The sequence below is a fragment of the Amblyraja radiata genome, chromosome 4, assembly GCF_010909765.2.
Source record: "Amblyraja radiata isolate CabotCenter1 chromosome 4, sAmbRad1.1.pri, whole genome shotgun sequence".
In the NCBI taxonomy this organism is placed as follows: Eukaryota; Metazoa; Chordata; class Chondrichthyes; order Rajiformes; family Rajidae; genus Amblyraja; species Amblyraja radiata.
The window spans coordinates 52042602-52114690 of record NC_045959.1 but is presented as its reverse complement, the minus strand read 5'-3'; the positions used below and the strand labels follow the sequence as shown (position 1 = coordinate 52114690).

The window sequence follows — 72089 nt, the reverse complement described above, 5'->3', positions numbered from 1 at the left end:
CTACCTAACTCCCTAAATTCTTCTTTCAGGACCTCTTCTCTCTTCTCTGACATATTCTTAATTAAACTGTGGGCCAAATACCATTTCCAAGCTTGGGTATTTTGAGTGGAGTAATATTTTCTACGTGAATGCAGAGATAAAGAGCACCTGTTCACACTAGGAGGACCAGATCGGGTGGATGCACAGAGTCTCTTTCCCAGAGTGGAGGGAACCAGGTGACATATGTTTAAGGTGAAGGGAGAAAGATTTTATAGGATTCTGAGGGGTAACCTTTTCACGCAAAGGGTGATGGGTGTATGGAGAGGACAGGTTTAGAGGGATATGGGCGAAACGCAGGAAAGTGGGACTAGTGTAGATGAGACACGTTGGTTGGTGTGGGCAAGTTGGCCCGAAGGGCCTGTTACCACACTATATGACTCTATGAATCTATGACTATGATTCTAAGACTTGTCTAAAACACTGCACAGTTGGATCTTGTGTCGAGCCTGTGTGTTATCGCCAGAGGGTTATAATTCAATGTCCTTGTCTCGGGAACATTGCATTTGTTACTGATGCAAGGGATGTTGCACAACACATCCTCATAAGATATTGTTTGCTTTTCCTCTACTTTTCAAGGTCTGGTATTGAACTGCACTTAAACAGCAGCATGTTAATAACATCAACTAAAAATACATAATCGTAGTTTCAAACCCTTTGTTATCTGCAGGGGATCTTGTTGTATATTCCTGTGTCCTTTAGAATTTTGTTTTTCGAACAGGGAATCATTTGTCTTCTTCCCATGTCTGTCATGATTAACCTTCAAAATCCCAAAACATAGTGGTAAAAAAATATTGTAAACTCAGACGATCTTTGGGGAAAATCTTGGTATTTCAGCAATGTATGTAAATTACAGGTGGTTTTGAAAGTTCCTTGCCCAACTTAGACTTCAGGTCTTGACCCGAAATGGCACCTATTCCTTTTCTCCAGAGATGATGCCTGACCAGCATTATGTGTCTGTCTAGAGATTAAACTACCCGGTGTCTGAGGTTCAATCCAGACTATGGGTGCTGTCTGTCCGGAGTTTGTTCGTTCTCCCTGTGACCTTGTGGGTTTTCTTTAGGTGCTCTGATTTCCTCACACATTACAAAGATGTACAGGTTTGTAGGTTAATTGACTTTGTTAAAATTGTTAAATTGTCCCGAGTGTGTGGGATAGTGTTAGTATACAGGGTGATTGCTGGTGGGTGCAGACTCAGTGGTCGAACGACCTGTCTCTGTGTTGTATCACTAAAATCTAAAGTTAAGTCTAAAGACTCCATAACTAAAAAAATGAAATTTGTACTTGCAGGCCCATAAAGCCAATACTTATAGAGTACATAATAAACAAATATCAACAAACCATTAACCCCAATATTCATGCAAAAAGAAACCCAAAGTCCTTAGTGTAACAAAGCCACAGAGTTCATGGTTGAGGTTAGTGTTGCGTTGAGTTCACGACTTGGTGCTTGTTGGTAAAAAGCCAATCTTGAATCTGATGATCATGGTTTACTGACTCGTGAACTTCTTCCCGATGGTAGGAGCAAAATGACAGTCTGCTGTTGGTCTGTGATGAGACTGGCTTCCTTTTGAGGCAGTGCCTCTAATAGATGCCTTTGATGGAGGGGAGTTCAGCACTTGTGATGGACCGGTCAGTGTCTACCACTCCCTGCAATCTCCTTTCTTCCTCAGCTTTTGAGTTGCCGAACCATGCTGTGATACAACCAGTCCAATATGCTCTCTACCGTATAGCAAGAGTCATAGAGTCCTACAGTGTAGAAACAGGCTCTTCGGCCCAACTTGCTCACACCGACCAACATGTCCCATCTACACTAGTCCCACCTGCCTGCCTTTGGCCCATATATCCCTCTAAACCTATCCTACCCATGTACCTGTCTAAATGTTTCTTAAACATTGTGATAGTCCCTGCCTCAACTACCTCCTCCGGCAGCTCGTTTCATACACACATCACCCTTTGTGTAAAAAAGTTACCCCTCGGGTTCTTATTAAATCTTTCCCCCCTCACCTTAAACCTATGCCCTCTGGATCTCGATTCCCCTATTCTGGGCAAGAAACTCTGTGCATTTACCCAATCTATTCCTTTCATAACTTTGTGCACCTCAATAATTTCACCCCTCATCCTCCTGCGCTCCAAGGGATAAAGTCCTAGCCTGCTCAACTTCTCCCAATAGCTCATGCCCTTGAGTTCTGGCAACATCCTTGTAAATCTTCTCTGCACCCTTTCCAGCTTGACATCATCTTTCCTATATCATGGTGCCCAAAACTGAGCACAATACTCTAAATGTGACCTCACCAATGTCTTATCTTTCTACAAAATGACTTCCAAAATTCTGATAAAAGCCTCTACCTGTGAAGGTTCAAGAGAGTATTCGTCGACATAGAGGGGAGAAAGTGGCCTTTTTATCTTGTCCATTGCAGTGTAAGAACATCAGGGCATTTGTAAACAGAACATCCTCGTTAAGCCAAATGAGCTTATCCGTAGAGAGTTTGTGCGTTCTCTCGGCAACCACATGGGTTTTCACCGGGTGCTCTGGTTTCCTCCCACATTCAAAAAATGTACAGGTTAAAGGGCCTGTCCCACTGTGGGGACCTAATATGTGAGTTTAGGAGAGTTTGCGCTCGACTCAAATGCGCAGCATGGTCGACACAAGGTCCTAGGAGGTCCTAGGAGGTCACTCTAACTCTCCTTCATGCTCAAGGGAAATTCCCGCATACTCGCAACCTCAGTTTGGTTGAGGAAAAATTTTCAGCAACATTTTTCGCGAGTAAAAATTGGTCGGCATGGTTCTTTTGAACTCATAGTGCAGTGGAGTAGGGTTGCTATGTAGTTATAGGCAGTCGAGGTAGCCGTAGGCAATCTCCTTTGCTGACCGGGCATTTTATTTGGCTCATTGGAGTTTTCACAATCAAAGAAAATGTTAAATGCCCGCTAAGCTTTATTAAAAATTGTCTGGCTTCTTAAAAGTGTCTCCACTACTTCTCCTCCCCTTCTCCACCCTTCTCCACCCTTCTCCACCCTTCTCTCTCCTTCTCTCCCCCGCCTCCCCTTCGTCCTCTATAAAGGACTTACTGTAGACCGTGCCAGCCGTCTTTTACCTTCCTGTTCATCGCGGGTGTGAATTTCAGACACTGCTCCCTCACTTTCCCTGGCCCCCGCATTTGTAATGTGTGTGTGTGTGTGTGTGTGTGTGTGTGTGTGTGTGTGTGTGTGTGTGTGTGTGTGTGTGTGTGTGTGTGTGTGTGTGTGTGTGTGTGTGTGTGTGTGTGTGCGTGTGCGTGTGTGCGTGCGTGTGTGTGCTGACGGTCGATCCAGCTCGCGGTTTCATCGCTGATGGTCGATCCAGCTCGAGGTTTTTCAGGCAAGTGCCCTCGAGCTTGAAGGTCGAAGACAGTCGCTGAAAAGTCGCGTTAGTGGGACAGGCCCTTAATTTGCTTCGGTAAATTTGCAAATTGTCCCTAGTGCATAGGACTAGTGTTCGGTAGGCCGAAGGGCCAGTTTCCACACTGTATCTCTAAAATCTAAAGTAAAGTAAAGCTTCTCTGTAAAATCCACCCACAGCCACTCTGCATGCACGATAGCACCCAGTGGCCTATTTTGTTGGACTCCATTGTACGCTGCTTAGGGGACACAGGTGCCAAACCCCACGGCAATCATCGAGAAAGAGAATGCTTGAGCAACTCCTCCAGGTAAAGGCAGATGTGCCTGGCACTATCTCTAGAAAGTTGTACTGAGTGCAACTCAGTACAACTCAGCCGGAGTGGCGGCGCTGCACTGGCAGCAGCGGCTCATCGGCAGTCCCGTTTTGTTTGTGTTTTTTGTGTTGTTTATTTCGTTTGGTTAGTCTAGTTTTTGGTTCTTAGTTTGTGTTTTGGGGGGAGGGGGGGTTGAAACGGGTTTTGCAGACTCTCCCTGCGGGGGAATGCGACTTTTTTGTCGTATTCCCCTTCTCTGCCTCCGCCTGCGCTGAGGCCTAAATGGAGCTGGCGACCTCGAGGCTCCCGAGGCAGAGCCCGTCAGGACTCGCCCTGAGCTCGCTCCCGTGAGGGCGGTCTGGCTCAGGGCTGGAACAGTGCTCCCGTGAGAGGTTGTCGGGGCGGCCCGGCCCGAGGGAGAAGCGACGCCCAAGTCGGGGCGGCCCGGCCAGAGGGAGAAGCGACGCCCAAGTCGGGGCGGCCCAGCCAGAGGGAGAAGCGACGCCCAAGTCGGGGCGGCCCGGCCAGAGGGAGAAGCGACGCCCAAGTTGGGGCGGCCCGGCCAGAGGGAGAAGCGACGCCCAAGTCGGGGCGGCCCAGCCAGAGGGAGAAGCGACGCCCAAGTCGGGGCGGCCCAGCCAGAGGCTGAAACAGTACGGTACTCACGTGAGGGTGGCTGGGATGGTGTTCTGGGGTTGTGGCCTGAGTCCGGGGTTCGGCCGCGGGCCAGCGGCTGCGTCTGCAGCACTGGTGGGCGGCAGCTTCAACCACCCCGGGCCGCGGTGTTTGAGCCGCGGGACTGATTGTAACATCGCCCGGGGGGTATCGCCTCAGCGCAGAGGGAGAAGAGGAGGGAAGAGACTGCAGACCTAAGACTTTTGCATCCATCACAGTGAGGAGATCTGGGGTGGACTCACTGTGGTGGATGTTAATATGTGTTTATTGTTGTTTTTATTGTATTATATGTATGACTGCTGCAATTTCGTTCAGACTTCGGTCTGAATGACAATAAAGGCTATCTATCTATCTCTATCTATCTATAACTCAAGCACAGGGAACAGGGGCAGAGAAAGGCAAGAGTATGGAACTGACAAAGACTAGAGGACATAGGCTTTACAAGTCTGAAGTTTATTTTATTTTCCCCGTGCTTATTTAAAAACCTCCTAAGTGCCACTATCATATCTGCCACCCCTGGCAGTGAGTTCCAGGCACCCACCACCATTTGTGTCAAAAACTTCCAAGGTACAGTGAAAAGCTTTTGTTACGTGCTAACCAGTCATTGAAAAGACTATACATGATTACAATTGAGCCATCCACAGTGTTGAGAGGCATGATAAAGGGAATAACGTCCAGTGCAAGATATAGTCCAATAAAGTTTGATTAAAGATATTCCGAGGCTTTCCAATGAGGTAGATAGTAGCTCGTGATCCACATCCCTTTTTAAGGTGAAAGTGGCAAAATTGAAAGGATATATGTAGCAATGTTACAACATTTTGAAATTTTAAAAGTCAAGTCTGCAATTTATCCCATCGGATAAAGCATAAAAATAAGTTTAATTTGACACCTAATTCACTTTCATATCTTCAGTATTAAAAAAGTTATGGCCATTTTTATACTGAAATTAGCATCTTGTTCCCTATTGCTTTTCCATTGACATCTCAAAAGCTGTGATGGAGGACAGTCAAAAGCTCATAACCCTCAACTGCCTGTAATTAAATAGCGACCCCACTCCACTGCACTATGAGTTTAAAAGTACCATGCCGACCAATTTTTACTCACGGAAACTGTTTCAACATGCTGAAAAATTTTCCTCGACCAAACTGAGGCCACAAGTAAGCGGGAACTTCCCTCGAGCATGAAGGAGAGTTCCAGCGACCTCATAGGACCTCCTAGGACCACGTGTCGACCATGCTGCGAGTTTGAGTCAAGGGCAAACTCTGCTAAACTCGCAGATTAGGTCGCCGGAGTGGGACAGCCCCTTCAGGAATAGCTTCTTCCCTTCCGTTATCAGGCTTCTGAACGGTCCTTCCGTAAGCTGGATATTGTCTGATTTAGATTGCTTCTGCCGTCCCTACTATCAGTTTGAAGAAAGATCTCGCACTAAATGTCACCTATCCATGTTCTCCAGCGATGCTATCTGTCCTACTGAGCTACTCCAGCGCTTTGTTTCGCTTTGTGAATTAACCAGCATCTGCAGTTCTTTGTTTCAACCATTCAATTCACCCTGACCCCATTGAGGACATTGGACTTTGCCTAAGGCACTGATGCACTACAATGCTGAGAACTATATTCTGCACTCTGTATCTTCCCCTTTGTTCTATCGATTGTATTTGACTTTAAACATTGTATTTATGTATGGTATATCTGATCTGTTTGGATGCAAAACACTGTATGGAACACTCGTTACATCTGTTAGTAATAATCCTAAACCTAAATCCATGTTTCATGCAGAAGTCATCAACAGAATTGAAATCAAAGGAAAGAATTGAGACACCTTGGGTCTCTCTGTTCATTTGCACGTTCTCCCTGTGACCACGTGGGTTTCCTCTGGGTGCTCAGGTTTCCTCTCACATCCGAAAACAAATGTGGGATATAAGGTTACTCAGGGGCTGTAAATTGCTCCTCGTGTGCAGTTGATGGGAATTTGGGGGGGTAAAATTAGGATGAGTGTCAATGAGCACTCACATGTTGGCACAGACCTGGTAGGTAAAGGGCCTCATTCTATGTCTGACTCTATGATCAGCTGATGCACATCAATGTGTTTTGAATGAGTTGGTTATGGAGATACAAGGAACTGCAGATGCTGGATTTTACAGAAAAATACATAAAGTGCTGGAGTAACTCAGTCGAGCCAGGCAGTATATCTGGAGAACGGCCTGAAGAAGGGTCTCGCCCCACCTATTCCTTTCCTCCGGAGATGCTGCCTGACCCATTGAGTTACTCCAACATTTTGTGTCCATCTCTGGAGAGCATGGATAGGTGGCATTTTGGGTCGGGACCCTACAAGAAAGGTCCCACCTGAAATGTTGCCTATCTATGTTGTCGCTTGACCCACTGAGTTACACAACACTTTGGGTTTTTTATTGGTGAGGGAGAAAATGAATACTTTCATTATCACCTCCCTAACTTCTATAGTTTTGAAATGTTTCCTACTAATTGGTGCAGACTAAATGTGACCCCACTACTTCAGAAAAGAGCGAATTAGAATACAGGAAGCAACAGATTTTAGGTTGGTTTAGTTTAGTTTAGTTTAGTTTAGAAATGCAGCGCGGAAACAGGCTCTTCATCCCACCAAGTCCCCTGCCGACCAGTGATCCCCGTACACTAACACTCTCCTACACACTAGGGACAATTTACAATTTTTACCAAACCCAATTAACCTACAAACCTGTACGACTTTGGAGTGTGGGAGGAAACCGGAGCACCCGGAGAAAACCCACATGGTCACGGGTAGAACAAACAAATTCCGTACAGGCAACACCCGTAGTCAGGATCAAACCCGGGTCTCTGGCGCTGTAAAGCATCAACTCTACCGCTGCGCAACCGTGCCTCCCATGGCAGATCATTTAGTCTGCTGTCGGTAAAGTCCCAGAAGCTAATACAAAGCTGTGTCATCAAGAACTGAGAAAATAATATGATTGAGCCAAGTCCACATGGATTTACTGTATGACATCTATTGAAGATGAGGTTATATCTAGTAGAGTAGATGAGGTGGTATCCATAGATATGATGTATTTGTCTTTTCAGACTCTATTGTTTCCAGGCTGTATCTCTAAACTAAACTAAATAAGTTGTTTATTTTGTTGTTCCTTTGGGTTTGTTTCTATTCATGACTTCTGCATGAAACTTAGGGGTAAAACGTAAAGAGGTTGTTCAGGCATATGAGCAGCTGTTTGGTTCTAAAATAGACCACCTCCTGCTGTGTGTTGTTTCCAACATCCTGACAATATTGAGGATAGTCTTCATGCAAACTCGACAACTGTTGGCATTTCATCATCTTAGCTCTTGGGGTAAACGTGACTGTGAGAGCAATGTAAGCTCAGTGCTGGGTGCAAGGCAGCCCAATGTTGCACCCAGTGAGGGACTTTGTACTGTGATATAGGGCTGCATAACGGTGCAGCTGATCGAGCTGCTGCCTCACCGCGCCAGAGACCATGACCTCGGGTGGTGTGTGTGTGTGTGTGTGTGTGTGTGTATGTGTGTGTGTGTGTGTGTGTGTGTGTGTGTGTGTGTGTGCGTGTGCGTATGTAAGTGTGTGTGTTTGTGTGTTTGTGAAAATAGACACAAAATGCTGGAGTAACTCAGCGGATCTAGCAGCATCTCTGAAGAAAAAGAATAGGTGACGTTTCTGGTCAAGGCCCTTCTGTGTGCGTGTGCTTGGATGTTTGTGTGTATGTGTGTGTCTGTGTGCATTTGTATGCATGCACGCACACATGTACAGTGTGTGTGAAATTTGCACGTTCTCCCTGTGACCGCGTGGGTTTTCTCTGTAGACTATCTGAGTAGGTCTTCCAGATTTTGATTTTTGAAGCAGGATTTTCTTATTTTAATTGGGGCGGTACAGTGAACTGGCTGGTAGAGCTGCTGCCTCACAGCGCCAGAGACCCGGGTTCCATTCTTTACTCGGGTGCTGTCTGTGTGGAGTTTGCACCTTCTCCCTGTGACCACGCGAGTTTCCTCCGGACGCTCAGTTCAAGAGTCAACAGTCAATAGTGTTTTCCTCCACATCCCAAAGATGTGCGGGTCTGTAGGTTAATCAACCTCTGTAAATTGTCGCTAGTGTGTAGGAAGAGGTTGAGAATGTAGGATAACACAGAATTAGCATAAGCGGGTGATCGATGGCCGGCATGGACTCGGTGGGCCAAAGAGCCTGTTTCCATTACCTCTACCTAAAGTAAACTAAATAAAGGCCCCTGTTACCCTGACCCTTTCTCATCGTACTGCTCTGCCATGTCACCAGAGCAATGTCAAAACACAGCTGATGTTATTTTATCTTTGTTTTGAGATACAGCATAGAAACAGGTCCTTCAGCCCACTGAGTCCATGCCGAACATTTTCTGAATAGTCCCTCTCTAAGTCAGGGCATGAAGAAGGATCCTAACCCGAAATATCATCCATTCCTTCTCTCCAGAGATGCTGCCTGTCCCCTGAGTTACTCCAGCATTTTGTGTCTACCTTCGGTGCAAACAGTATCTGCAGTTCCTTCCCACATAGGTAGGGTACTATCTGTTTCACCCCCATTGCAAACAATGACCTTGTCTATGGAATTGTTGTGCTACACTGCTGAGGACTATATTCTGCACGATGTACCTTCCCCTTGTCTCTGCCTTTTGTTCTTGAGTTTAACGACTTTATTTATGTATAGTATTATCAGGTTTGATGGGATAGCATGCAAAACACAGCTTTTCAATGTACTTTGCTACATGTGACAATAATAAACTTCTAATATACTAAAGAACATGGAAGTCTAGATTTTGATGGAAGATAGACAAAGTGCTGGAGAAACTCAGCAGGTCAGGCAGCATCTCTGGAGAAAAGGAACAGGTGGCGTATCCGGTCGGAACCCTTCTTCAGACCAAAGTAGGTCGTTTTGGGTTCTGGCCCAAAACGTCACCTGTTCCTTATCTCCAGTGATGCTGCCTGACCTGCTGAGTTGCTCCAGCACATTGTGACTATGTTTGGTATAAACCAGCATCTGCAGCTCCTTCCTACTCAACATGTTTCTCGGCATCTGAGAGATCCTTCTAATAAAATTATTAATTTATACATAAAGAACTGCAGGGCACCAAGAGAGGAAAACCACCAGCTGTCTTCAAAGAAGACTCTGTAGATATTGTGGTGGATGGAGTAGATGAAGATAGTATGGATATTTTCAAAGGGCTAAATATCACCTTGGCAACTAACACCATCAGCAACAAGTAAGCAAAGAGCTTCACAAGTGCCATCCTTGAGGGACACTTCATCATCAATAACTCTATGGGAAACGCACAGTGTGGAATTTAAAGGTGCACTTTCTGGCTGCCAACCCTCGATCTTACAAAGAAAATGGATCCCCTGGAACCATTATTGGCACAGATTAATGTGGTTTCTTGGCAAGATATTCACAAGGTTCCAAACAAAATGCAACAACAGTAAAAGACTGCCAGACGCAATGGAATTAGTCATGGGGTTACCCAGCACAGAAACAGGCTCTTTGGTCCACCACAAACTTGCTGACCTGTTGCCCATCTACACTCAACCTTTACCTCCCACACTCCAAGGAGGAACATATATGTGAACATAATACCCCCCCCCCCCCCCCCCCCCCGCGGCCTACCTACTGGATTGGGACCGACCAGAGCTCCAGCAGCGTTGGATACATCGTTGGGCGGGTGATGCCTCACCGGGGATCGCCGTTTGGAGCCCCGGAGTGCTGGGCCTGCTGCACCGACATCGCGGAGCTGTGGTTCGCGGAGCTCCCAATGCGGGCGGCACTGACCAACATCGCGGAGTCCTGCGACTCCGCCCGGCTCGGCCTGTGGACTCAGGAGCCGCGGACTCCGGTGGGAGGTAGTTGATCTGGAGATCCGGGCCGCTGAGGATATTCTCCGTCGGGGTTCGGCGTCGGTGTTCCATCATCCCGGCGTGAGGGCCTGAGCATCGGGCCGCCCGTGGCGGCGACTGCAGGTGCTCGGGAGGCCCCGACCACGGGTGAACATCTGGGAAGATCGGCGGTGTGGCTGGCTGGACTATGGTACCTTCCTTAATTTTGGTGCCGCTGTGAGGTTATGTTGTGTCGTGGACTTCTGTGTTTGTGCTTTTTAAAAATATTTTTTATTTATTTATTATTTATTTTTATGTTACTTGACTGTAAGGAAAATCCATTTTGTTGTCTCTTATGAGACAATGACAATAAATTGAATACAATACAATACCATATACTAGACTAGGTGGGACTCACACTCACACTCACACACACACACACACACACACACACACACACACACACACACACACACACACACACACACACACACACACACACACACACACACACACACACACACACACACACACACACACACATACACATACACTCACACATACACACACACACACTCACACACACACACATACACTCACACTCACACACACTGACTCACACACCATATATATGACAGTAAACTTTCTTGAATCTACTCACACGGCTGAGCGCAGCCTCTCCACTGTGGGGCTTCCGCAGTCAGCGACACTTCCGCAATCAGCATCTCTCTGCACTTACTGGAAATTATGCAATCAGAGCAACCTCTGCACTCACCGGAAATTACGCAATCAGCGCGACCTGTCCACTAAGCGGATTGTCACGAAATGAGCGGGACTTTTGGACTAAACGCAGCGATACAGGGTAGCGTTTTTTCTAAAATAAATATACAGCGCAGACAAGAAGTGGTCAAGATGAGACTTTTAATTATATAGATATGTATATATATTTTATTTATTTTTACACACACACATACATATACTGAACTTTTTTAAATTATACAGCATTGTTTACAGTATTGACCCTTCGGTCCACCGAGTCTGTGCCGACCAGCGATCACCCCATACACCAGCACTATCCTACACACGAGGGACAATTTACAATTTTTACTGGAGCCAATTCACTAACCAATTTATATATATATATGTTTCCGAGGTGTATCTCTAAACTAAACTAAACCTTGTCCATTAACAGTAATGATCCTGATGCTAGCACGAGGAAAATCACTGAACAGATCTGAAAATTATGATGTCAGCACCTTGTGCCCATTCAAAAGTGAGCACCGCATTCCATACCATACAACTTCCATATCAATGAGATATTTTGAATGTTCAATTCATCTTGAACAAAACAAAAGGAAATCCACTTGTTAGCAGTCGCTATACTGATTCCAATCAAAGCCTCCAGATATGCTCCAGCTGTTATCCACCCAGAATAGAAATGAACACAGATGAGTTTTATGAAGCATTCAAAGTCAAAACTCCCATGGACATAAACATTTAATTTGTTCTACATTGCTTAACTGAGTATCCTCGCAATTTATATAAACCCTGCTATGACATTCATATCAGATTTATTCAAAGGAGTGGCTTGTCCTAATTGTCTTTGTGTTTGATAGTATCTCGATTTCATTCCAGTGATAACCCTCTGTGTGCTCTATCCTGAAAGACTTGATTCATGCTGGAGTTAACTCAGTAGGTCAGGCAGCATCTCTGAAGAACATAGAGAGGTGATGTATCCGGTCGGGACCCTTCTCCAGACTGAATCCATGCTCTCCAGATTCCTATTAAATCTTTCGGCACACTTAAACTACGGCGCAGCGGTAGAGGTACAGTGAAACTCAAATTACCATACAGCCGTACAAAAAGCAACAAGATACACAACTACATAAAAGTTAACATAAACATCCACCACAGCGGATTCCCCACATTCCTCACTGTGATGGAAGGCAATAAAGTCTAATCTTCTTCCTCTTTATTCTCCCACGGTGGGGGCGGTCAAACTATCCGCGGTCGGGGCGATCGAAGCTCCCGCGTCGGGGCGATCGAAGCTCCCGCGTCAGGATGGTCAAAGCTCCTGCGGCTTGGAGCTCCCGAAGTTGGTCTCCAATCAGGGATCGCCAGCTCCCCGGTGTTAAAGTCCACAGACTCCTGTGGTTGGAGCTCCAAGGTCGATCCCCGACAGGGATCGCCAGCTCCACGATGTTAAGCCCGCAGGCTCCCACAGCTGGAGATCCTGAAGTCGGTCCCCAGCAGAGGCCGCCAGCTCCTCGGTGTTAAGCCGCTGTGCGGACGGAGTTACGATACGGAAAAAAATCGCATCCCCATCAAGGTAAGAGGAGTCCCACTGAGCCTACACCAACCAACAATCACCCATACACTATATTATCCCTGGTTTCACATCCTACACACTATGGGCAATTTACAGAAGCCAATTAACCTAAAAATCTGCACGTCTTTGGGATGTGGGAGAAAACCAGAGCACCCGGAGAAAACCCATGTTGTCACAGGGAGAACGTGCAAACTCTACACAGACAGCACCCATGATCAGGATCACACATGGGTCTCATTGAACAATTGACGTTGACCTTCAAGGTTATAGATGTCACCAGAGGTGCTGACCTTGACCTTCGAAGTTGTAGAGGTCACCAGACAGGCTCTCGGCAACTTGGCAAAGTGCATTTTACAGATGACACTCACTGCACCCACTGCATTCTACATTAACGCCATTATTTCCACTGGTGCAACATTGGCTAGAAGAATATTAATTGAATCATTTTAAGATCATAATTGGGATCCTCCACCTTTCTTCAAATAGTGCAGAGCAACCTTTTACATCTGCCTGTCATCGTTCAGATATCCAGTCAATGATCCTGTTAAAACAGAAGCTAAAGAAAAATACTCTTTGTGTGGATAAACTTTAAACTTTGATTAACCAGTAAGTCAGTAAATGTTAAAAATGTTTACAAATTTCATTGATTCTAATGCTAGCATGCTACTAATATATTTGATTTAAACTATATTAATTATGGCTTATGCACAGTATGTCCTTTCTTTTAGTTAACAAAAGAGTCATTTGATTTTCCAGTCACATGCTGTCATTGCCCTAGTCTATAAATCTGTTTTACAACTGTAGTATTCACTTGCCACCCCATCCATCTGGGCCATGAATCACCTGCACACAATAATGATTTAAAAGTCTTAATGGTCACCTATTACTAGGTCAGGGATGTTTCTAGAAACATTGGCGCCCAAGCCATTTTACGAGCTTCTCTTGTCAGGGCCAGATAGCATTATAAATAGTGTGGTTCTAAAGTTCTTTTTATTTAGTGCAATACATTCCCCTTCTCTCTCTCTCTCTCTCAGGCTGATTAATCCAAGCATCCTGGATTGCACGCTTAGATCAGAGGATCCTACTGAAAACTACTAGCTTTTGGGAAAGTAGAGACCATTCAATCTTGTTCCAATTCTCAGTGGATTTTTAACAATGAGCATCAATGACCACCACACAGTTGGGTTTCATCAGGATATCTCCGGGTTCTTAAACGAATCGCAAAGACCTAAAGGAATTCAGCACAATTGCGCACAATCATCCAATTGACAGTCGATCCCCGACAGGGATCGCCAGCTCCAGCATCCAATAATGTTGCATAAGTTCCCTGCTTTTAGAGATAGGAAGCAGGAATAGATCGGGTAGACCATTGATCATTTGTTCACACTAGTTCTATATTATCCCAGTTTCTCACCTACTTCCTACAGCTATAGGGAGAGGTTGAGCAGGCAAGGACTCTATTCCTTGGAGTGCAGGAGGATGAGGGGTGGTCTTACGGAGGTGTACAAAATCATGACAGAAATAGATGGAGTAGATGCACTGAGTCTCTTGCCCAGAGTAGGGGAATCGAGTACCTGTGGGTATACAGTAGGTTTAAGGTGAGGGGGGAAAGATTTAATAGGAATCTGAGGTGTAACTTTCTCACGCACACACGTGTGTGAGTGTGTGTGTGTGTGTGTGTGCGTGTGTGTGTGTGTGTGTGTGTGTGTGTGTGTGTGTGTGTGTGTGTGTGTGTGTGTGTGTGTGTTTGTGTGTGTGTGTGTGTGTGTGTGTGTGTGTGTGTGTTTGTGTGTGTGTTCCACACACACAATAATAAACATCATAAACAATAATAGTTTCCCAACTCCGAGTAAACGTTTCACTATTTTCCTCATGATTTTATGCACCTCGATAAGATCACCGCTTTAACAAATGTACTGTTAGATATTTTTACATTCTTTTTTTTATTGTGCACCTTGAGTGTTTCTTCTGAATGGACTTAAATACGTATTCATCAATTCTTGTTAATTTTGTATTTGTCCAAGAGAAAAATAATCAATAAGGTGAATGTCATCTCCAAGGGCAAACAACTACAGGGCCATTACATCTTGAACTCATTACAGCTTACATGTGACATTGACTACAAATGTATTTGAGTGTTCAACAGATGTGTCCTGAGGGACTCTTCACATATTTTGTATTCTTTAATCAACATCTACACCTCTGCTTCAGATATCTGACTGCAAGGATATCGGTGCCTCTCAATTCTGGCTTACATCGGCATATACTCGCCAGACGTTCCCAGCTTTTTTAAGTTTAGACTTTAAAGTTACAGCGTAGAGAAACAGGCCGTTCAGCGCATCGTGTCTACACCAACCAGTGACCAAGTAAACAGGAGCATTATCCTACACACTAGGGACAATATACAGTCTTTACAGAAGCAAATTAACCTACAAACCTGCACGTCTTTTGAATGTGGGAGGAAACCAGAGCACCAGGGTAAAAAACCACGTGGTCACGAGGAGAACGTACAAACTCCGTACAGACAGCACCCGCAGTCAGCATTGAACCCGGGTCTCTGTCACTGTAAGGCAGCAACTCTACCGCAGTGCCACCTTGCCACTCTGTGGCATTAATTTGTGATAGGATAGGTTTAGAGGGATATTGTCAAAGTCATACCATACGGAAACAGGCCCCTCAGCCCAACTTGTCCACGCCGACCAACATGTCTCATCTACACTAGTCCCACCTACCTGCGTTTGGCCCATATCCCTCTAAACGTATCCTATCCATGTACCTATCCAAATGCTTTTTAACTATTGCAATAGTACCTGCCTCAACTATCTCCTCCGGCAGCTCGTTCCATACACCCACCACCCTTTGTGTAAAAAGGTTACCCCTCAGGTTCCTATAAAAACTTTCCCCCCTCACCTTAAACCTATGACCTCTGGTTCTTGATTCCCCTACTCTGGGCAAGAGACTCGGTGCACTCACCCGATCACCTAATCTATTCCTCTCATGATTTTGTATGCCTCTTTAAGATCACCCCTAATCCTCCTGTGTCCCAAGGTCCCAGCCTGCTCAACCTCTCACGATAGCTCACATCACGGATGATATTTGAAAATCGAAGCATTACTAAAATAATGCATCAACAAAACACATCAAAGACTTAGGAGGGAGCAGTTACTGAAGGCTTTAGTTCCTCATTTGAATCTTCTCCTGGAATCTTGACCAGGTTTCACTGTATTTGACTCGGAGTGATCGGAAAATAAATCTTTCACATCACACATTTCCCCAAAGTGTTTTACAATCAATTTAAATCCTCTGAAAGTGAGCAACACCTCTAGTGTTAGAATGAGGATATTGGAATTCAATATCACATTTTCTGTAATAAAAACAGAAAATGCTGGAAATACTCAGCAGGTCAGACAGCATCTGTAAAGAGAGAAACAGAGATAACACCATAAAGGTGGCACTGTGGCACAATGATAGAGCTACTGCTTCACAGCGCCAGAGACTTGGGATTGATCCTGACTGCGTGGAGTTAGCTCGTTCTCGCTGTGACTGCGTGGGTTTTTCCCGGGTGCTCCGGTTTCCTGCGATATCCCAAAGATGTGCAGGTGTGTCGGTTAATTGGCCCACTGTAAATTGCCCCTAGTGTGTAGGGGGTGGATGTGAAAATGGGATAACATAGAACTAGTGTGAACGGGTGATCAATGGTCGGCGTCGTCTTGATGGGCCGAAGGGCCTGTTTCCACACTCTCTTTCAATCAGTCAATCAATGTCATGTCAAAAACCCTTCGTAAAGAATGCATTTATTGTGTCCGATCATTGACAACCTAAATCGAAATCCAAAGTCCGGATTTCAATTCAATTCAATTCAATTCAACTTTATTGTCATTGCACAGATACAAGTATGGGTACAACGAAATGCAGTTTAGCGTCTGTTTGTGGTAATAGTGCAATATAGAAATAAAAATACAGAATAAGCAAACAATGTGGACGGAGAGACTGGAGAAATCTATCGGCGGGACTCCGAGTTCAGCAATGTGATAGTGTTGTTGAAGAGGCTGTTCCTCATCCTACTTGTACGAGACCTGAGGCTCCTGTACCGCCTCCCTGATGGGAGGAGGGCAAACAGTCCATGGTTAGGGTGGGAGGGGTCCTTGAAGATCTTCCCGGCCCGTCTCAGACACCGTTTTTGGTGGAGGGCATCCATGGCAGGGAGCGGGGTACCGATGATGTACTGAGCGGTTTTCACCACCCGTTGTAGTGCCTTCCTGTCAGCTACGGTGCAACTGCTGTACCATACCGTGAAGCATGTGGTCAGGATGCTTTCGATGGTACAGAGGTAAAAGTTGGTCAGGATCTGGGGGGACAAGTGAGTTTTCTTGAGCCTCCTCAGGAAGTAAAGGCGCTGCTGCGCCTTTTTGATCATTTTGGAGGTATTGAGGGACCAGGACAGATCCTCCGAGATGTGTACCCCGAGGAATTTGTAGTTGGAGACGCGCTCCACCTCAGTCCCGTTTATATGGATGGGGGTATGTCTGCCCCCTCTGTTCTTCCTGAAGTCAACAATAATTTCCTTTGTCTTCTTGGAGTTGAGGACGAGGTTATTGTTGGCACACCAGGCTGCCAGGTGCTGGACCTCCTCCCTGTAGGCTGACTCGTCGTTGTCACTGATCAGTCCTACCACTGTGGTGTCGTCGGCAAATTTAATGATGGCGTTGGAGCCATTCTTAGGGATGCAGTCATGGGTGAAGAGGGAGTAGAGGAGAGGGCTGAGCACACAGCCCTGTTCAGTGTTATAGTGGAGGAGGTGAGGCTGTTAACCCTAACAGACTGTGGGCTGTTGGTGAGGAAATCCAGTGTCCAGTTGCAGAGGGAGGTGGAGATGCCAAGTCCGCTGAGTTTGGTGATCAAGCTGGCGGGGATGACAGTGTTAAAGGCAGAGCTGAAATCGATGAACAGCATCCTGATGTAGGTGTTATTGCTGTCCAGGTGGGTCAGGGCAGAGTGTAGGGCCGCCGATATGGCGTCCTCTGTAGGCCTGTTAGTCCGGTAGGCAAACTGATGGGGGTCCAGTGTGGGGGGGAGGCTGGCTTTGAGGTGAGCCAGGATCAGCCGCACAAAGCACTTTGCAATTACAGGGGTGAGTGCCACTGGGCGGAAATCGTTGAGACTCCCTGTAGCTGATTGTTTGGGCACTGGCACAATGGTTGATGTCTTGAGGCAAGTGGGGACAACACCCTGGGCCAGTGACAGATTGAAAATGTCAGTGAAGACCAGGGATAGTTGTCCAGCACATGCCCTGAGCACCCGCCCGGGGATGCCATCGGAGCCGGCAGCTTTGTGCTCATTCACCTTGCTCAGTGCATCTTGTACAGCAGAGGTGGAGAGACTGAGGGGTTGTTTGTTCGGGGGTGGAGCAACTTTGATGGCTGGAGTTTTGTTGTCCCGGTCAAAGCGAGCATAGAAATGGTTTAGCTCGTCAGGAAGGGAGGCGTTGTCTGGGGGGGGGGTGTTAACTTTATGGTAATCGGCAATGGATTTGATTCCTTGCCACATGCGCCTGGGGTCGGAGTTGTTTTGGAAATTTACAGTGGATGACAATCTACACTAGTCCCACCTGCCTGCATTTGGCCCTAATCTCTCTAAAGTTTAGAGTCTAAACCATTCCGATCCATGTACTTGTCCCAATGTTGTTTAAATGTTGCGATAGTACCTGCCTCAATGGCCTGCTCTGGCAGATTGCTCCATACACCTTCCACCCTTTGTGTAAAAAGGTTGCCCCTCAGGTTCTTATTAAACCTTTCCCCCCTCACCTTAAACTTTGTGGATGCATTACTTTAATAACTCTTCAATTTTGAAATGTCACCCAAGCTGTGCCACCTTAATGCCACAGCTGTGTGTAATTGTCATTAGTAGCAGCTGAGGAACAATGAAGTCCTAACTTGCAGCAACATAACGGGCCTGTAAACACATTACACGTAGATAATATATAATATACAATCATTTGTATCTTGCTGTTTATAAATCTGTTATAGAGTCATATAGCGTGGAAACAGGCCCTTCAGCCCAACTACCCCACACCAAGCAACATGCTGCACCTTCACGAGTCCCACCTGCCTGCGTTAGGCCCATATCCCTCTAAACTTATCCTATCCATGTACCTGTCCAAATGTTTTTTAAACGTTGTGATAGTATCTGCCTCCACTGTCTCCTCTGGCAGCTCGTTCCATACACCCACCACTCTTTGTGTAGAAATGTTGCCCCTCAGGTTCCAATTACTTCTTCCCATCCCCCCTTAAAATGAGTGACTCCATCATTCCAGGTGGACCTTCTTAATGTAAATGCATGGAAAAGATTTAACAAATAATTTTGGTTTCCTCAGCTAGGGAGGGAGATACTTCCCTCAGAGATGGAGCAGGATAGATACATTGGATGTTTCATAGGGCAACTCCACAGTGTCGTTGGTATTGTCTTATGAATCAGTCTAGTGAATCCACAGTGTTCACGCACAAGTTCACAAGTTATAGTAGAACTAGGCCATTCGGCCCATCGAGTCAACTCCTGCCATTCAGTCATGGCTGATCTCTGCCACCTAATCCCATTTTCCTGCCTTCCTCCCATAACCCTTGACACCCGTTCTAATCAATAACTTATATATCTCTGCCTTAAAAATATCCACTGATTTGGCCACCGCAGCTGTCCGTGGCAATGAGTTCCACAGATTAACTATCCTCTGACTAAAAAAGTTCCTCCTCACCTCCTTTTTAAAAGAGCACCCTATAATTTTGAGGCTATGACCTCTGGTCCTAGACGTTTCCACCAGTGGAAACATCCTTTCCACATCCACTCTATCTATGCCTTTCATTATTCTGGAAGTTTCAATGAGGTCCCCTCTCAACCTAATAAACTCCAGCGAGTATAGGCCCAGTGCTGTCAAACGCTCATCATATGTAACCCACTCATTCCTGGAATCATTCTTGTAAACCTGCTATGGACCCTCTCCAGAGCCAGCACATCCTTCCTCAGATATGTGGCCCAAATTTGCTCACAGTACTCCAAATGCGGCCTGACCAACACCTTATGATGTATTACATCTCTAAAGGGCCTGGCCCACGAGCATGCGACTGCATGCGACAAGCGCAACCAAACCGGAAGCAGGGGTCGCACGGAGCTCGAGTGATCCCGTATGAGTTGACGTGAAGTTCGAGCGAAGGCGTACGCCGTCAAGACGCTGCATACAGCGTCGAGACGCTGCGTACACCCGTCGAGGCGGTGCGTACAGCCTCAATGCGGCTGCGGGCCGGCAGGCCGTTGGCGCGCGGAATTTTTGGACAGTGTCAGTTTTTCAGAGCCATGATGGGACCAGCTCCGCACAACTCCATACGGCTCCAGCGATCGAAGTGGGACCAGCCCCGCGAGGCCGTATGGCTCAAGCGACCACGTTAGGTCGCATTTGCCGCAAGCAGTCGCATGTTCGTGGGACAGGCCCTTAACTGTCTCCACTGCAAGTACATACTTGCCTAAGTGAATGTATGAAGGAATGAATAAGTTTATTGGCTAAGTATGTTCACATACAAGGAATTTGCCTTGGTGCTCCGCTCGCAAGTAACAACACGACATACAGTAACAATTAAGAATGACATATAAAACATTAAACATTAATAATAAAACATTATAGTTTAAACATGTGAATGAAATAAAATACCAGAGCAAAAGGATGCTACAGACTTTTGGTTATTGAGTGGAGTTATACTCATGGAAAAAAAGCTGTTTTTGTGTCTGGCTGTGGTAGCTTTGACAGTCCGGAGTCGCCTTCCAGAGGGAAGTGCTTCAAAGAGTTTGTGGCCAGGGTGAGAGGGGTCAGAGATGATCTTACCCGCTCGCTTCCTGGCCCTTGCAGTGTACAGTTCATCAATGGAGGGAAGGTTGCAGCCAACAACCTTCTCAGCTGATTGGACGATTCGCTGCAATCTTCGGATGTCGTGCTTGGTGGCTGAGCCAAACCAGACCATGATGGAGAAGGTGAGAACAGACTCTACGATGGCCGTATAGAATTGGACCATCATTGCCTGTGGCAGATTGTGTTTCCTCAGTTGCCGCAGGAAATACATCCTCTGTTGTGCCTTTTTGACTGTGGAGTCAATGGTGCCCCCATTTCAGGTCCTTATGGATGATGGTTCCCAGGAACTTAATATACTCCACAGATGTGACTGTGGTGTTGCTGATGGTGAGTGGGGTGAGGGGAGGGGGAGCTCTCCTAAAGTCTACAACCAATTCCACTGTCTTAAGAGCATTGAGCTCCAGGTTGTTGCGATGGCACCAGGACGCCAGCTGTGACTCTTCCTGTCTGTAGGCAGATTCCTCCCCATCCTGGATCAGTCCATTCAGGGTTGTGTCATCCGCAAACTTGAGAAGCTTGACAGAGGAGTTAAGTGGAGTTTCAGTCACTGGTGTAGAGAGAGTAGTGGAGAGGGGAGAGTATGCAGCCTTGCGGTGCTCCTATGCTGAGTGTTTGTGGGTCTGAGATGTGCTTTCCCAGCCTCACATGCTGCTTCCTATCTGTCAGGAAGCTGGTGATCTACCGACAGAGGGGTTCAGGCACAGTCAACTCGGAAAGTTTGGAGTGTAGTAGCTCTGGCACAATGGTGTTGAATGCAGAGCTAAAATCAACAAACAAAATCCTCGCATAGGTCCCCTGGCGATCGAGGTGCTGTAGGATGAAGTGCATGCCCAGGTTGACTGCGTCATCCACAGATCTATTGGCCCGATATGCAAACTGCAGAGGGTCCAGCAGGGGGTTCGTGATATTTTTCAGCTTGGCCAGCACAAGCCTTTCAAGGGTCTTCATGATCACAGAGGAGGTAGTTGAGGCAGGTGTCATCACAACATTTAAAAAACATTTAGACAGGTACATGGATAGGAAAGGTTGAGAGAGATAGGGACCAAACATGGGCTAGGTAGGATTAGCTTAGTTGGGGCACCTTGACTGACATGGACGAGTTGGACTGAAGGGCCTGTTTCCATGCTGTAATACTCTGTAGCTCTACGAAATCTGGTGCACTGTAAAAAAAGCTCACATTTGAGGGCATATTTAATCTTAGTTTCCATCATGATACAGCACTCTCAATGTATCAGCCTTTAACTAAGACACCGTGACAAACATGTCTGGAATGATTACACAGAGACAATCCTGTTCGCCATACAGGAGTATTGATTCATCAGATAACATGAGCATTGAAACATGCCTTTCCACCGGAAACTGTCCTCCAGCTGAAAGTCATTCACTTTGATTAAACTCTCTAATTGGGCCAGGATGTCAATGCAATGAAGTAATATTGCCCAACAATGATGTTCTTGCAACAAACAACTCCTGCTTTTAATGTTTGGATAAGCACTGCTCAGAATGTTAATAACAATGAAGAAGGGATACGAATCGTAATTTGCTCTTTGTTGAGTTTAATTGACTTTGGTTTTTTAGAGATACAGGCCCTTTGACCTATCGAGTCCACGCCGACCAGCCGACCGCACTCTAACACTATCCTACACACAATAGGAACAATTTACAATTTTACCAAGCCAATTAACCTACAAACCCGTACATCTTTGGAGCATGGGAGGAAACTGGAGTGCCCGGCGAAAACCCATGCAGAACAGGGGGAAACCATACAAACTTCATACAGACAGCACCCGCGGTCAGAATCGAACCCGGATCTCTGGCACTGGAAGACAGCAACTCTACCATTGCACCACCGTGCCGCCATGGTTTAATTAACTCTCAATACAGTTATTGGGTGGAATTCAAGTCTTGATCAGTCCATCCTATATTTGTATTTTGTCTACATCCACACTCAATGGCCACGGTATTAACAGCAGGGAGAAAGGCATGTTTCACAGCCCGTGTTATCTGATGAATCAATACTCCTGTATCACAAATGGGATTGTCTTTCTGCAATCATTTCTAACATGATTGTCGCTGTGTCTTTGTTAGGGGCTGAAGTATTGAAGGCGATTGGTCTGCGATGGAAACCGAGATGAAATATGACCCTGAATGGAAACTGAGGGAAGTGGCGACTGAAGGCGAAGGGTGGCTGTGGATCTGAGGGAGAGGGGGGGACTCAAGAATGAGAGAGAGAAGAGAGGCTGAAGAGTGAGGGGAAGCGAGAGAGAAGAGAATGCGGAGGAGCTAGAGATCGGCGGAGAGAGAAGGGAAACGCTAGCAATCTTGGAAGCAGGAGGTCAGGTGCTAAGGAGGGTTGGCGGAAGATTGGTGTGGAAAAGGCTGAAGGCAGGAGATGAGGTGGCCCATTTCTGCTCCTACTTTCTATTGGAAGCTGCTGTGATCGACCCTGACCATCTTGGAGATCTCCTCACAGTTCATAGATAATGTCGTTATTTGGCCACATTGGCAGCAGTGTATTCAATTGTGGTCACCCTGCTCTAGGAAGGATGTCATTCAGCTGGAAAGTGTGTCGAGAAGAGGTTGCCAGGAATCAGGAGTCTAATCTATGGGGAGGGTTGGGCAGGCTGGGACTTTATTCCTTGGAGCACAGGAGGCTAAGGGGTGATCTTATGGAGGTTTTTTTAATTCATGAGAGTAATAGATAGGGTAAATGCGCAATTTTTACCCCAGGTAGGAGAATCAAGAACCAGAGGACATAGGTTTAAGGTGAGAGGGGCAAGATTTAATAGGAATCTGAGGGGCAACTTTTTCACAAGACAATGATGGGTGTATGGAACGAGCTATCAGAGGAGCCACTTGAGGCAGGTACTTGAACAACATTTAAAATACATTTGGACAGGTACATGGATAGGAAACATAGGTTTAAGGTGAGAGGGAGAAGATTTACGATGAACCTGAGAGGCAACCTTTTAACTTAGAAGGTAATAGGTATATGGAACGAGATGTCAGGGGAGGTAGTTGAGACAGGTACTATAACAACAGTTAAAGGACAAAATGGGCTGGAGTAACTCAACAGGTCAGGCAGCATCTCCAGAGAGGGCCAAACACGGACAAATGGGAATAACTTAGATGAAGCATCGTGGTCAGCATGGGCAAGTTGGGCCGAAGGGACTGCTTCCATGCTGTATTATTCTATGACTCTATTATGGTTGAACACAGATAGCAACGTCACGTTGCAACTCTTCATTGGAGTTAGTGGCGGCGCCTAACGGTAGCGGTTCGACTACAGTCGTCTGTCTTTTTTTATTTTTGTCTTGTTAAATGTATGTCTTGAGTTAGTTTTTATTATTTTTTTTAGCTGTGTATATGTGGGGGGTGGTGGGGGGGCTGTGGGGAAACTGTTTGAATCTCTTCCCTGTGCGGGGACCCGACTATTCCCTGTCGGGTCTCGGATGTCGTTGGGCCTATCGTGGAGCCGGCGGCGACCTCCGGCCGGGACTAACCTGAGGGCTCCAGTTGCAGAGCCTGCGGAACTGACATCGCGGAGCTGGCCAACTTCGGAGCGGGGAGAGCTTTGGTGGCGCGCGGCTACGACCCGACTTTGGAGTTCGGAGGCACCGGCCGCAGACACGGTGGACAGGAACATCGGGAGCTCGCAGGTCCCTGGTGGGAGACCACTTTTCCGAGCTCCGCAACGGCGACTTCTCACGCTGGAATCGCGGGTTTAAGGACATGGAGCCGGGGCCTAACATCGCCCGGCGTGGCTTAAACGGCCTCAGGACGTACCATCGCCCGCCGGGGGCTTTAACATCGGAGCCCCAGTTCGCCTCGACACTGCAGTTGGACTGCTGGACCACGGGAGAAGGAACAAAAGGGAAGAGATAAAGACTTTGCCTTCCATCACAGTGAGGAGATGTTGGAGACTCACTGTGATGGATGTTTATGTAAAACTGTGTTAAGTGTGGGTCTTGGATTGTGTTGTAATGTTAAACTGTAGAAATTATATTTCGTTCAAACCTAGGTTTGAATGACAATAAATTGCATTCTATTCTATTCATTAGTTCGTCAGGTAGCATTGATGAGAGTGAGAGTAAGTTTTAGTTTAGAGATATAGTGTGGAAACAAGCCCCTCGCCCCACTCCGTGCCAAACAGTGATCACCAATAAACTAGTTCTATCTTCCACACTAGGGACAATTTACCAAAAGCCAATTAACCTACAAACCTGCACATCTTCGGAACCGGAGCACCTGGAGAAAACCCACGCGATCACGGGGAGAACGTACGAACTCTGTACAGACAGCACCCGTAGTCAAGATAGCACTCTGGCACTGTAAGGCAGCAACTCTACCGCTGCGCCACTGTGCCACCCAGAGTCTCAGTAATAAGTCACATCATAGAGAGGTATTTAACGGCTGTCTGGAAACGAGAATAATCGCTCCATGTTGAAGATTGTCAGGTGCATTCAAACCATTATTTTGTTTTTTTTTCTCCCGACATGTGCTGCTGTCCTCGAATTTCTTTACAAAAGTAATTGAATTCAATCTGTGTTGAGCAGCAATTTGCCTACACTAAAGGTCGTTCTTTACTTCAAAGTATGTCAGATCCTGATACTGTTATTCAAATGATGAAAAGCATGTTTCAAAGCCTGTTCAATACGCATATTATTATAGATACCCACTGAGACAGCTCCCTCTCTCCGCTTTTCACATATTCCATACCTCATGCATTAACAAATTGTAATTCTATTTTAGCTGATGCTACAAAAAAAACATATTAAAAACACTTTTCTTTCTTGGTATGATCCATTGTCCCAGTTTTTTTAATCTTCATTGAGATGGATTTTAGAATGGTTTGAAAGATACAGATTGCGCACAGGGAAAGAGTAAGGTTTTTTGCACAAAGATTAGAACATAGAGTAGAACACGGAACATAGAACAGCACAGCACAAGAACAGGCCTATCTGCCCACAATACCTGTGCCAAACATGATGCCAAGACCAACTCTTATCTGCATGCACGTAATCCATATCCCTCCATTCCCTGCATATCCATGTGCCTATCCAAAAGTCTCTTAAATGCTACTATTGTATCTATCTCCACCACTACCCCCACCAGAGCATTCCAGGCACTCACCACCCTCTGTGTAAAATAATTCGCCCCACACGTCTCCTTTAAATTCTGCCCCTCTTACCTTGACGCTATGCCCTCTGGTATTTGATTTTTCCATCCTGGGCAAACTTTTCTGGCTGTCTACCATATATATGCTTTTTTAAATTTGATCTACAGTACTTGCATCAGGTCTGGAGGAAGATAAGGTTGTGATGTATATGTGGCTTTTAGCCCTTTGACCCAACCCATCCATGTCAATATTGATTTCTCTTATTTCAAGTAACTCTTGCCGTCCCTCTCTCTTCATCCCTCTCCCACCCTAGTCAGAGAGTCATAGTGTAGAAACAGATCCTTCAGCCCAACTTGCCCACACCGGCCAATATGTCCCATCTACACCAGTCCCACCAGTCCTGCTAGTTTCACTGTTCGTATCCCTTCATTACCACCTCTTCCACAGCCAACAATGGACCATTGTGGGCTCCACCTTTCCTTGGTCATCGGTGCCAGCTCTGATTTGTTTTGTACCTTAGCATACCTCTAGTTTGACTCCCTGACTCTCAGTCTGACGAAGGGCCTCAACCCAAAACATCACCTGTTCCTTTTCTCCAGAGATGCTGCCTGACCCGCTGAGTTACTCCAGCATTTTGTGTCCGTCCATGTCAATCTGAGAGCCCATCTGCCTGCATTTGGCCCTTATCCCTCCAATAGAGGTGTATAAGACCATTGGAGGAATAAATAGTGTAATGCACAGAGTCTTTTACCCAGACAAGGGGATCAAGAACCAGAGGGCATAAGTTTAAGGTGAGAAGGGAAAGAATTAATAGGAATCTGAGGAGTACTTCCACACAAGGGGTAGTAGGTGTATGAAATTAGCTGCCAGAGGAGGTAGTTGATGCAGGTACCATCACAACATTTAAAAGACATTTGGACAGGTACATGGATAGAAAAGGCATAGAAGGATATGGGCCAAATGCAGGTAGGTGGTACCAGTGGAGTGGGGCATGGTGGGTAAATTGGGCCAAATGGCCTGTTTCCACATGTATGACTCTATGCCTATGACTTTAAACAATTTCCATCCAATTACATGTCCAAAAGTATTTTAAACATTGTATACTGATATACTGCAGAGTCATCTACTGAAGTAGTAGGATGTGATTGAATTACATTAGTTTAGTTGCAGCGTGGAAACGGGCCCTTCGTCCCACTGAGTTCGCGTTGACCAGCGATCACCCGTACACTAGTTCTATCCTTCACACTAGGGACAATTTACAGAAGCCAAATAACCTACAATTAACCTACACTTTTTGGGACTGTGGGAGGAAACCAGAGCATCCGGAGAAACCCACACGATCACGGGGAGAACGTACAAGCTCCTCACACAGACAGCTCTCGTAGTCAGGATCTAACCGGGGTCTCTGACGCTGTAAGGCAGCAACTCTACCACTGCGCCACCGTGCTGTCCTTGTGTTTCCATCTGGCGTCTATTATTTAACTCTGTTTCACTGCACAATACCAGAACCAGAATGACAGTTCCCTCATTCTTTCCTTCCTTGCAAGACTAACATTTTGGGGATTGCAACAAATGCTCTTTTCTTCCCCCAGGTGGAGCTCTTTTGTTCGCCTTGTGTTCAATTTTGCACAGACGTGCAAAGAATTTGAGACAAAAATTGCTGGTCAACGTTGGGCAAGGGCTCCCCCTGATGGACATATCTGGAGGTACAACCAGATAATTCAAACGTCATATCAATCCCCACATCTCGCCCATTGATTGATTGATCGGTTGATTGATTGAAAGACACAACACGGAACCAGGCCCTTCGGCCCATCAAGTCCATGACAACATTCGATCACCATTTCACCCTAGTTCTATGTTATCCCACTTTCGCATCCTGCTGCCTCACAGCGCCAGAGACCCGGGTTTGTTCCTGACCTTGGGCGCTGTCTGTATGGAATTTGCACGTTCTCCCTGTGACCACGTGGGTTTTATCCTGGCGCTCCGGTTTCCTCCCACATTCCAAAGATGTGCAGGTTTGTAAGTTAATTGGCTTCTGTAAATTGTCCCTAGTGTGCAGGATAATGTATCGCTGGTCAACGTGGACTCAGTGGGCCGAGGGGCCTGTTCCCATGCTATATCTCTAAACTAAACCAGACAAGGAACAGTTTAGTTTGGAGATGCGGCACGGAAATAAGCCCTTCAGCCCATTGGGACCACGCTGATCATCTATCACCCGATCACACTAGTTTCATATTATCCCACTTTCTCATCCACTCCCTACACAACAGGGACAATTTATAGAGTCCAATTAACCTACAAACCCTCATATCATTCAAACAAACCTTTGCATTCCTTGTATAATTTTTCATTCCACTATGAGTCTTCTACAATATTGCTAATCCTATTGTTATCCTATTTGGTATGGATTAGTAGCAGGATTATGTAGAAACGAAATGCAGATGCTGGTTTACACAAAAGGACACAAAATACTAGAGTAGCTCAATGGGTCAGGCAGCATCTCTGAAAGATGAGAACTTCTTCAAATTAGGCATACCTTGAGATGATTTTGCAGTGAAAGAGGAAAACGATTGGACTATTTGGCCTTCCATCACAGTGAGGAATGGGGGGAATCTGCTGTGGTGGATGTTTATGTTGACTTTTATGTAGTTGTGTGTCTTGTTGCTTTTTTTGTCATATGGCTGTATGGTAATTCGCATATCACTGTACCTTAATTGGTACATGTGACAATAAAAGACCTTTGAAACCTTGGAAAATGTAGAAACAAGGAACTGCAGATGCTAGTTTACACAAAAGGACACAAAATGCTGGAGTAACTCAGCGGGCCAGGCAACATCTCCGCATCAGTGATGTATGACCAGAAGAAGGGTCCCGACCCAAAATGTTACCTTTCCATGATCTCCAGAGATGCTGCCTGACCATTGTGGTACAGCAGCTGAGGAATGGCTAATGCAGTTTCATGCAGATAGGTGCGAGGTGTTGCATTTTGGGAGGTCAAACCAGGCCATCATCTTCACAGTGAGTGGGCAGGACCCTGGGAAGTGTTGTAGAGCGGAAGGATCTAGGAGTGCAGGTACATATTGCCATCACAGGTACATTGGGCTGTCAAGAAGGCTTTTGGTACATCGGCCTGCATCATTCAGGATATTGGTTATAGAATTTGGGATGTTATGTTACAGTTCTACGACACATTGGTGACTTTGAATTTGGTCATCTATTGTGTTCAGTTTTGGTCACCCAGCTATAGGAAGAATGGCATTAAGCTGGAAAGAGTGTAAAGATGATTTATGAGGATGTTGCCAGGAATCACAGGCTGAACTATAGGGAGAGGCTGGGGCAGGCTAGGACTTTATTCCTTGGAGCACAGGAGGCTGAGGGGTGATCTTATAAAGGTGTATAAAATCATGAGGGGGATATATACCCGTTGCTGAGACAGCTAGATAATGTTATCTTCGATTTGTTGACTATAGCTTTTCCTTAAACACCATAATCCCACCCAAACTCATCTCCAAACTCATGGTCAGCACCTCCCTCCATCACTGGATCCTTGATTTCCTGACTGAGAGATCGCAATCAGTCAGGATAGGTGATAAAAACATCCTTGACGACCATTCTCAATACAAGTGGCCTGCAAGTTCCCTATACACTCACCATTAAGGGCCTGTCCCACTATGGCGACCTAAATTGCGAGTTTAGAAGAGTTTGCGCTCACCACAAACTCGCAGCATGGTCGACACGTGGTCCTAGGAGGTCACTGTAACTCTCCTTCATGCTCGAGAGAAGTTCCCGCATACTCGCTGCCTCAGTTTGGTCCATGTTGAAAATTTTTCCACGAGTAAAATTTGGTCGGCATGGTTCTTTTGAACTCATAGTACAGTGGTAGTGGGGTCGCCACGTAGTTATAGGTAGTCGAGGTAGCCGTAGGCAATCTCCTTTTCTGACCGGGCATTTTAATTGGCTCATTGGGGGAAAAAACGTAAGCACGAGTTTTCAGAACCAAGGAAAACCGACCGGTAATGTTACATGCCTGCTAAAGTTTATTAAACGTTGTCTGGCTTCTCCCCCCCTTCTCTCCCCATCTCCTCTCCCCATCTCCCCCCTCCTCCCCCTTCTTTGCAATATGGTATAAAGACAACAACCTCTCCCTCAATGCGTAAGAAAGAACTGCAGATGCTGGTTTAAATTGAAGATAGACACAAAATGCTGGAGAAACTCAGCTGGACAGGCAGCATCTCTGGAGAGAAGGAATGGGTGACGTTTCGGATCGAGAACATTGGGAAACCCATTTTGTGTCTAACCTCTCCCTCAATATCAGCAAAATCAAGGGCCGCGGCCTGTTAGCGGGAAGCTGCCGAGCCGGCCCCTGCTCGTCCCCCGCAGCCAAACACACTAAGACCCAGTGGGCTGCGGTCGGTCGGGGGTGAGATCCCAAGCTGGGCCCTGCTCGTACCCAAAGACCAGACACCCGGAGGATGGAGCCGGTCACGACGACGGACACGACGTACATGAGACAATAGTTTAGTTTAGTTTAGAGATACGGCCCTTTGACCCACCGAGTCTGCACCGACCTGCGATCTCTGGACATTAACACCATCCTACACACACTAGGGACAATTTACATTTATACCAAGCCAATTAACCTACAAAATCTATACGTCTTTGAAGTGTGGGAGGAAACTGAAGATCTCAGAGAAAACCCATACAGGTCACGGGGAGAACGTACAAACTCCATGCAGACAAGCGCCCGTGGTCAGGATCAAACCCGGGTCTCTGGCGCTGTAAGGCAGTAGCTCTACCACTGTGCCACCCGAAAGCACTATTGAACCATTGAACCTTTGAAGGAGCTGGTTATTGGCTTCAGGCAGGGGGCGGAAATCCCGGGGGGGAGGGGGGGACAGAGGGGACACGTCCCCCCCATGTTTTGAGAGGCGGTGGACGACTCCCCCCCCCCCCCCCCTCCCCTATGATTTGTAATTTTAAAATTTGGTTAAAAAAATCTATTAAAAATCTCCGCTTTCCGCGAGACAGTGGGGGTGGGACTGATGATTGAGGGCGCCGATTAGACGAGAAAGACGTCGGTCAGCAGGCAGTGGGGGGGGGAGGGGACCATGATGATTCAGCGCGATGATTGGAGGAGGGAGGTGTCGGTCAGAGGTGGAAATAGAGGGGTGGGACTGAGGATAGAGCGCGGTGATTGGAGGAGGGAGATGTCCTGGTGGAGCAAAGATCATAGAGCGGAACTTGAATCAGCCCGTTCGCGGGGATTTTCATCGCCCAGCCGCGGAATCTTTCACCGCACCACGGTCAAATTGCTGCGTCGAGACAATCTAGGCTCCCGATGTTGAAGCCCCCGCGAACGGGCCGGTTGAAGCCCCACGATTCGGGGCGGACGAAGCTGCTGTTGCTGGAGTTCGGAGTCGGTCACCAACCAGGTCAGCTCCCGATGTTACCGTCCACAGGGCTCACGGCCGAAGCCTCGCGTGTGTGTGTGCGCATGCGCGTGCGACCACCAAGAAATTGTGTGTCCCCCCCTGTTTTGAGAGCGATTTCCATGCCTGGCTTCAGGAAGCATGGTGAAGCATACACCCCATTCAATAGTGCATCAATGGTACTGAAGTAGAAATGTTCGAGAGCTTCAAAGTCCCGGGTGTAAATATCACCAACAATTTGCTGTGGACCAATTCAATTGAAGCCGTGACCAAGTAAGCACACCAACACCTCTACTTCCTCAGATGGGAGTTCAGCATGGCGTCAACGACTCTTACAAACCTGGCTGCCTCATTGCATTTGCACATTTCTCTGTAACAGTAGCACTACAATGAGGTAGGTTGGAAAATCGAGACTACACCCTAGCTTCTAGCAGGACCCTTCAGCAGCCTGATTACAGCAAGGAAGATGCTGTTCCTGAATCTGGTGGCATGTGCTTTCAAGCTTTTGTGTCTTCTGCCTGATGGGTGACGGAAGAAGAGGGAATGACCTGGGTGGAAATAGCAGAAATCTCAATGAATAAGGCAAGTACTTCATATCCTGAAGGATATTAATAAAACCAAATGGATTTTTATGACAACCTGATAGATTTGTGGTCAGCATTACTGTGATCAGCTGCTTTTTGTGTCAATTCAAGATTATTAATTGAAAGTGTGGTATATAATTAGAGGGTGGCAATAGACCACTAGAAGACATTGATCGGCAGAGAGAATGGAGAGGGATATGGCAGATGAAGCTTAATAAAGAGAAAATATACACCTTCTCGGAAAGAAAGAAGCAGAAGCAATATACTGTAAACTAACAGCACTGTACATGGATAGGTATGTGGGAAGGTTTAGAGGGATGTGGTTCAAACATGGGGAAATGCCTTGGATGGACATCTCGATTGGAATGGACAAGGGTCCAAGTGGCCTGTTTCCACTATGACTATGATTATGACAGTATCACATGGTCCTCAGGAACTAAGGCCATCCATATATTCAAGGGAATAAGTCCTTAACGTTGGTTAAGTATGTTGGTATCCTGGAGAAACTCAGCGGGTCAGGCAGCATCTCTGGAGAACATGGCTAGTGATGTTTCACATCGGGACCTTTCTTCAGAATGATGAGTTGTCTGCATCCAGTGTTGGGAGAGTCTAAGACCAGTCACAGCCATCCATTTCAGCCATATTGTGCCACTGTAAATCAAGCCCTCTAATGCTGATCCCCGGTATTTTTATCTTGTCCAGAGAGTTGTAAAGTCCCAAAGCAAAATCATAGTCATAGTCTTACAATGTGGAAACAAGCCCTTCGGCCCATCTTGCCCACACCGGCCAACATGTCCCATCAATACTAATCCCATCTGTCTGCGTTTGGCCCATATCCCTCTAAATTTGTCCTATCCATGTACCTGTCTAAATTGGGGTTTTTTTGTAGAACCAGAATCAGGTCATTTGGCCCATCAAGTCTACTCCGCCATTCAATCATGGCTGGTCTATCTTTCCTCTCGACCCCATTCTCCTGCCTTCTCCCAATAAGACTTTGACACCCTTACTAATCATAAACCTATCAATCTCCACCTTAAACATATCAATTGACTTGGTCTCCATAGCCTTCTGTGGCAATGAGTTCCACAGATTCACCACCCTCTGACATGAACAAATACTGTAACATGTTCAAGAAGGGACTGCAGATGCTGGAAACTGTACAGGGTTAGGGTTAGGGATGGGGATGAGATCGAGGGAGCGCGTCTCATTTACTAGTTTGACGCGCTCAGCCGGTTTTATTGAGTCTTGTTGACGGGGGGAAAGAGGGAAGGACATACAATCACAAGGTCTACGGGGAGGGCAGCGGGATTGTTTACACGGCTCTTATCATTGCACGAAGCGCCGTCATCCGTTTCACTGCTTGCGCTTGGAAAGTCTGTTGGCCGCTTGCTGTTGTTGGCCCAGATCTGTGTGTAGTCGCCTTTGTGAATCGTCCCTTGGCGCTTACAATTTATCTTTGCCAAAAAGCTGTCCTGAATGAGTCTGGATAAAGAACGAAGGGACTTCAGCAGCGTTGTACAAGGTACCAGTTTCATTGTTTTTATCTCGTTTCTCTCTGTGGAAAGGTTAAGGAACTTTGGGGAGATCTGGTGATCGAGTTGTTGGTGTAAGTCAGGATGGGGTGAGATATTTAGTAGGACATTTCCAGCTCTGGAGACCGGAGTTGTATGAACCTTAGTCGATGCGGATCCCAGCCTTCTCCAACATCTTATGGCGTCGTCCTCCTGTTTATTTAAACCCTTGGACAGTTTTTTCCTGCTGTGAGCCAGATCCCTCCCACTTCTAAATGTTCACATCGTCTTGTCGCTTGACATGTATTGATTTTCTTTTTCTAGTTAAAGGAAACTTCTGTCCATTACAACATCAACCCAGAAGCAAGGGCGGTGGGAAGAGACACTAAGTGCCGGAGGGACTCGGTGGGTCAGGCAGCATCTGGGGAGGGAATAGGCAGACGACCGTGCAGGCTTTGGAAAAGGTGCAAAGGAGCTTTTACTAGAATGATGCCTCGATCTTTTGAATGTGAGAACCTTTTAACTAAAATGGAAATATCAAATACTAGAGGTAGCAATGTTACAAAATTTTGAGATTTTAAAAATCAAGTCTGCAATTTATCCCATCAGATAAAGCATAAAAAGAAGTTTAATTTGACACCTAATTCACTTTCATATCTCAAGTATTTAAAAAGTTATGTCCATTTTCATACTCGGAAAATAGCATCTTGTTCCCTATTAATTTTCTATGGACATAACAAAAAAGCTGTGATCGTGGACAGTCAAAAGCCCATAACCTTCTTAAAAATTAAGAGAACTGAATGAAATTTTCAGTTATCATAGATTGAACCATTCTGAAACAAATATAAAATAATCTTACTTGGATGACCTGAAATTAAAGCATATAATTAGTTAGTTACCCAATTGTAGCTAATTTCAAACTTCAATTACTAGATCTAAACATCTATCCATTTCTTAATAAATGATTAACATTTTTAAATAGCCTTAAGCGGCCTTTTCACGGGGCGAGTTGACGCAAGATGTCACCAGAGTGAAGAGGTCGTGGTCCAGCACGAGTCTCGCACGATATAACGGGGGGTATATAAAGAGTTCCCACGGTACTCGGCATTTCTGCTATTTGTGCGAGTGCCTTGTCCGTTTCCCGAGCTTTCCCGTTAAATCTTGAATGAACATCGTGAACTACACGTGACACAAATGATGTAACTTTTTTTTTCACACACTATATATATCCTCCCTTGGTTGAATTGGCTCATTTGGAGACATATTTTACTGTGTATGTGGGAGACACAGATGGACTGAGCACAGTACCTCGGTCTTACTGTGTGTGGGAGAGGGGGAGAAAGAGACGTACACTCACAGAGGCAGAGTCTCTCAGCCTGTGTAAGAGGGAGGGAGAGAGAGAGAGAGGCACACACAAGGTGGATGTGAAATCTCACCTGCCTGTTTCAGTGACAGACACCCGCCGTCAGTAAATGAAGACACCCCCATCTGTCTCTCCCTCGACTCACCCACCTTTCTCTCCCAACTCCAGTCCCGTCCCGACCCCCTGGGAAACTGAATAGAGCAACAGTCAACTGCTGCCTGTGCGCTGATATGACAATAAAGGCTACTTTACTTTACAGAGTTAAAGAGTTCCCACGGTAGACTGTAAAACTGGGACCCTGGTTCTGGACTCCCCCAACACCGGAACCCTTCTTCAGACAGCCTAATCGGAATTGAGTCTGAAGATGTGTCTCGTCCCGAAACATCAGCTTTTTTTCTCCAGAGATGCTGCTTGACTCGCTGAGTTACTCCAGCTTTTTGTGTATGTCTTCGGTTTAAACCAGCATGTGCAGTTCACTCCTTACACGGGTCTCTGTACAACATTGATTGGTAGCGTTCCGGACTCCTGGACCTGAGGACTCCGACCTGTATCTCTCAAAGAAGTACATGTGAAAAATTTCTCACGGACCATAAAAATGCGTAACCTTTCAGTAAAGTCCCTTTTAAAGATTATAGTTATTTTCTTGAATCTCATTAACATAACTCATGAATAAGTTGATGTCCATATGCGGATGCAAATCTTTATTTTTATTTATTTTTTAAATTCAATCCCACATAAGATAATTTTTACTCACCTTCTGTCCCCTCTGTCCAGCTTCCGGGTTCACCGTTCGCAGGAGTTCCCACGGTACCCGCAAGAGTTATTACGGATATCGCACTGGCCACTACGTTCATATAATGTTGCAATACTCAACCACAAGTGTACAAGTCACTCTTGGAGAAATTCAAACTTTCTTGAATTTTCTCCCGAGTGACCAAGTTACACGATGACCTGCCGTTAGCGCTACGGTGGTCCACGAATGCCGCACTGTTATCGCACGAGGTTCCCACGATGTTAAACTCCGGTTAACTCTTGCGTCAAGTCGCCCCGTGAAAAGGCCGCTTTAGTGTCCAAATAATATTCACAAATAATTCACAATAAAACATGATTTTTAAATCTCATTTACATTAATTTATAGGCCAAATGGAAGGAATTTAGTGTTCAATTGCTGTAAATTAAAGTCCATTTAAATCAGCTTTCTAGTGGGATTCTGTAAACGCGCTGGTTTAGAACGTTCACATTGCGGTAGATTTGTGCCCTCAAATGCCCAGAAAAATACTGCGGGATATAATGGGCCCAAAATTAGCTACTCGCAACATTAAACTTTGTATAAAGGGATCTTAAGAAGACCTTTTTAATGTAAAAATAAACAGCCTACCTTCTATTGTCCCCTGTATGAGATCCGGCCGATTGCCGGCCGTCGGGGGTTTAGAGGTTAATTTTTAAACTACTATAACAATTAGATAAAGCCCTTAAAACTAATAATAGCTCAAGCGACGGAATCTTCCAGCGATTTTTCGTTAATAATTAACTAGGCTGAACATCCTCGATTTGAACAACCTTGGGAAAATCGCGTTTTAAACCCGCCCCCCTCTAAACGGCGCCAAAATCGCGCACACGGGCTGGGACAGATTTTCAGCGACGCTTCAGGTACGTTTTGCAACATACCTACTAGAGGGCATCGTGGGCTGAAGGGCCTGTTCCCATGCTGTACTGCTCTATGTTCGAAGGGGGACGAGAGACAATGTTCCATGGTTTAAGGGAAATAAGGTGACTTTAACGAAAGATAAATCCAAAATCCTCTGACCTTAGCATCCACAACTCTCATCCGCTTGTTTAAGAGTATTTGCAGCCACTCTTGTGATCTTTGGAAGCGTAGCAGCCAAGTTGTGCACAGCAAGATCCCACAAGCAGCAATGGGGTTAATAGTCAAGTTATTAAGCAAGGTACAGAAGTGTGTAAACGCACACTTCCGGATTCAGGGACAGTTTCTTCCCAGCAGTTATCAGGCAACTGAACCACCTTATCACCAATTAGAGAGGTCCTAACCTATCATCTGCTTCACTGGAGACCCTCAGACTATCTTGTATCGCACTTTACTAGACTTTACCTTGCGCTAAACATTGTATCCTTTATCCTATTTCTATACACTGTGGACGGCACGATTGGAATCATGTATTGTGTTTCCGTTGACTGGTTAGCACGCAACAAAAAAGCTTTTCACTGTACCTCGGTACACTTGACAATAATAAGCTAAACTAAATAATCTGTGATGAGGGGGGGCTGTTACAGGTCAGGACAACTGTTGTTTGAAATGGAGCCATGCGGTCTTTTACATGGATACAAAGCCAGAGGGGGACCTCAGTCTGATATCCTGCCCTGTCTGGGTGTGAACACGAAACACCATACATAAAACACTACAGTCCTTCGGCCCACAATGTCTGTGCCGAACACAATGCCAAGACCAACTCTTATCTGTCACACGATTCACATCCCCCCGATCTTCGCTTATCCATGTGCCTATCCAAAAAAAATATTTTAAATGCCACTATTGTATCTGCCTCCTTCTGCTGCCTCCAGGAAAATGGTCTGGGCACTCACCACCATCTGTGTAAAAGAAAACTTGCCCAGCATCTCCTTTGAACTTTGCCCCCCTCATTTTAAAGCTGGGTCCTGCAGTCTTTGACATTTCCACCCTGGGGAAAGGATTCTCACTATCTACTGTATCTGCCTCTCATCATTTTATACACTTTTATTATGTATCCCCTCAGCTTCTGACTCTCCAGAGAACACAAAACAACCCCCTTCTTACTCAGACATCAAACGTTCTTCAGTTCATCTATGGGTGGGTCATGTTAGATGTACATAAACAATTTTTTTAAAAATTATAATTGGACTCACTCTGGAAGCAATCCCTCCACCCTCTTTTTGTATGAGATTTAGTTTAATTTAGGGTTATAGTGTGGAAACAGGCCCTTCGGCCCATGGAAACTAGCCCACCGGCCCAGCGATCCCCGTACACTAACTCTATCCCGCACACGAGGGACAATTTACAATTTTTACTGAAGCTAATTAACCCACAGATCTGCATGGCTTTGGAGTGTGGGAGGGAACTGGAGCAATCGGAGAAACCCCACACGGTCACAGGGAGAGTATACAAACTCTATACAAGCAGCACCCATAGTCAGGATCAAACCTGGGTCTCTAACTCTGTAAGACAGCAACTGTACCGCTGCGTCACCGTGCCACACCTTAATGCATCAAGGCTGTGTTGCAACCTGAAACCATGCTCCTCTCCGCTGCCTACGCAGATCCGATTGCTTCGTTATCTCCTTACCACAATCTGCGGGGCCTCATCCCTCAAGGTTCCCATTCCCTGATTTATGCTCCATCCCTTTCACTTCCTCCAGCCTTGGCCATCGCTATTCTATCACCGTGGGTTCTGTGTGTTAATTGAAGCAAAACACTGCAGCTGTTCTCGGGTCTCAGGTCCGTGAGGCTTACAGGTCATCCCAAGGGTTACATCAGGGTCCCATTGCTTAGATCTGTTCGGAAACCCTCCAACTGTTCGCGAGCTGTAAATTGAGCCGCAGTCTGAGTTCCCACCTGGAAGAAGGGAGAAGGGTGGTGGGTGTGTAGATTGAGCTGCTAGAGGAGGTAGTTGAGCTCATTCACAGTATGAAAAATGAGCAATGTAACGTGTCACAAGGCGGCACGGTGGTGCAGCGGAAGAGTTGCCGCCTTACGGTGCCACAGACTCAGGTTTGATCCTGACTACAGGCGAAGTCCGTACAGTGCTTGTACGTTCTCCCCGTGACTGCGTGGGTTTTCTCCGGGTGCTCCGGTTTCCTCTCACACTCCTAAAACGTACAGGTTTGTAGGTTAATTGGCTTCTGTAAATTGTAAAGGTCCCCAGTATGCAGGATAGTTCTAGTGTGATCACTGGGAAGCTTGGACGGGGTGGGCCAATGGGTCTATTTCTGCACTGTATCTCTAGAGTCTAAAATCTAAAATTGTCAATGGTATAATGGTACTTTATTATAACATGTACCAAAGTACAGTGAAATTCTTTTTTTTTGCATAGAGTTCAGTAGAAATATTACTATACATAAGCACAATCTTAGATTAAGTACACCTGTACAAGAATAGTACAATGAGAGTATACCAGAGTTGTGAGGTTTTGGCACCATTTTCAGGTCTCAGTTGCTCATATGTTCATGGGTTCTAGGAGCAGAATGGGGCCATTCAGCCCATCAAGTCTATTCCACTGATCTATCATTCCCTCTCAACCCCATTCTCCTGCCTTCGCCCCATAAGCCCTGTTGTCTTAACCTGCCCATGCAGGCCCGTTGTCCTGGCGACGTTGCAGGGTCAGCCTGGCCAAGCGTTGCCATTGGACCAGAACGATGAAATTCTTTCTTACAGCAGTTTTGCAGCACTTTAATGCAACAACACAACAAACAGATATGCAATAATATATCAGTTGTACTCAGTAACTAGACCATGATAGTGGAGACAACCATATCTAGAGTAAGCAGCCAGAAAAACCCAAGACGTGGATACAATTGCAACTTTTAAAAGATACTTGGACAAATATATGGATAGGAAGGGATAAGAGGGATACGGGCCAAATGCAGACAAATTACACTAGCCCTATATGCCAACGTTGGCATTGACAGGGTGGGCCGAAGGGCCTGTTTCTGTGCTTCACGGCTCTGACTGTGGCAGTGCTTCCTTTCAAAGTAGGCCATTCGGCCCAAAACTCTGCACAAGGCCGGACCTGGCACAACCTCGTCCAATCCAGCTGCCATGGACAAAGGTAAGTCTTATTTAGCGTACACGTTTTAATTATTTAAATTCTTGGATGCTTCTAAATGCTTGTCAATTTCTTGTTTTTAGTAAAAATTACTATTGTTAAAATGTATTAGTAGTTTGAATGTATTGGAGAATAACATTCAGAGACATTCAATATTTTTAGTGGTTTTAACAGCCAGCTATGCCAGAGGTGGTGGTTGAGCTGCCTTTCTCATGAGTTAATTTCAGGGCGGATGGTGATGCAGCGATAGTTACTGACCTGGGTTCGATCCTGACTATGGGTGCTGTCTGTATGGTGTTTGTACGTTCTCCCTGTGACCTGCGTGGGTTTTCTCCGGGTGCTCCGGTTTCCTCCCACACTCCAAAGACATACAGGTTTGGTTTGCATTGGTAAAATTGTCAATTGTCCCTAATGTGTGGGACAGTGTTAGTGTGCGGGTATCGCTGGTCGGCGCGGACTCGGTGGGCCAAAGGGTCTGTTTCCATGCTGTATCTCTAAACTCTAAAACTAATCTGTTGTACCTGTAAGCTCCCCATCACTGAGAAATTGAGACCAGGGCATCTGCACAATTTGAAGAGAGATCAAAAGTGTGCAAAGATGGTTCACAGCTGACCACTTAATCCAAACTGTTTGGTCTATTTTGGTCTTGTGGTTCGTAACACTGGTCCTCATTATGTACCAGTTCCTCTTCCACCAGTCCCTTCATGCGAGCAAGAAATAAGTTAATGCCTGATGCTCACAATCAAATTTGAAAACTAATTCTATAATTCAAGTTCGGGGCTATATCACAAAATGCATTGAGAGGAATAAATGAAAACATGAAATGCTGGAAATGCCTTCGTTTGTAGAAAAAGAAGCAGCAATGGTTTAATGAGGGGGGACCTAATTGAAACTCACCAAATAGTGAAAGGCCTGGATAGAGTGGATGTGGAGAGGGTGTTTCCACCAGTGGGGGAGACCAAGACCGGAAGGCACAGCCTCAGAATAAAAGGACGTACCTCTAGAAAGATGAGGAGGAATTCCTTTAGTCAGAGGCTGGTGAATCTGTGGAATTCATTGCCACAGATAGCGGTAACCATATAATATAACCATATAACAATTACAGCACGGAAACAGGCCATCTCGACCCTTCTAGTCCGTGCCGAACACATAATCTCCCCTAGTCCCATATACCTGCGCTCAGACCATAACCCTCCATTCCTTTCCCATCCATATAACTATCCAATTTATTTTTAAATGATAAAAACGAACCTGCCTCCACCACCTTCACTGGAAGCTCATGCCACACAGCCACCACTCTCTGAGTAAAGAAGTTCCCCCTCATGTTACCCCTAAACTTCAGTCCCTTAATTCTCAAGTCATGTCCCCTTGTTTGAATCTTCCCTACTCTCAGTGGGAAAAGCTTTTCCACGTCAACTCTGTCTATCCCTCTCATCATTTTAAAAACCTCTATCGTCCCCCCTTAACCTTCTGCGCTCCAAAGAATAAAGCCCTAACTTGTTCAAACTTTCTCTGTAACTTAGTTGCTGAAACCCAGGCAACATTCTAGTAAATCTCCTCTGTACTCTCTCTATTTTGTTGACATCCTTCCTATAATTAGGCGACCAAAATTGTACACCATACTCCAGAATTGGCCTCACCAATGCCTTGTACAATTTTAACATTACATCCCAACTTCTATACTCAATGCTCTGATTTATAAAGGCCAGCACACCAAAAGCTTTCTTTACCACCCTATCTACATGAGATTCCACTTTCAGGGAACTGTGCACAGTTATTCCCAGATCCCTCTGTTCATCTACATTCTTCAATTCCCTACCATTTACCATGTACGTCCTATTTTGATTTGTCCTGCCAAGGGATAGCACCTCACACTTATCAGCATTAAACTCCATCTGCCATCTTTCAGCCCACTCTTCCAACTGGCATAAATCTCTCTGTAGACTTTGAAACTCTACTTCATTACCCGCAACCCCACCTATCTTAGTATCATCTGCATACTTACTAATCCAATTTACCACACCATCGTCCAGATCATTGATGTACATGACAAACAACAGTGGACCCAACACAGATCCCTGTGGCACCCCACTCGTCACTGGCCTCCAACCTGACAAACAACCATCCACCATTACTCTCTGGCATCTCCCATTCAGCCACTGTTGAATCCATCTTGCTACTCCACCATTAATACCCAACCATTGAACCTTCTTAATCAGCCTTCCATGAGGAACCTTGTCAAAGGCCTTACTGAAGTCCATATACACAACATCCACTGCTTTACCCTCATCAATTTCCCGAGTAACATCTTCAAATAATTCAAGAAGATTAGTTAAACATGACCTTCCAGGCACAAATCCATGTTGACTGTTCCTAATCAGACCCTGTTTATCCAGATGCTTATATATATTATCTCTAAGTATTCTTTCCATTAATTTGCCCACCACTGACGTCAAACTAACAGGTCTATAATTGCTAGGTTTACTCTTAGACCCCTTTTTAAACAATGGAACAACATGCGCAGTACGCCAATCCTCCGGCACTATTCCCGTTTCTAATGACATTTGAAATATTTCTGCCATAGCCCCTGCTATTTCTACACTAGCTTCCCTCAATGTCCTAGGGAATATCCTGTCCGGACCTGGAGACTTATCCACTTTTATATTTCTCAAAAGTGTCAGTACTTCCTCTTCCTTGATCCTCATAGTTTCCATAGCTACTCTACTTGTTTCCCTTACCTCACATAATTCAATATCCTTCTCCTTGGTGAATACCGAAGAAAAGAAACTGTTCAATATCTCCCCCATCTCTTTTGGCTCTGCAGATAGTTGGCCACTCTGACTCTCTAATGGACCAATTTTATCCCTCGTTATCCTTTTGCTATTAATATAGCGGTAGAAACCCTTCGGATTTACTTTTACCTTACTTGCCAAAGCAACCTCAAATCTTCTTTTAGCTTTTCTAATTTCTTTCTTAAGATTCTTTTTACATTCTTTATACTCCTCAAGCACCTCATTTACTCCATGCTGCCTATAACTATTGTAGATCTCCATCTTTTTCCGAACCAAGTGTCCAATTTCCCTTGAAAACCATGGCTCTTCACAATTTTTACGATTTCCTTTCAACCGAACAGGGACATAAAGATTCTGTACTCTTAAAATGTCATCTTTAAATGTACTCCATTTCTCTTCCACATCTTTCCCATAAAACAAACTGTCCCAATTTACTCCTTTTAAATCCTTTCGCATCTCCTCAAAGTTAGCCTTTCTCCAATCAAAAATCTCAACCCTAGGTCCAGTTTTGTCCCTCTCCATAATTATATTGAAACTAATGGTATTGTGATCACTGGACCCAAACTGTTCCCCAACGCATACCTCTGCCACCTGACCCATCTCATTTCCTAACAGGAGGTCCAGTACCGCCCCTTCTCTAGTAGGTACTTCTATGTATTGTTGCAAAAAACTATCCTGCACACATTTTACAAACTCCAACCCATCCAGCCCATTTACAGAATGTGTTTCCCAGTCTATGTGTGGAAAATTGAAATCTCCCACAATCACTACCTTGTGCTTACTACTAATATCTGCAATCTCCTTACATATTTGCTCTTCCAATTCTCGCTCCCCATTTGGCGGTCTATAATACACCCCTATAAGTGTTGCTACCCCTTTCCCATTTCTCAGTTCCACCCAAATAGCCTCCCTAGACGAGCCCTCTAATCTATCCTGCCAAAGCACTGCTGTAATATCTTCCCTGATAAGCAATGCAACACCTCCACCTCTTGCCCCTCCAATTCTATCACACCTGAAGCAACGAAATCCTGGAATATTTAGTTTCCAATCACAGCCCTCCTGCAACCATGTTTCACTGATCGCCACAACATCATACTTCCAGGTGTCAATCCAGGCTCTAAGTTCATCCACTTTTCTTGCAATGCTCCTAGCATTAAAATATACACATTTAAGAAACCCACCCTCTCTTATTCTCTGATTATTTTCTTTTTCTTCTCTCTCCCCTACATTTTGGGTCAGAGTGCTACCATTCTCTGCCCCCTGCATCACACACTGACTGCTAGCTTTCCCAATTTGAGTCCCTCCCCCCAACCATACTAGTTTAAAGTCTCCCCAGTAGCCTTTGCAAATCGCCCCGCCAGGATATTGGTCCCCCTTGAGTTCAAGTGCAACCCGTCCTTTCTGTACAGGTCGCACCTTCCCCAAAAGAGGTCCCAATGATCCAGAAACTTGAATCCATACCCACTGCACCAGTCCCTCATCCACGCATTTATCCTCCACCTTGCTCCATTCCTACTCTCACTGTCACGTGGCACAGGCAGTAATCCTGAGATTGTTACCTTTCCAGTCCTTCTCCTTAACTCTCTACCTAACTCCCTAAATTCTTCTTTCAGGACCTCTTCTCTTTTTTTACCTATGTCGTTGGTACCTATATGCACCACAACCTCAGGCTCCTCTCCCTCCCATTTCAGGATTTCTTGGACACGTTCAGACACATCCCTGACCCTGGCACCAGGGAGGCAAACTACCATCCGGGACTCCTGTCTGCATCCACAGAATCGCCTATCCGACCCCCTGACTATAGAGTCCCCTATTACAATTGCCCTCCCCTTCTTTTCCTTACCCTTCTGAGCAACCGGACCGGTCTTTGTGCCAGAGGCCTGGCCGCTGTCGCTACCCCCAGGTAGGCTGTCTCCCCCACCCTTACTCAAGCATGAGTACTTATTTTCAAGGTGTACAGCCACCGGGGTACTCACCAGTCCCTGCCTCTGCCCGTTGCCCTTCCTAACTGTGACCCAGTTTTCTGTCTCCCGTGGTCTTGGAGTGACCACCTCCCTGTAACTCCTTTCTATGACCTCCTCGCTCTCCCTGAGCAGACAGAGGTCATCGAGTTGCTGTTCCAGGTTCCTGACACGGTCCCTTAGGAGCCCCATCTCGACGCACCTTGCGCAGATGTGGACGTCTGGAGGGCACTCCGACTCCATGACCTCCCACATCTGACATCCAGAACAGTAAACTGCCCTGGCCTTCATTCTCCCCCACTTATCCAAATACAATAAAGCCTTACAATTACAATACAAATACAATACAAGCCAATCAGCTGCTTCCGCTGGTCCTCTTCCACCAATCAGAGGCTTCCACCAGAATCAGAATCCTTCTCTGGAAGTGAGATGGAACGTTGCAGATTTGGGTTCCTCACAGCTCCAGGTAAGTCCTCCTCTCACCAACGGCTCCCCGGGCCTCTGTAGAAGCAAACCCCGCGCTGTATTTATACTCACAGCTCCAGGTAAGTCCTCCTCTCACCAACGGCTCCCCGGGCCTCTGTAGAAGCAAACCCCGCGCTGTATTTATACTCACAGCTCCAGGTAAGTCCTCCTCTCACCAACGGCTCCCCGGGCCTCTGTAGAAGCAAACCCCGCGCTGTATTTATACTCACAGCTCCAGGTAGAGGGCAAGTCAGTGGATATTTTAAAGGCGGAGATTGACAGATTCTAGATTAGTAAGGGTGTCAGGTGTTATGGGGAGAAGGCAGGAGAATGGGGTTGAGAGGGAAAGATTGATCAGCCATTCCTCCTTTCTAAAGATCCTTTTATTCTGAGCCTATGACCTCTGGTCCTAGACTCTCGCACTAGTGGAAACATCCTCTCCACATCCACTCTATCCATTCCTTTCACAGTACGGTACGTTTCAATGAGTTCCCCACTTCATCCTGCTAAACTCAACTTCAAACCTGTGGGGGATGTAGATACTGTAGACTGCAGGGAACCTTTCCCCACATTAATGGTGGACACAACCAGAGGTCATAGATCTAGAGTAAGAGGGAAGAGATTAAGAGTGGATCGGGAGGAGAGCAGCTCAAAGTGGTGAGTATCTCAAATGCACTGCCTGAGAAAGTGTTGGGAGCAGAGCCACAGACGGCATTCAAGAAGTCTCTAGATGGGCCTTCAATGGGAAGGATGGGGGCCAAGTACTGGGAGATGGGCGTAGCGTGGATGGCTGCCTACCAGCCGGCGTGAATGTGATGGGCCAAATGGCCTGTTTCCATGCTGTACGTCCCCATGACTCCATCTTCCCCATCGTGAAGTTCGACCTGTGAACATTTTGTGCTTCAGCCCAAACTCCCTTGGCTTCAGGCAACGGATGGTACATAACTGAACAGTTGGAACCAGTAACCCATTGGAAAGCGGCACTGAATAAGCTAAAATAAATAAGCCCTAATGTTACTGTCAAGAGGTTACATTTCTAACAATGGCATTAAATATTAAACACCAGTCTATAATCCTTATCATTTGGTTCCTGCTATTCACTGCAGTTTTATTCAATACGCTTTGTCATTAAGTTGTTGCTATTGTTATTAATTGTTGCTGTTAACTCATGAAGCATTTTCATCCACTTGCGATCCATCAACCAATCAAACTCTATGCAACAGCCTACAATCCATCGATCTATCAAGCTCTAGACTCTAGATGGGCCGTTTGGCCCATCCAGTCAGTGCAGGTCCTCAGTGAACCTATTCTTTCCAAGAGGGAAATTCTCTGTCCTCACCTGCCCTGGGTCCGTATCTGACTCCAGTCCGGCTAATGTTGTTGAATCTAAAACCCCCTTCTCATTCCAGTCTCCCTGGGATAGGCAATAAATGCCAGCGATATCTGCATTTGACAAATTAAGAATAATGTAAAAGAAAAATTCCAGGGATCCAACGAACTGCAAATACTGGTTTATACCGAAGATATGCACTAAATGCTGGAGTAACTCCGAAGAATGGTTTTGACCCGAAACGTCACCCATTCCTTCTCTCCAGAGATGCTGCCTGCCCTGCTGAGTTACTCCAGCAATTTGTGTCTATCCGAGGGATCCAAATTCTTTGCTATCTCAAAAAGCCCTGTCATACTCAAGGAGCAATGTCCAGTTACACCCAGGGTGCACAAACACTGGTGCAGGGTGCAGACCTGAAATGTCGACCTTCCTTTCCCCCAAGATGTTGCTTGAACCACCGAGATCCTCCAGCAGTTTGTATTTGTTGCTCCAAATTCCAGCATCTACAGTCCCTTGTGTCCCCAATATTAGTTTAGTTTATCAGGTCAGGGTCAGGTTTACCAGGGTGTAATGAAATGTTTTTGTTTGCTTGCTAATCAGGCAAATAAAAGACTATACATTGATAAAATCCCTCAGAGCTGAATGGCCCAAGTCAATCACAGACCTCAGCTGGAGTTCATCCAGGGAGTAGAATTTGGTTTAGTTTAGTTTAGTTTAGTCTGGAGAAACAGTCTAGAGAAACAGGTCCATCGAGTCTGCGCCGACCAGCAATCGCCCATACACTAGTTCTATCCTACACACTAGGGACAGTACAGAAGCCCATTAACCAACAAACCTGCACATCTTTGGGATGTGGGAGAAAACCTGGTACACCCGGAGAAACCTCACGCAGATGCAAATTCCTTACAGGCAGCACCCTTAGTCAGAATCAAACCCGGGTCTCTGCCGCTGTGGGGCAGCTGCATCACTGTGCCGCCTTTAAGAATCCTTAGAAATTTGTTCCCTGTTGGATATTGTTGTGGGAACTCCTACACATTATCTGGAGTTGGAGATGACCCATGCAAAATGGTAGTGAGGTTACTTAGATAAAGACAAATAGGATTAACTTAGGTGAGCATCATGGATGGCATGGACATGATGGGCTGATGGGCCTGTTTAAGTGCGGTGTAAATCTATGAATCTAGATGTAGCTGACAAAGCCAGTCAATTAAAGATGCAGAGTGCTGGAGTAACTCAGCGGGCCAGACAGCATCCCTGGAGAACATGGATAAGCGATGTTTCGGGTCGGGACCCTTCTTCAGATTCCCAACCCAAAATATCACCAATCCATGTTCTTTTAATAAACCAGCATCTGGAGTTCCTTGTTTCTACAAAGCCAGTCAATAGTTTGACAGGTTATCTTTTTACACTAATAAAGAGGCAAAGGATATTGAGTCATGCTGTACGATGATTAAATGGTAGTCTCGTCTTATTCTGTCTTTTTCTTTTCTTGCTTGTTTTGCACTTGGCTTATTCTCTTCATGGTCTTGTATAATTTATCTGTAAATTATTTTCTTGTGTTAGACACAAAATGCTACAGTAACTCAGCCGGTTAGGCAGCATCTCTGGAATAAAGGAATAGGTGACATTTCGGGGCAAAACCCTTCTTCAGACTGAGAAAGGTCTCAGTCTGAAGATGGGTCCAGACCCGAAACATCACCTATTCCTTTTTTCAGAGATACTGCGTAACCGGCTGAATTACTGTGACATTTTGTGTCTATCTTTGGTGTAAACCAGCATCTGCAGTTCCTTCCTACACATTATGTTTTTGTGTGTTGTCTGTGTGACTGTGATGCTTCTGCAAGCAAGATTTGCATCGTACCTCACCATACCTCACCATACTTGTGCATTGACAATAAATTTGACTCAATTTGACTTGGCAAACGTGAAATAAAAATATATAACGCTTCATTATGTGTGAAACTTTACACGGTCAAAGATAGTCAGAAAGTATGGGTGCTCACATTGCAGGAAGAAGGGTCCCAACCTGAAACGTTGCCTGTCCATTTCCTCCCCAGATGCTGCCTGACTCACTGAGATCCCCCAGCAGGAAGTTTATACACTAGTTCTACCCTACACACGAGGGATAATTTACAGAAGCCAATTAGCCTACAAACCTGTACCTCCTTGGAATGTGGGAGGAAACTAGAGCACCCGGAGAAAACCCACGAAGGTCACGGGGAGAACGTCCAAACTCCGTACAGACAGAACCCCAAGGCAGGATCAAACTCAGGTCTCTGCTGTTATAAGCAGCAACTCTCCCGCTGCACCACTGTGCCACCCATGTTGTGGTATTGTGTTCACCCTGCTACAGAAAAGAGGCCATTAAGGATAAGAATGTACAAGGCATGATTAGTAAGTTTGTAGATTATGCTAAAGTATGAAGGTCAGGTCGGGGGGAGTTCCGCCCGCCACGGGTACCATGAAATCCCGTGCTGCCTGCTCCATGGTCGGATAGTCGGCGACTAAACCGTCTTCCCCACCTGGTTTGCCAGGTGAGGAGGGGGCTGTGGACCCCCAGCAGGACCAAAAACAAGACCTGTCAAAGGGCGGATGAGCTCCAAGCGAGCCAACGGCCATCTACACTTCAGTCGTACATAGTATTGTAAGGCACCGTGCCAGTTGATGTTTTCGAGGATGATGACGATGATGATAAAGTATGTGGTATCATAGATAGTGAGGATAGTTATCAAAAATTATACCAGCATCTTAATCAGTTGGGCATGTGGGCTGAGGAATGGTTAATGGAGTTTAATGCAGATAAATGCGACGTAATGCAATTTGGGAAGTCAGACATTCACAGTGAATGGCAGGGCCCTAGGGAGAGTTGTAGAGCAGAGGGATCTAGGAGTGCAGGTTCGTTGTTCCTGGTGAGTGGCATCACGGATAGATAGGGTGGTCAAGAAGGCTTTTGGTACATTGGTCTTCATCCGTCAGGGTATTGAACATATAATTTGGGATGTTATCTTACAGTTGTACAGGACTTTTGTGCGGCCTCATTTGGAGTATTGTAATCCATGTTGGTCAGCCTGCTATAGGAACGATTTTGTTAAGCTGGAAAGAGTGCAGAGAAGATTTCAAAGGATGGTGCCAGGATTTGAGTGACACATTGCAAGCGGTTGGGCAGGGTAGGACCTTTTACCTTAGACAGAGGGATGATCTTTTGGATGTTTCTAAAATCATGAGGGGAATAGATAGGGTGAAACCACAGAGTCTTTTACCCAGGGTAGAGAAATGAAGAACTAGCGGTCATGGGTTTAAGGTGAAAGGGGAAAGATTTAATAGGAACCTGAGGGACAGCTTTTTCACACATGGTGGTGGGTTTATAGATTGAGCTGCCAGTAGAATCAGTTGAGCCAAGTACCATTACATTTGAAAGACATTTGGACTGGTACATGAATAGGAAGGATTTGGATTAATGGTGTGTAAATGGGACAAGCTTAATTGGTGTATCTTGGTCAGCATGGACAAATTGGGCTGAAGGGCCTGCTTTGTGTTGTGACTATCAAAAGAGTGGTAGAGTAATACAGTGTGGAAACAGGTCCCCGAGCTCAACTTGCCCACACCAACCAACATGTCCCAACTTCCCTAGCCCCATTTGCCTGCGTTTGGCCCATATCCCTCAAAACCTATCCTATCCATGTACGTCTAATTGCTTCTTAAACGTTGCAATAGTACCTGCCTCAACTACCTCCAAACACCAACCACCCTTTGTGTGGAAAAAGTTAACCCTCACATTCCTATAAAATCTTTCACCCTTCACCTTAAACCCCTGGTTCTCTGTGCGTCCAACCGATGTATTCTTCGCATGGTCCCTAATCCTCTCAGAAGGTGCAAGGCTGGAAAAATAAACTAGGCACACACGCTGGAAATCAAAAACAGAAATAGAAGAGAAATGACATTTCAGATTGTTCAAACAGGAAGGGTAAACAGAACCTCCTGTGAAGCCAGGCACCTCAGCGAGAATTTTGCATAATACAAAAAGATTATTACTGGAAGAAAATCTTCAACGGATCAATGAGAATTATTTTCAACATCTAGCTGTGCAATTAGACTCCTCTCACAGGCTCATTCAGAGGACCAGTACAATAATTTCCACCTTTTTCCAAAAATGCATAACAAGAAACGACAAAGGAAAAAGAATAAGAGTACAAGACCCTGAGGTGTGGGTAACCTGGTTTCTGGTCATAGTGTTCGCCTGCAGTTTTGGTTTCCGAAACCCACCACCCTTTGTGTGAAAAGGTTACCCCTCAAATTCGTATTAAATCTTTGCCCCTTCACCTTAAACCTATGCCCTCTGGTTCCCCTACTCTGGACAAGAGACTCTGTGCGTTTACCCAATCTATTCCTCTCATGATTTTGTACACCTCTATAGGATCACCCCTCATCTTTCTGCGCTACAAGGAAGAGAGACCGAGCCAGCTCAACCTCTCCCTATAGCTCAGGCCCTCAAGCCCTGACAACATCCTTGTAATTCTGCTCTGCACCCTTTCCAAATTGACAGCATCTTTCCTATAACATTAGCAATGTTGTGTAAGGATTATCAAAGTGGATACTTTGAGACTGATTCCTCGGACAGGAGAGATAAAATCTATGGGGCATAAACTCAGGAGGAGTTGGGACTTGAGTGGGAACAAATTTAATTTCTGCAAATGTTTGGAACCATCTCCCTGAGAGGGTAGCGGGTGTTCAGTCCTTGACGATGCAGAAAATTGAGACGTAGAATTTTAGGCCTGGATGTGGAGAGGATGTTTCCACTAGTCGGAGGGTCAAGGATCAGAGGCCACAACCGCAGAATAAAAGGTCGTACCTTTGGAAATTAGATGAGGAGCAAATTCGTTAGTCAGAGGGTGGTGAATCTGTGCATGTCTATAGATATTTTTAAGGAGTAGATTGACAGATTCTTGTTTGAAACTGGCATCAAGGGTTATGGGGAGAAGGCAGGAGAATGGGATTAGGTGGGAGAGATAGATCAACCATGATTGAATGGCGGGGTGTGCTTGATGGGCCGAATGAACTTTAAAACACTGTGTGTCTGCAGTTACAAACCCTGCTGGTTCTGTTTGGTGGCATTCTCAACCTCTCCAACGTTGTCCTTGAGTTCCATAAGTTATATAAACAAACTTCCACAGTTAGCCCAGGGAAAAAAACAATATATTTTCATCTTTCACTTTCTTTGAATGCTTGTATTTGTTCCAAATAAATGCACTGGAGATGTTTCTCTGGAACTCTGGCTGAGAAAAACATAGCAACACAGTCCCAATAGAAAAGGCTGTTCAAAACAACACAGAACTTGCCTTGAGTTCTTGTTTTCTCATCACTGTTCAAACCCATGGGCCATTGCCTATTACTCAGCATGCAATGAGGATCTTAATTACAAGGTGGTTTCAGTCCAATGTACATTATGCTGCACAACAAGGGAAGCGAGTTGTTTTAATATCCAGCACCGCTGGCTAGTCTCTGATTGAGCAGATGATTAATTTTCAGTTGACTTCCAAAATAATTGCCATGGATTCAATATCACAGCTTGCAGGGCTGCTGCCTCTCAGCGCCAGAGATCCGAGTTCAATAGCCAAGAGTGTTTAATTGTCATCTGTACTGAAACGGAACAATGAAATTATTTCTTGCAGCAGCACGACAGATGTGTAAACATAGTACACATAGATAATATAATAAACAAACATGTTTTAAAGTTCATCAAGAAAAATACTATTTGTGCCAAAAACAAACTAAAGCCTGAAGTCCCTGGTGCAACCAAGGCAGTTCAAAGTTCGGAGTTTAGTTGGAGTTTGTTGTGTTCAATAGCCTGATGGTTGTTGGGAGAAAGCTGCTCCTGAACCTGAGCGTTACAGATTTCAGGCTCCTGTACCTTCTTCCCGTGGCCAGGGTGGTGTGGGTCTCTGATGATGCTGGTTGCCTTTTTGAGGCAGCAACTCCTGTAGATTCCCTTTGATGGTGGGGAGGTGAGTTTAGTTTAGTTCATTGTCACGTGTACCGAGGCAGATTGAAAAGCATTTTTGTTGTGTCCTATCCAGTCAGTGTAAAGACTATACATGATTACAATCAAGCCGTCCACAGTGTACAGATACAGGATAAAGGGAATAACGTTTAGTGCAAGATAAAGTCCTGTAAAGTCTGATAAAATATAGTTTGAGGGTCTCCAATTAATAATAATAATAATAATAAATTTTATTTATGGGCGCCTTTCAAGAGTCTCAAGGACACCTTACAAAAATTTTGCAGGTAGAGGAAAAACATGTAAGGGGAATGAAATAAATAGTAGAGACATGGATAGTACACAAAGTAAAGACAGAATTCAATACAAAACACAATAATAAGGCAATTAATGCACAGATGAAAAGGGAGGGGGACGTGGGGCTAAGGATAGGCAGAGGTGAAGAGATGGGTCTTGAGGCGGGACTGGAAGATGGTGAGGGACACGGAATTGCGGATCAGTTGGGGGAGGGAGTTCCAGAGCCTGGGAGCTGCCCTGGAGAAGGCTCTGTCCCCTAAACTGCGGAGGTTGGACTTGTGGATGGAGAGGAGACCGGCTGATGTGGATCTGAGGGACCGTGAGGGTTGGTAGGGGGAGAGGAGGTCAGTGAGATATGGGGGGGCCAGATGGTGGAGGGCTTTGTAGGTGAGGATCAGGATTTTGTAGGTGATCCGGTGGGAGATGGGAAGTCAGTGCAGTTGTTTGAGGACTGGAGTGATGTGATGCCAGGATTTGGTGTGTGTGATGAGTCGGGCGGCTGCGTTCTGGACCAGTTGGAGTCGGTTGATGTAGGTGGAGCTGATGCCAAGGAGAAGTGAGTTGCAATAGTCCAGTCGGGAGGAGATGAAGGCATGGATGAGTCTTTCAGCAGCGGGCGGTGTGAGAGAGGGTCTGAGTTTGGCGATGTTGCGGAGATGAAAGAAGGATTAGGTAGCTGGTAGTTCAGGACCGCTCTCTAGTTGATGATATGATGGTTCAGTTGCCTGTTAACAGTTGGGAAGAAACTATCCCAGAAACTAGAGGTGTCATGTTTCTGTACCTCTTGCATGATGGGAGAGGGGAGAAGAGGGAGTGAGACTGGTCCTTGATTATGCTGCTGGCCTTGCTGAAGCAGCGTGAAATGTAGATGGAGTCAATGGATGGGAGGTTGGTTTGTGATATGATATGGGTTGTGTACACAATTCTCTGCAATTTCTTGCGGTCTTGGATGGAGCTGTTCCCAAACCGTGCTGTGATGCATCTCAAACTTGTAGAGAGTAGAAGAATAGAAGAGAGTCATGAATAGTTAAGCTCTACATGGATGAAGATTATTGTGTAGGAAGGAACTACAGATGCTGGTTTGCACCGAAGATAGACACAAAATGCTGGAGTAACTCAGCAGGTCAGGCAGAATCTCTAGAGAGAAGGAATAGGTAATGTTTTGGGTCGAAACCCTTCTTCAGACTGAGTCAGGGGAGAGGGAAACGAGACGTATGAAAAGAGGTATGATTCCCATAGCAGTTTGACCTGAAGCAGCAGTAAGTTTAGACAACGTGACGAAGATGGATGTAGGTGGTATCCGTGTTGTCATGGATACAAGATTCACAGGTCATTTCAGAATCCAATTAAGCATTAAGCATGGAAATAGTTGTTCAATCCTAGATAGTTGCCAGGGAGTGGGATGAAGCCAGGCGCTAGAGATCATCTAGAGGTGACAAACAAAGACAATAGCTTCAGTTTTCCTGAGAATCAGTTGGGTGTCGCACAAGCAATGTAGAGGTGGTGAGGAGCTGAAGAGAGTAGATGGTAGTGGTAGAATCAAATGTCAGCATCTTACAATGGTTTTCTGTACTAACAAGTGGTGCAGCTGGTTAAGTTGCTGCCTCACAGCGCCAGAGATCCAGGTTCGATCCAGACCCCGGCCGCTCTCTGGGTGTGGAGTTTGCACATTCTCCCTGTGACCATGTGGGTTTCCTCAGGGATGCTCCGGTTTCCTCCCACATCCCAAAAGACGTGCTGGTTTGTAGGTTAATTGCCCTCTGTAAATTGCCCTTGGTGCATAGGGAGTGGATGAGAAAGTGTGATAACACAGAGGGTGATGTGTATATGAGACAAGTTTAACTTAGTTTATTGTCACGTGTACCAAGGTACAGTGAAAAGCTTTTGTGGCATGCTAACCAGTTGGTGGAAAGACAATACATGATTACAATCGAGCCATCCACAATGTACAGATACATGATAAAGGTAATAACGTTTAGTGCAAGATAAAGTCCACTAAAGTCCGACTAAACATAGTCTAAGGGTCTCCAGTGAGGTAGCTAGTAGCTCAGGACCATTCGCTAATTGTTGATAGGATGGTTTAGTTAACGGCCATTCATTAAATGGATTTCAGAAATGGGCCCTTTAACCCACTGAGCAGAAAGACAATACATGATTACAATCGAGCCGTCCACAGTGTACTGATACATGACAAAGGGAGCAGCTGATAATACATGATAAAGGGACAAGCTGAGAGAGGAAGTGGTGGAGGCGGGTACAATTACAACCTTTAAACAAGATTTGGATAGGTACATGGACAGGGAAGATGCTGAGACTCAAAATGTTAACTCCGTTCTTTATCGACTGACGAGACCTGACCTGCTGAGTAATCTGTGAACTGGAGTATTGTTTCGTTTTGTATCCTATGGAGAATATTGTGGAGTCAGTCTTGGAATGAAAAACGAATGTTTATTTCAAGAGCTAGTTCAGGGGGAACAAAGAACTACAATTACATAGGTAGTTTGGTTCACGGTGACATTTAGTCATCAAGTACAGAACAATACAATGCCAAAGATAAATACCTACTCAAACTCCGCTGTGTATGATGAGAGGTTTATTTTGGCTTGGTTCACATCAATAATAATGCAGAGAGAGTGAGTGACAAATATAATCTGTCGTCATTTCAACACAAGCCTTGATAGAAAAGCTCAGATTTTGCCTGGGCCAGAATTAGTGTACTTAACATGAATGACTGGTTGATGGCGTCTATACATCACGGGTGACCTTTATTGCAAAGGGAGGAGGTAAGTAGGGAAATGTCGGCACAAGAAACTGCAGATGCTGTATGTTTAAAAACAACACACACACACACACACATATGCACAAAGTGCTGGAGTAACTCAGCGGGTCAGACACCATCTCTGAAGAACATGGACAGGCACCTTTTGGGTTGGGACCATTCTTCAGGCTAGGGCCGGCCTTAGGAGGTGCGGGGCCCAATTGGGAAAAATTTTCATAGAAATATAAATAAATAATTATAAATGAGTCACGTGTGTCGTGAGTAATATGACAGTCAGTCGGCTTTAAAAAAATCTTAAACAGCGCATGCGCAGATTGTTCTCTCCGTAAAAATAAAAATAAATAAAGTAACAATTCAATTTGCCCAAGGCTTCCAAATCTCATTCTTTCTGAATTGTTGAATGGGTGGGGGATGGAAGGTGACGGCAGGTGGAAAGATGGTGGGAAAAACGGGAGCACACCGGGACAACATGAATCAGTTGTCATCTTATTGAATGACAATACTAGTTCAACTTATCAAGGGACCAATTGGGGGGATAGTTCCTTTCGCAGCATGTGGGGAGTCTAGCCAGGGGTAAAGTTGCGGGGAGGGCAGGAGCATTGAAAAGGAGGCGGTCGGCCGGGGATCATCCAGCTCAAGAGCGGGTCAGCAGGCGATGGATAACAGGGCAGCGGGCAGTGGAGCTTACTCCATATGTCAGAGCAAGTAACCTCAATTGATCCCTTGTTCGCGCTGACGCAGGAGTAAGCTCCACTGCCCGCTGTGATATTATCCATCACCCGCTGACCCGCTCCGCTCTGTGATCTTTGCTCTTGAGCTGGTCCCCTCACTGTTCAGACAGAGAGCACTGCCAGAGGTGAAAGTTGAACTAGTATTGTCACACGCTCTGAAAGGAACGCCCCCCCCCCCCCCAGCAGCGCTGTCCTTTTACAGCCGCTTCCCACTTTAGAGCCGCAAGGTAATATCTTGCCCAAACTCAGTTGTATCTTTCTATCTCAATAAATATCACAAAATATGCCATTGTTTCAGCCACATTATGACAAAATATAAAATGTAGGTTATTTGTTATCAGTCACCCCATCCCAGAAACAACAGCACTTAAAGAAGAATATTTGTTTTACTAATTTACGAGCATGTACCATACAGATCCATATCCAGCAAAATGTTGTGATAATTGCAGAAAATGTATTATTGTCTAAGAAATTGGGTGTGAAATGATAATCCATCTCAGTACTCATTTAGGCAAGTCCCAAGCTATAGATACTTTTCCCCCACCCCCAATCCCCCTCGCCCGATCTTCATTGAACCTACCATTTGACCAATCTTTTGCTCAGCTGCTGTAACGTTTCCTTCCTATCAAAATCTCTGTGTAGCATCTCTGTCCCTATCTTTCTATTCCCACTTTGAAATAAAATACAACTTTCGACATAAATTTTGCAGCAGGATCGCTATATAAATGCAAATATATGGTATTTTAGAGCTAGAGAGAGACGAGATGGGGACAGAGAGACACAACGTGGGTCGGGAGGTAAATTGAATGACTAACCTGCACACCAAGAAGAAGCTCACCAAGAAGAAGTCCTCAATCATGATGGTGAGTTTTAAGAAATTCTTAATGTGCCATCAATGCATCGATCTACATTCCTCAGTAAATGTAATTCTGTTTTGAACAAGTGTTAATGACGCTGCGTGAATTGTATTCAAAGGAATGCAGCGTCATTAATACTTGTTCACAACACAATTACATTTACTGAGGAATGTGGTGGATCAGTGCATTGAAGACACATTTATAACTACTTGTTAACTACTGGCTGTTAACAAGTGCTACAGTAGTAGTTAACACATCGTTTGTGTCTGATGGCCATGCAGTGGTTGTTATCCATGTTTGTTTTGTAAAGAAATCCGTATGCGAATGTTTTTAAAAAAATCTTTATTTAACAAAGCGAATTTGTATTTCCGTACGAAATACGGAAAATTAACGCGGAGCCCCCCTTGGGCGCAGGGCCCAATTTGGAAAAATCGGTCCTATCGGCTTAAGGCCGGCCCTGTTCAGGCTGATTGTAGTAGGGGGAAGAAAGCTGGAAGAGAGGAGGAGACAGAACAAAGCCTGGCCAGTGAGGGTGGCAAGGATACAGGTAAGGGGGGGGGGGGGGGGTTGATGGATGGACAAAGGCTAGAGATAAAACAAAGACAAAAGGTTGTGAGATAAGGAGAGACGAGGAGGGTTGGAGGATAAATGGAAAGGCGGAGTTGGTGTTCAAAGTAACGGGCGATTTATTAAAATTGGTGCGCACCAGGAGACCAGTGAAAGCTGATCTCCTGAGTGCGACTTTGGTGCAGCTTTTACATGCTCAGCTGACAAGATTACACAGAAATTTGATTAACAGTAAAACTAGGTCTTGATTACAGAATTGAAGTCATAGAAATACTTAATTAGATAAGAAACTGGGTCTTGATTGCAGAATAAAATGATTATCCACAAGTCTAACAGTTGATGGTAGATCTAATTTTCTATTACAATGATGGGTGCACACGCCAACATAATCAATGAAGATCCTGAAACTTAGGTGTCGTCACTGCTGCATTCCATGTTTCTACTTTTAGGCTTTGTCTGTGGTTCCCTGTCACCACATTAGCACAATCCACATTCCCGTTTACTAGTTGTTAGCCCACACTATTCTTTCCCCCACAACAGATGTAAAGTCTGAGGAAGGGGACAGGGAGAAGGGGAAAGGAGGGTGGGATATGTGGATTTCATTGACACAGTTGTGGAGGCCGTCAATTGATAATTTAAAGTGGAGATTGTTAGATTCTTCATTAGTACAGGTGTCAGGGGTTATGGGGAGAAGGTAGGAAATGGGGTTGAGAGGGAAAGATGACCTGACCATCGTGGATAAAAGCTCCCTTCTAATTGAAAGTCCAAGTCTCCTATCACAAACCAAGTTGAAAATATTGGAGCGCAGAAAGTGTTCTGACTAAACTTATTTATCCTCGAGCTGATTATGTGAATAATTGCAAAGAGATGGCTTCTGCTGCCTCATTTTGAATCAATAATGAGTTTCAATAAATTGAGTATAATACCATTAGAGTGCAAATTATGCCTGGGCAAGGCAGAAGGAAAGCCATCAGTTAAATAAATGACTTTTTCCTTCATATTGTCACATCTAATGTGTGCTTGTTTTTCTAATCTTTTAATATTTTTCTTTCTACATATTGGGTGGCACGGCGGCGCAGCGGTAGAGTTGCTGCCTTACAGTGCGAGAGACCCGGGTTCAATCCTGACAATGGGTGCTATCTGTACAGAGTTTGTACGTTCTCCCCGTGACCTGCATGGGTTTTCTCCAGGTGCTCCAGTTTCCTCCCACACTCCAAAGATGTACAGGTTTGTAGGTTAATTGGCTTTGGTAAAATTGTAAAGTCCCTAGTGTGTATGATAGTGTTAGTGTGTGGCGATCGCTGGTCGGTGCAGACTCGGTGGGCTGAAGGGCCTGTTTCTAAAATATCCATGATTAGTTTAGCCACTTTCCAAATGTGCTGCTATCCCATCTTTAATAACTGACTCCAGAATTTTCCTCATCACCGATGTTAGACTAACTAGTCTGTAATTCCCCGTTTTCTCTCTCCCTCCCTTTTTAAAAAGTGGGGTTACATTAGCTACCCTCCAGTCCTCAGGAACTACTCCAGAATCTAAAGAGTTTTGAAAAATTATCACTAATGCATCCACTATTTCTGCGGCTACTTCCTTAAGTACTCTGGGATGCAACTTATCTAGCCCTGGGGATTTATCGGCCTTTAATCCATTCAATTTACCCAACACCACTTTCCGGCTAACCTGGATTTCACCCAGTTCCTCCATCTCATTTAACCCCCGGTCCCTTGCTATTTCCGGCAGATTATTTATGTCTTCCTCAGTGAAGACAGAACCAAAGTAGTTATTCAATTGGTCTGCCATGTCCTTGTTCCCCATGATCAATTCGCCTGCTTCTGACTGCAAGGGACCTACATTGTTTTAACTAATCTTTTCCTCTTCACATATCTATAAAAACTTTTGCAGTCAGTTTTTATGTTCCCTGCCAGTTTTCTTTCATAATCTATTTTCCCTTTCCTAATGAAGCCTTTTGTCCTCCTCTGCTGGACTCTGAATTTCTCCCAGTCCTCTGGTAGGCTGCTTTTTCTGGCTAATTTGTACGCTTCATCTTTTGTTTTCATACTATCCCTGATTTCCCTTGTTGTCCACGGATGCACTACCTTCCCTGATTTATTATTTTGCCAAACTGGGATGAACAACTGTTGTAGTTCATCCATGCAGTTTTTAAATGCCTTCCATTGCATATCCACCGTCAACCCTTTAAGAATCATTTGCCAGTCTATCTTGGCCAATTCACGTCTCATACGCTCAAAGTCACCTTTCTCTAAGTACAGGGCCCTTGTTTCTGAATTAACAATGTCACTCTCCATCCTAATGAAGAACTCAACCATATTATGGTCACTCTTGCCCAAGGGGCCACGCACAACAAGACTGCTAACTAACCCTTCCTCATTACTCAATACCCAGTCTAGAATAGCCTGCTCTCTCGTTGGTTCCTCTACATGTTGGTTTAGAAAACTATCAGTCTGAAGACCCAAAACATCATCTAACCATGTTATCCAGTGATGATGCCTGACCCACTGAGTCACTTCACCACTTTGTATCTTTTTTTGTGAACCAGCATCTGCAGTTCCTTATTTCTACATTTTGACTGCTTCACTGCGAAATCTCATCAAGGTATGCCTACTTTGAAGAAGTTCTCCTCCTCTCTTCGGGTGGCTGAAGAAGGGTCTCAACCTGAAATATATCCTATCCATGTTCTCCAGGGATGCTGCCTGACCCACTGAGATACTCCAGCACTTTGTGTCTTTCCAGCACAGGAACAGGCCCTTCCAAGACACTTTTCCAAATGGCAATGACAATTGGAAGAGTTGGAACTATGCAGGAAGCAGGCATGTGCCATCAGGGTAGGCAAGGTAGGCAGTGCCTACTCTGACTAAAATTATAAAAAGGTAATTATAAAATATAAATAGTAAAGATTTCCAATTTGGCAACTATTGGCAACTTAATGCACAAAATTACATGCATCATTTTTAAATGGTTATCATTTTCACGATTTCATCGATCTCTTAGGTAGGCATAATTCTCCCATGTCTTTCATCTGCAGTACATGTAATACATGAAACTATGTGCAACTCACATGCCGTGGATGCTGCTTCAAGCCTTCACTTACAACGGACAATAAAGGCAGCTGAAATTCTGCCTTTGCATCGTGGACTGCGCGCATGTGTGCTGCGCAGCCTGCGCAAGGTGCTGCGCGTGTATTTATCGTCCGCCTGTTTTCTTGGCGGGTTTTTCAAACATGGATAGTCATTATCTTCAGTTTGTGTACAAATAATGTGGTAAGTAAATTTCTTTGCGCTATATGTTTTAAATATTTTATTAAGAGATAACTCTTTTGAAGGCAAATTACTTTATAAAAGTCGACTGACTGTCGACCAGAGAGGAGACCAATCTGCGCATGCGCAGTTTTTAAGATTTTTAAAAGTCGACTGATTGCCTACCCTGAGTAATTACTCACGACACGTGCCTGTAGGAGTTGTAGAGGAAGACCACGTGTGAATTTACTGATAACTTCCAATACATTGGCTGCACTTGAGATCCTGTCTGTTAATTGAGAGAAACAGATGTTTTATTAATAACTTTATCCTGGCACAATGCAGAGCAAAAATATTTGAAGGAGTTTTATTTATGGAAGCTACTGACTAAACTGCAGATTTTTTCCCAGGATGAAAATAGATTTAAGGTGAGGGGGGCAAAGCTTAACGGAATGTGCAGGGCTTGTTTTCTGGTACACAGAAGGTGGTGTGTGCCTGGAACGCACTGCCAGGGGTGATGGTGGAGGCAGATATGATAGTGCCATTTATGAGGCAGTTAGAGAGTTATGTGGATATACAGGGAATGAAGGGATGTTAATCACCTGCAGGCAGAGGAGATCAGTTGAACTTGGCATCATGTTTAACTGAACATGGGCATTGTGGGCCAAAAGGCCTGTTTCTGTGTGATACTAGTCCATGTTCTATATGTGCAGAAAGGAACTGCAGATGCTGGTACATACCGAAGATAGACACAAAGTGCTGAGGTAACTCAGCAGGTCAGGCAGCATCTCTGGAGATAAAGAATGGGTAACGTTTTGGGTCGGGACCCTTCTTCAGACTGAAAGTAAAGGGGAGGGAACTGGAGGCAAGAAAAGGCCAGAACAAAGCAGGGCTTACAACCTTTTGTACCTTCTGTCCAATGGCAGCTTATCAAAAGCCCTCTGTTTTTAGACACCTCTGCCATGGGGAAAAGTTTTTTATTAGGACATAGGTTTAGAGGGATATGGGCCAAAAGCAGGCAGGTGAGACAAGTGTACATATGACATGTTGGTCTGCATGGGCAAGACACGCTCAATTACCCTAATGACTCTATTTTTAGTTTAGAGATACAGCGTGGATACAGGCCCTTCGGCCCACCGAGTTGAGCAGTGATCCCCGCACACTAACACTATCCTACACACAAGGGGTAATTCACAATTTTACCAAAGCCAATTAGCCTACAAACCTGAACGTCTTTGGAGTGTGGGAGGAAACCGGATCACCCAGAGAAAACCCACACGGTCACAGGGAGAACGTACAAACTCCATACAGCAAGCACCTGTAGTCAGGATCGAACCCGGGTCTCTGGTACTGTGAGGTAGCAACTCTACCGCTGCGCCACCTTGCCACCCTCTTGTTTATGCCACTCATACTTTACCTCTACCCAATTCCTCCCACCCCCAGCCACCTCAGTTTTCTCTGCTTTGTATCGACTGCAGTGAAGATGACAGAAGGATGAGAATTTCTGAAGTGCAAGTTTTTTTTTAGTTTGCTAGTTATCTCCCTTAAATAAAAAATTCCAGCATTGTAAATTGTCCTTAACATTTTCAATTTGATATGATGTGCCTTGCGAAGCTGAAGCTGCTTTGTGCTCTCTCTCTCTCTCAGCTCAGTCTTGTGGGCCACATAACAAAGCCAGTTCTACACATGCAAACAGGAATGAGTAATAGGATGGAAGACATTCCTTGGTATTAGACACGAGAGAACACAACAAGGGGAGGCGATCAAGTCCTTTAAATCCTAAACCTCTTGCAGGATTAATATTTTCCTCCACCCCTATAACCCCTGAATTTTTTCACCTTTCATGGCTCTTAGGACTAGTAAATGGGCTCCTCCATATATATTCAGAGTAGAAACCGGTCCCTGGTCACCAAAGCCAATTGGATGTGAAGTAAAGTAAATGGAACACAATTTAGACCATGGATCAGTGCAGCACAGGAACGGGCCCTTCAGCCCACAATGTTTGTGTCAGACATGATGCCAAGTTAAACTGATCTCATCTGCCTGTGAATTATCCATATTCCTCTATTTCCTGCACTTCCATGTGCCTATCTAAAAGCTTCTTAAACGCCACTATCGTATCTGTCTCCACCACCAACTCTGGCAATGTGTTCCAGGCCCCCACCGCTCTCTGAGTAAAAATGAAATGCCCCGCACATCTCCATTGAAGTTTCCCCCTCTCACCTAAGAGCAATGCCCTCTAGTGTTGGACATGCCCACCCTGGGAAAATGTTCTGACAGTCCACCCTATCTATGCTTCTCATAATTGTATATACTTCTATCAGGTCTCCCCTCAACCTCTGACGTTCCAGAGAAAACAATCCAAGTCTACCCAACCTCTCCCTGGAGCTGAGCCCTTCTAATCTAGGCAGAATTCTGGTAAACATCCTCTGCACTCCTTCCAAAGCCTCCACATCATTCCTCTAATGGGGTGACCAAAACGGAATGCAATACTCCAAAATGTGGCCTAACCACAGTCCTATAGAAGATAGACACAAAAAGCTGCAGTAACTCAGCGGGTTAGGCAGCATCTCTGGAGAAAAGAAATAGGTGACGTCTCAGGTCGAGACGTCCCTGGATCTATCTTCTTGTGTCTGTTTTCAGTGTAAACCAGCACCTGCAGTTCCTTCCTACACAGAGTGCTATGGAGCTGCATTTATAGGGATGAGTACCACTTTCCCACACGTTTTTTTTTTGCCAACAGTCAAAACCTCCTTCCAAAACTCGTGCTGTTGACTTAATATCACCTCAACATTAAAAAAAAAACACCGGGCCAGGCTCAATATCAGAGCAAATGTCATATGAAGACTTAATAAGATGCAGTCTGTCCAAATAGTCTATTTGCATCGCTGTTGTAACAGAAAGAGAACACTAAAAGGTTCAAAGATCATTATCTTCCAATAAAAATGGGGAAATTAATAGTCATGTTCTAAATCCCTGCATCACGTTCATTGTCTACTTTGGTTAGAGGAGCAATTTTCATTTGCGGCCCGGTGGATAGGTTTAATCATTGGTCAATGTTCCACAGACGTCACAGTGGATTTACACAGCTTGTGTCTGCAGAGCATTACATGCAGTGGGTGGTTTGTTTGAATATGTTGCTCAGATGAAGAATTATTGTAGATTGTTAACAGGGCTTGAATTTTAGCTTTTAGCTGTTCAAAATAAGCAATGAAACAGCTGCATGGAGTCACAGAGTCATAGAGTGATACAGTGTGGAAACAGGCCCTTCACCAGCCAACACGCCCCAGCTACACTAGTCCCACCTGTCTGTTTTTTGGTCCATATCCCACCAAACTTGTCCTATCCATGTACCTGTCCAACTGTTTCTTAAACGTTGGGATAGTCCCAGCTAAGATTGCCAACTTTCTCACTCCCATATAAGAGACAAAAAGGTGGGTGTAGACGGGGCCTGTCAGGGACACTAAGGGACTGGTACAGGCGGGGCATGGTGGTCGGTGTGGACACGTTGGGCCGAAGGGCCTCTTTCCATGCTGTGTGACTCTGTATCCCTGGATTGATTCGATTCGATGGGAGGGAATGCGAGGGGTGGGGGAGAGGGGATGTGGAGGGGGAGGGAGGGAGGGAGAGGGGTGAGGAGGGAGAGGGGGAGAGTTGGGGAGGGGGAGTGGAGGAGGGGGAGGGGAGGAAGAGGGAAAGGGGATGGAGAGGGGAGGAGGGGAGGGGGAGGGAGATGGGACGGGGCATTGAGGGGCGCGGTGGGTAGGAAGAGAGGAGATCAAGGGAGTGGGATGGGAAGGGGAGGGGGTGGTGACGGAACGGGACATTGAGGGAGAGGGGACAGGGAAAGGAGGGGGAGGGGGAGGGGTTACAGAGACAGGGTGAGGGGGTTGGGAGGGGAGGGGACATTGAGTGGGAGGGGAGGGGACATTGAGGGGCAGGGGAGGGGGACTGGATGGGAGGGGGTTACAGAGATGGGCAAAATATAGCGTACAACTGATGCGCATAAGTGGGCCTGTGATTGGATGACAGGTGAATCACTTGTGCATGGCGTCAACAACACATGCAACACGCACGCACGCACGCTGTTGTATCATATCTAGGATCTGTCTGTAAGGGTGCCCTCTGGTGATTACAGAGTAGTAGCAGTCAAATATGGGACAAGGGTGGTCCCGTATGGGACAAACCAATTTAGCCCAATATACGGGATGTCCCAGCTAATACAGGACAGTTGGCAACCCTGGTCCGAACCTCAACTACCTCCTCTGGCAGCTTGTTCCATACACCTTTGCGTGAAAAAGTCTGACTGGAATTGTTTTGTTGTATTTTTTCCACTAATAAAACTTATTGTTATAAATAAATGCCAACCATGCAGAATTTAGAGTCATAGAGTGATGCAGCGTGGCAACAGGCCCTTCGGCCCAACTTGTCCACACTGGCCAGCATGTCCCAGCTACACTAGTCCCTCCGGCCTGCGTTTTGACCCATATCCCTCGAAACCTGTCCCATCTATTTACAGCGTCATATTGTTGTAGGCACAGAAACAGGTCCTTCAGCCCAACTCGTCCATGCTAGTCGTGGTGTGTTCCTGAGCTAGCCTCGCCTGCCCACGTTTGGTGCATGTGCCTCTTAACCTTTCCTATCCATGTGCAGATACGTCGTAGAAATTTTATTGGGTTGTATTACAGCATGGTTTGCGAACGGCTCCACCCAAGACCGTGAGAAATTGCAGAGAATTGTGGCCGCAGCCCAGACCATCATACAAACCAACCTCTCTTCCATTGACTCCATTTACACCTCACGCTGCCTCGGCAAGGTCACCAGCACAATCAAGGACGAGTCGCATCCCGACCACTCCCTCTTCTCCACTCTCCCATCAGGCAGGAGGCAGAGAAGTGTGAAAGCGCACACCTCCGGATTCAGGGGCAGTTACTTCCCAGCTGTTTGCAGGCAACTGAACAATCCTATCAACAACTCTAGTCAGTCCAGAGCTACTAGCTACATCATTGGAGACTTGGACTATCTTTGATCGGTCTTTACTAGACTTTATCTTGCACTAGACAATATCCACGTTATTTCCTTTATCATATATATCTACGCTGTGGATGGCTCGATTGTAATCATGTATTGTCTTTCCGCGACAGGTTAGCAAGCAACAAAAACACAGCACTGTAAACATGACTATATTCTAAACTAAACTAAACCAAACTAACTGTCCAAATGTCTTTTGAATGTTGTATATTTTAATTGTCTTTGCTTTGAGAATCTCGCACATGGCTTTAAAGATGGCAGGTGGATTGGTGTCTTATCCATTTAGGACCAAGAGGAGAAATGACCAGTGCATTGTCAATCTTTGGAGGTCTCTGCTCTAGAGATCTGTGGATCATTGTCGTAGACTCAGACACAGATACAGAACAAGTACAGAAGATGGTGTAATCTAGACTATTTAAGGCAAAGATAGTTAGATTCTTGATTTGTATGGATGTCAGGGGTTATGGGGAGAAGGCAGGAGAATGGGGTTAGGAAGGGGAGGTAGATCAGCCATGATTGAATGGCGGAGTAGACTCGATGGGCCAAATGGCTTAATTCTGCTCCTATCACTTGTGACCTTATGACCATGAACAATCAGATGTTCATAAGTTCGTAAACCATAGGAGCAGAATTAGGCCATTCAGGCCCATCGAGCCTACTCTGCCATTCAATCATGGCTGAACTATCTTTCCCTCTCAACCTCATTCTCCTGCCTTCTCCCCATAACCATTGACACCCGTACTAATCAGGAAGCTGGTTATAGGGAGAAGGCAGGAGAATGGGTTGAGAGAGAAAGATAGATCAGCCATGATTGAATGTTGGAGTAGACACAATGGCATACTTCTGCTCCTATGACTTATGAACAAACTGTTTTCAATACTCTCAATATGATCTGTCCAAAATGTTTAACTCACTCAAGTTAAAGTCAATTTCATCTTGTTGTGCTTTTTTTCAGATACAACTTCTGTTTCCTGATGCAGAGAACATTCCTGGCATCATGGAAAACTGTAGCACGGACAACACTTCCAAGTCAAGAATATGTCTTTCATATTCCTCGTTGAAGAGTAATTCTTCATGAATTTTGGATATGACGATGGCAGAATTTGGCATCTCACTGGACTCAATTGGCACCCTCTCTCTGCTTCCATGTGGCACTCCTTCCCCACTTCCAGGCATCGCTCTCTCCCCGCAATCACCTCCTTGGCCACTGAACGGGTCGGAAGCTGGAATAGATGCCGCCAGCCCAACGAACGTGAGCGAGTGTGGCCAGATCAATATCCCCACTGAGGTCTACCTCTTCCTTGGTGGAGTAAGCTTGATCGAAAACCTGCTCGTGGTCATCGCAGTGATCAAGAACAGGAAGCTACACTCTCCCATGTACTACTTCATCTGCAGTCTAGCAGTCTCAGACATCCTGCTAAGCCTGTCCAATGCCTGGGAAGCGGTCACAATTTGGCTGGTAAAGCAGAACAAGCATCTGGTCACAGAGACCACTTTATTTAAGTTGGACCAAGTACTTGACTCGCTGATAAGCATTTCATTCCTTGCCTCCATTTTCAATTTGGCTGCGATCACAACCGACCGATACGTCACAATCTTCCACGCTTTGCGATACCATAACATCATGAGGAGGAAGCGGGTGATTTTTACTATCTCAGGGATTTGGATGTTTTGCATTTTTACTGGCATCATCTTGGTCATTTACAGCAAGGAAAATGGCATAGTGGGTTTCTATATTATATCGTTTCTCATAACACTAATTCTCATCTTGTCCCTCTACATCTACATGTTCCTGTTAGCCCAGGTCCATGCCAAGCAGATTAGAATACTTCCCGGTCAAACAGTCCAAAGGCGAATCAACTTTAAAGCAGCTCTTACATTAACCGTCCTCCTAGGGGTCTTCATTGTATGTTGGGCCCCATTTTGCTTCCACTTGATCCTCTATGTGTTCTGTCCTTCTGACCCATACTGTACCTGCTTCTTCTCCCTCTTTCAAATTGACCTCATCTTTATCATGTGTCACTCCGTCATCAACCCACTCATCTATGCATTCCGAGACCCTGAATTGTCCGGTACTTTTAAGAAAATGCTGTGCTGTCTCAAGAGACAAAGCTACTTCCATGCATCAGCCAGTTTCTTGAATGTGTAGTTGATTTATACAGGGAACAGGGTTGAGGCTATGCTATCTCCGCTAATTCAGGAGGACTTGGTGGTAAGAGCCAGGACACAGTGTTTCTGGGACACAGTGATGTGGGTTTCAGTCCTTCAGAGATACAAGCACAAAATCCATTGTCGAAATTAATGACGTGCCATCTTTCAAATTAGATGTTAAACTGTACAGCATCCTAAAAGCTTTGTACTATTTACTTTAGTTTAGTTTAGTTTAGTTTAGTGGTTCAGCGCGGAAACAGACCTTTCAGACCACCGAGTCCGCAACGACCAGCGATCCCCGCACATTAACACTATCCTACACACACTTGGGACAATTTTACATTTATACAATGACATCGCTAACTAGCCTACAAACCTGTACCTCTTTGGAGTGTGGGAGGAAACTGAAGATCTCGGAGAAAACCCACGCAGATCACGGGGAGAATGTACAAACTCCGTACAGACAAGCACCCTTAGTCAGGATCGAACCCGGGTCTCTGGCGCTGTAAAGCAGCAACTCTACTGCTGTGCCACCATGCCGACCTATTCTGCCACAGATGAAACCATTTTCATTTTAATAAAAGACGCAAAAGAAGTATTGGAGTAACTCATCGGGTTGGGCAGCATCTCTGGAGAACAAGTTACAGGCAACGTTTCAGGTCGGGACCCTTCTTCAGTCTGAAGAAGGTTCTCGACCCGAAACGTCATTCATTCCTTCTCTCCAGAGATGCTGCCTGTCCTGCTGAGCTACTCCAGCTTTTTGTGTCTTTCTTCTAGAAAAGGTAGTTGGTGCTCATCATTGGGGTAGAGTTTGATAGTTTTTGTGACTCAAAGTTTCGCTCAGAGGGTGGGGGGGGGGGGGGGGGGGGTGTTTCTGGAACGAGCTGCCAGAGGAGGTAGTTGCGACAGGTACTAAATCAGCATTTAAAAGACATTTGGAAAGGTACATTGATAGAAAAGATTTGGAGGGATATGGGCCAAACACAGGCAAATGGGACCAGCTTAGATGGCCAAAGGGCCTGTTTCCATGTTGTATGACTCTATGACTACAGATACCTGGAGAAACTGGACAAAGAGTTAAGCTGAATGCCGGATGACAGCACTTGGGAACAACAGTGGGAGGGGAGGATTGGGCAGTGCGAGGATGGGGGAGGGGGGAGAGAGGAGGGTAGGAGATCCAGTAGGAGGAGTGTGTGGCTGATGGGCAGACAGAGGAAGGGGAAAGAAACAGGGTGATAGAGAGCTGAGGGGTAAGGTAGGAAGAAGGGGCTGTGTGAGAAAGGTCCAGGGAAGGTAGGAACAGAGAGAAAAGCATTGAGAAGGTACGGCTTACCTGATATTCATCCAGCAGCATTTTGCTCACCTATCCTTATTCTCCAGATATGCTGCCTGACCTGCTGAGTTACTCTGGCACTTTGTGTCCTTTTTCTGTGAACTGGCATCCTTAATTCCTTATCCCTCCTTCCATGTTGTATCCTGTTCCGATGGGGAAAGCTCGGATGGAAATTGCTGCTGTTAAATTTTGGAACAATTGAGCAGAGAAGAACTTAGTGAAAACTGTGCTCAAATTTTACGATTCTATATATAGCGCTGTCGTCTAACTACATATTTGGATTGTCTGCAATTTATGCAGAATTTGCAACATGATGTTAATTTTGTCTTTGTAATGACATGATTAAATGTTTTAATGCACTTCATACATATTCCACTCACATATTTTACACTGATTTTTATTCACCTATTCACCACCTCCCAGACTATGAAGAGGGTAGCTTATTCCTGTTTTGTGCTGGTCGGCTAAGGAAATCAACAAATGTTCCCTAACATTTGCATTCCTCTTCAATTAGCGTTGCAGTGTACTTAATCATAATGTCAATGAGATGGCTTAATAAAGAATATTTAACATTTAAATGCTATTTCTATTTTACATTCAAAATGAAGGTCGCAACCTTGCAGTGTTGTTTAGTGCATATTTCTGGCACAGAGTCCGCCATAAACCTTTAATAAAGATGGAACTAGAATACTCAGGACATCAGTGAACAGTCGAGAGTGGTTAATTGTCATGTGCATCAGAGGCAGAACAATTAAATTCTCACTTGTTAACACAACAACACAACAAATTAAAATACAAGTCGACGAAAAATGCTGGAGAAACTCAGCGGCTGAGGCAGCATCTACTCACCTGCAGAGTTTCTCCAGCATTTTTTGTCTACTTCAATTTTTCCAGCATCTGCAGTTTCTTCTTAAACAAATAAATATACAATCTTTATATAGATAGAGGCATTGGAGAAGGTGCAGAGTAGGTTTACTAGAATGCTGCATGGATTAGTAGGTTTCAGCTACAGTGAGAGATTGGATAGACTTGGTGTGCAGAAAGGAACTGCAGATGCTGGTTTACACTGAAGATAGACACAAAGTGCTGGAGTGACTCAGCGGGTCATCCTAAAGTCTGAAGAAGGACCCCAACTCAAAACATCACCTACTCCTTTTCTCCAGAGATGCTGCCTGACCAGCTGAGTTACTCCAGCGTTTTGTGTCTATCTTCGGTATCAACCAGGATCTGCAGTTCCTTTCTGCACACTTTGCTTGAGGCAAGACAGACACAAAAAGCTGGAGTAACTCAGCGGGTCAGGCAGCATATCTGGAGAAAAGGAATGGGCGATGTTTCAATAGACAATAGGTGCAGGAGGGGGCCATTCGGCCCTTCGAGCCAGCACCGCCATTCATCATGATCATGGCTGACCATCCACAATCAGTACCCCATTCCTGCCTTCTCTCCATATCTCTTGACTGCTATCTTTAAGAGCTTTATCTAACTCTCTCTTGAAAGCATCCAGAGAATTGGCCTCCACTGCCTTCTGAGGCAGAGAATTCCACAGGTTCACAACTCTCTGGGTGAAAATGGTTTTCTTCGTCTCCGTTGTAAATGGCCTGGCCCTTATTCTTAAACTGTGGACCCTGGTTCTGGACTCCCCCAACATCGGGAACATGTTTCCTGCTTCTAGTCTATTTTAATAATGTTATATGTTTCAATAAGATATCCTCTCATCCTTCTAAATTCCAGAGTATACAAGCCCAGTCGCTACATTCTTTCAACATTTGACAGGCCAGCCATCCCAGGAATTAACCTTGTGAACCTACGCTGCACTCCCCAATATTAAAAATGTCCTTCCTCAAATTTGGAGACCAAAACTGCATACAATACTCCAGGTGTGGTCTCACCAGGGCCCTGTACAACTGCAAAATGACCTCATTTCACTGTCACTAGTCACTGCCTGCCATTCTGAAAGGATCCGTTAATCTCTACTCTTTGTTTCCTGTCTGTCAACCAATTTTCTATCCATGTCAATTTTCTATCATGGAATTTAGAAGGATGAGAGGATATCTTATTGAAACATATAACTCTACCCCCAATACAATACAATACCGTTTATTGTCATTTGAACCTCAAATGAAGTTCAAACGAAATTTGGTTTCTGCAGTCAAATAACAAGAAAAGAACCAAGACACAACACAATTTACACAAACATCCATCACAGTGAATCTCTTCCTCACTGTGATGGAAGGCAAAATCTTGTCTCTCCCCTGCACTCCATTCTTCTCCTGATGTCAAAGTCAAAGCCCTCGGCGGGCGATGGTAAGTAAGGCCGCGGCCATTAAAGCCACGCCGGGCGATGTAAGGACCCACTCCAGGTCATTTTCAACCCCGCAATTCGGGGTTGAAAAGTTGCGGGAGTTCCGAAAAGTGGTCTCCCACCAGGGACCCGCGAACTCCCGATGTTACCGTCCACCGGGCCTGCGGCTGGAGCCTCCGAAGCTCCGGGGTCGGGCCGCAGCCACACGCCACCACAGCTCTTCCCGTTCCGCACTCGGCCAGCACCACGATGGTAAATCCGCAGGCACCGCGACTGGAGCCCTAGGTGGTTCCGGTTGGAGGCCGCTCCATGGTGCTAGGCCCCAACGACAACGGAGACCCGACAGGGAAAAGGTCGGGTCCCCCGTGCAGGGAAGAGATTTTAAAGTTTCCCCCACCCCGCCCCCCACATATACACAGTAAAAAACTTTTTTTTTTTTAAACTACAAACTACACTCAACGGGACAAACAAAATTTAAAAAGACAGACAGACTGCAGAGGGCGCTGCAACGTCGGTTGCGCCGCCCACTGGATACTATGTGCTCTGATTTTGCCCACTAATCTCCTATGTGGGACCTTATTAAAGGCTTTCTGAAAGTCCATGTACACTAAATCCACTGGCTCCCCCTTGTCCATTTTCCTAGTTACATAAAAGTCCAGAAGATTAGTCAAGCATGATTTCCCCTTCATAAATCCATGCTGACTAGGACCGATCGGACTGCTATCCAAATGTGCCGCTATCTCATCTTTTATAATTGACTCCAGCGTCTTCCCCACCATCAATGTCAGGCTAACTGGTCTCCAATCCACCGGAACTGATCCTGAATCTATAGAACATTAAAAAATGATCACCAATGCGTCCATGATTTCTTGAGCTACATCCTTAAGTACCTTGGGATGCAGACCATCAGGCACTGGGGATTTATCAGCTTTCAGTCCCATCAGATTACCCA

General features: G+C 45.4%; 1 protein-coding gene across 1 annotated transcript; it reads left to right on the top strand.

The window, feature by feature from the left end:
- Positions 1-33002: 33002 nt before the first annotated feature.
- On the top strand, positions 33003-67796 carry LOC116972100 (melanocortin receptor 5-like). Its single transcript, XM_033019443.1, has 2 exons — positions 33003-33127; positions 66307-67796. Exon 2 carries the CDS (start codon positions 66439-66441, stop codon positions 67498-67500), a length of 1062 nt encoding a protein of 353 aa, XP_032875334.1. The 5' UTR covers positions 33003-33127; positions 66307-66438; the 3' UTR covers positions 67501-67796.
- Positions 67797-72089: the final 4293 nt, after the last annotated feature.

Bases quoted from the DNA above. Each gene is read 5' to 3' on its own strand.
- LOC116972100 (XM_033019443.1), top strand. From the start codon at position 66,439: ATGACGATGGCAGAATTTGGCATCTCACTGGACTCAATTGGCACCCTC.